Consider the following 72,089-nt stretch of genomic DNA (forward strand, 5'->3'; position numbering starts at 1 on the left):
TATATATATATATATATATGCATATAGAATGCTATACAAACAAGAGCATAACAGTTTGTTACAATGAAAACGTACCCAGTATAATGAAAACGTGATCGCAACTTAGTCTAGATAAAACATTGGCCAGGACATCCCGACCAATGCGGGCTTTGGCCGCACTTCGGGCTTTGACCGTAACATATATGTATATATATATATATATATAAATATATATATATATATATATATATATATATATATATATATATATATATATATATATATATATATATATATATATATATATATATATATAAAGAACTATATATAGAGACCGAGAGACAGACAGACTAACAGACAGACAGGACAGACGGATATATATATATATATATATATATATATATATATATATATATATATATATATATATATAAACATAGAAATCTTACTTAATTGCTGTAAAACATCGACTATTGTTTGATTCGGCTCTTCTTTGGTGAAAAACCAACACATCATCTGAAAAAATAGATTTCTCTTTCGATTATACAAAATTTATGATTGAAGTTTTTAAAACGAAAAGAAGTCCAAACCTAAGACACGTAGTAATACGTGTATGATAGGCCAACAGTAGTTTTAAAAAGTGAACCGTAATAACTGATGAACCTACGACAATAGAATAAGAGCTACTTTTTACCGGGAATATTGTGCCATAGTGTAATGCATTTAATCGACTTCTACGTGAACTAAATCATATGCTTAATCCAAGATAAATATTGCCTTTTATTCATTTTAAACACTGAAAGTACAGTTTGCTAACTATTTTTTTTAATCAATAACAGTTTTAGAAGCCAGCTCCCTAATGTCATCTATGTTTACTTCTAAATTACCGATCGTGGATAAGCTTAGGGTATTATAGTCGTTCACTAAATTGATAAAAGCGCGTCTGCCGACGCCTCGACAGGGTTCGAATTGGTGCCCTGGGCTATCTTGTGAGCGGTATGGTGCATAACTTCGTTTTAAACACTGCTTGTGAGTACCGTTAGGGCAGAAGCTCATTTTTTTTTTTTGGAAATGTTAGATTTTCGATTTGGATATATAGGTTTAGTATACTTTATTTGTATACCAAAGTCTAGTTCTATAGTAACATCTGTTAGTTTTATTTATTGCAAAAAAAATGTCTTGCCTACAATAAGTAGTATGTACGAAATGTTTACCTGTAGACTAGTAATAGTCCATACATCTGCATATAATATAGATCATTTTGTAGATTTTAATCAGTAAACATAAAACAGTAAGCCACTACGGTTATTATAAACACATTGAGCTCACTTTTATTAATGAACTTTACACTGTAGTGTAGACTTATGATAACTTTCTAGTAGGCTACAATTATATTAGTATTACTAGTAGTACTGTATTAAATATCAAGGCTTTTGTTTTCAAAACATTTGTTTATGCGGTTCATTGTAATAGCTATTGGAAGCTTCCAGCTAAAGCAGGTTCAGTCTTGAAGTTGTTGCCACATCAAAAAGACCACAGACAAGAATTTATCAATAAGGAATGAGGGAACTTTTCCGGTGTTTGAGTTCTAAGTTGTGTTCCGATAGAAAATCTAATAAACATCGTACTCAAAATAAACTTTTGTGCAGTGTTTATGTGTGAAAATTTAAAAAAAATGTTATATTGATTGCCATGTTAGTAATTAATAAATTGTATCGTTTGTTCCTGTTTTGTAATTATTATTTTTTTTGGAGAACATGTCATACATTCCTGTGGGTACTTATAAGTACCAATATATGTTTGGGCCATTAAAAATGTATTAAACAACATGTCCTTTGACATATGCTTTAAGTGTGCCAAAAACAATTTGATAGTACATTGTTTAAAAAAAAAATAATTCAGAACCTAATTCAGAAAATAAAGGATAAATAAATCAAATTATACACTTTTTAAAGTTCTTTAACAAGATTGACAAATCTGTTACACCATAGGCAACAAAGAGCCCTCGCATTACAACATATTTTCTTTTTGAAAAACAAAAAGTACACAAGTAAACAGTTAAGTAGCATAACCGATAACAAACGAAGCATAAAAAGGACGTTGAAATTATAAAACGTCAATTTACTTTTGAAGATTAACAATTCATTAACAAGGAGAAAACGGATGATAAAATACAAGAAGTAACTATTTATTACATAACAAGGCTAGACCAGGGTTCGGCAACCTGTGGCTTGCGAGCCGCATGCGGCTCTTTTAATGTCAAGTTGCCGCTCTTCAGCTCCATGCACAAATATTAATACTTATTTTATTTTATTGTCAAAACTCAAAAAAATATTATTCCGCAGCACTCGGTAATAAACGATAAAATAATAAACATAAACAAAATGAACACTCGCTAATCTATTAGAATATTTATTTACGCCCTATTTCAATGTACTTCCCATTAAATTGTCCATCCCAAATTGAAACATTCAACTTTATGTTGGATATTACAAAGAAACTAAAAGAGCTAAATGTAAAACTGCAAGGGAAGGACAACCCAGCCTATGCCTTGCTTGATGAGTTGGTTTATTTCGAAAAAAAATTACTTAATTTTGTTGAAGACAAGGAGAGCGGTAAATTACTTTATTTCGAAAAATCTGAAAAAAATCTAATAAAACCAACGCTACTATTAACATAAATCACATTAGCATTATTATAAACAAAATGAAGGATGGTTTCACTGAGAAATTTGAGCAATTCAAAAGACATACAAGTACTCTGATGTCCATAGTAGATTCTCTCAACACAAAAACAAATTAGATTAACTTTGAGCTATTTGGAATTGATGCTGGTTCTCTTCAAATTATATTGCTGGATTTGAAAACAAAACATTTGTGTAGCGGTAAATTCACTGATCTCAAGAGCAAGTTAGAAGATTTGTAGGTCTAGTAAAACATGCACGTTTCACTGTATAATAGGACAACTCTAAAAGAAATGCCGCGAGTTGAGTCACTTATATTTGACGCATGGGATAGTCTTGCACGATGCTACAGTAAGGTGAAGAAGTTGGCATTTGGAGTATTTAGAGTGTTGGCGATCTTCGGTTCAACATATTCATGCAAGCAGGCGTTTTCTTGCATGGATATAATGCAAAGTAAAGAAGCCAACTAACGAATAAAAATCTAGAGGCGTGCTTGAAATTGGAAACAACTTGTGAGCAGTGGCTTGCAGAGCTATTTTGATACCCGGGGCCAAACCAAAGGAAGATGCCCCCATATATATATATATATATATATATATATATATATATATATATATATATATCATACGGTGTTGAAGGTGTTAATAGCCGTACAGTTAAATGTGTTAATAGCCGTACAATTGAAGATTAATTACAACATGCATTATGTTATCAAACAGGATACAAATAGAAAAGCATTAAATATTTACTTAGCTAAACTCTTGAAAACACTGCGTACAAATAAATCCAAATAAATGACTGACTAAACAAATGTTATAATGGGTAGAATTCCGGGGATGGAAGACAGTTTGGGGGGGGGCTATTTTTCATTCCCTACAAAAGAGTTTTTACATTGCCCTAGCGGAGCGGGCTGATGTCACAGAGGTAAGGTATTCTTTGTTGAATTAAACTGGGAAAAAACTAAAGGTCAAAGTTCGCCATTGTTCATTGTTACAACTGAGTCCACTGTTGATGTGAGTTATCACCCACCTGAACTGCGATAGGAAGACATTAGTGTCACACCTCGATGTGTGCAGGTTTGCCTGGTAATTGTTTGACCTGAAATGGCTGCCGATGGTTGGAATTGAGTGAGCCAGCGCAACGGAAAAAAGCGCAAAACAAAAAGCGCAACGAAAAAAAAGCGCAACCGGAAAAAAGCACAAACAGAAAAAAGCGCACACAGAAAAAAAGCGCAAAAAGAAAAACGCGCGAACGGAAAAAAAGCGCAAACAGAAAAAAGCGCACACAGAAAAAAAGCGAAAACAGAAAAAAAGCGCAAACGTAAAAAAGCGTAAACAGAAAAAAAGCGCAAACAGAAAAAAGCGCAAACGTAAACAATGTGCAAACAGAAAAAAGTGCACAAAGAAAAAGCGCTATCGGACAAAAGCGCAAACAGAAAAAAGCGCAAACAGAAAAATGCGCTACCAAAAAAAAACAACGAAAAATGTGCAAAAGAGAAATTTAGCGCAAAGACCATATGGACTAGATGACACATTTGGTTATACATGACTGTTAGGGCTGCTGTGAGAGTGTCGTGTTTGATCACGTGATCTACTACCATTTAAAGCATACCACTACCATCTGCATTCCCATCATCACGATACAGGCGATAATCGCTTTACACAATGTCTATTATTTTCTTGGTCAATGATTATTCAACTACTATTCTCGTATAAATAAACATAAAAATATCCTTGATATCGACATTACACGAAGTATCTCTCACATTCTCCCTAGTCCGAACTACCTAGCTTGCATACCATAACAATCCGTTCCTATGGCAAAACTTCACTCTCTTTCATCCGGGGGCGGTAGAATTTTTTCGGGAGGGGGAGGGGGGGGGCTTAGCCCTCCTTCCCCCCCCCCCCCCCTCCCGAAGAGATACCTGGAAGAAACTCTGGTTTCAAGACATATATGAAAGAAAGGATTGTGCTACACATTTTAATAAAATATAAAACCCTCATTCCAAAATATGACAGGGATATGTCAAAAATGAAAAATTACAGACATTTCATTACTCAACAGTAAACATAAAATACTGGCAAAAACGTTAGTTAAGAAACTCAAACCTTTATACCTTAATAATTAATACACCCGGATACAGCAATACAGCATATCAGGTAGAAACATACAAAATAACACCCACTTAATTTGAGACATCATACATTATAGGACGCAGAAAGACAAGACAAACATCTAGCGATATTTTGACAGAATAAATCATTCTTGGTTAATGAAAATAAATGCGAAACGGTATACAGTGGACATTGTGGAGCCAGCTGGATGACCTGGACTTTGCTGACGACCTGGCCCTCCTTTCTCACACACAACAGCAAATGCAGGATAAAACCAACAGGGTTGCAAATTTTTCTACAAGCCTGGGTCTGAACATCCACAGAGGGAAAAGTAAAGTTCTCAAAGTCAATGCATCAAACAACAACCCTATAACACTGGCAGAAGAAGCCCTAGAAGAAGTGGATAGATTCACCTACCTTGGAAGTATTGTTGATAAGCAGGGTGGGACAGAAGCAGACATAAAAATAAGGACGGGTAAGGCAAGAGCAGTCTTCAACCAACTAAAAAATGTTTGGGGTTCGGGAGATTTAACCCTTAGAACAAAAATCCGGATCTTCAACACACTAGTAAAACCTGTTTTTCTCTATGGAGCCGAGACATGGAGAATAACTGCTATAAATAAGAAGAAAATACAATCATTTATAAACGCATGTCTCAGAAAGATCCTGCGAATTCGCTGGCCTAAAACCATCAGAAATGATGTTCTATGGCAACGGACAAATCAACTGCCAGTGGAAGTAGAGATCCTCCAGAGAAAATGGAAATGGATTGGCCACACACTCAGGAAGCCTGTATCCAGCATAACAAGACAGGCCCTCACCTGGAATCCACAAGGCAGGAGGAAGAGAGGCAGACCAAGAAAGACCTGGAGACGTGACCTGGAAGAAGACACCAAGAAGATTGGATACACCTGGGGACAGTTGGAGAGACTAGCCCTGGACAGAGACGTCTGGAAAGCTCTTGTCAGCGGCCTATGTCCCAGTAGGGACGACAGGCAAACATGACATGACATGAAAATAAATGATGCTTACAACCTACGACTTTAATTTAAAACATGGTTGAAAATAATATATGACAATGCACACAGTCAGTAGCTAGTAAATAACAGTATCACAACCGATTTTCACATACAGAAATCAGACAAGTTTGTCCTTTATCTCCCCTACTATACATATTTTGACTCCAACTTCCACTAGACAGGACAACTCGATTAAAGGACTACACATTTCTAACATTGCAGACAACAAAATACCTGAATAAGCGTCCGACACTACTTTCTTAGTTATTAGTACAATCAGAATAAGCAATACAGACTACAATAGAAAAATTCAACAACTTTGGGAAAGGAAACGGTGAGGGGGGGGGAGTTAATTAAACGCAAAAAAATCCAATGTAATCCGAATAGGTAAATGGAAAGAACTAGAAATTAAATGGAGGAATGATAGGGCTGCAGCATAATATTTGTGCAAAAATAAACACCTTCCAAATAAAAATACCTTGATAGAATAAGAATAGAACATCATAATCATTCAAGATTACATAAAGTTGAAAATAGAGGAACACTATATTTTTTAAAACTGTTGTTCGATCTTCCTGAATGGCTTCTAAATTCTCTGAAAAGCTTTTAAAAATTCGCCTTCTTATTTTTCAAATAAAGCTAACGTATTAAATAAGGAAATGCGTCCTCAGGTAGAGCACCTTTAAAAATGAAAAAAATTAAATTATAATTTAACCTATTCCCTTGTCAACTGTTAGAGAGTTGCTTAAACGATGTAGCTTCTGGAATAAATAATAATAGTAAAAAAATAATAATAACTATGAAATTATACCATCCTGAAAAATCGTGCGAATTATTAGATTCTCGACAATAACAAAAATACTAACTAAAATATATTGACTTATATTATTAGTAAAAAAAAAACAGCCATCTTCTTCTTCTTCTTCGTTCTTAATTATTAATGTTGAAGGGGATTGAGATTTATCTGCCAGTGGGTTTGAACTCGAGACTTTGTTCGAATTTATCAACCACGAGCTTTTTTGCCGACTCGACCAGGCCTCCAACACAATTAAGCGTGTCAATTGGTTATGCGCCATTGAGGCCATTGACAGTAGTATATTAGGTCACTTTTTGGTATCATGGCGGATGCGGATGCGGAGGTGGAGGTGGGGGTGGAGCAAAGGATATATAGGAAAATACTCCTCACCTGGGGGACCCGCAGGAACAACGAAATATAGTAAAATCCTCACCCACAAGGTTGAGGCGGAGGAGCCGGAGGTACAACGAGATATAGTAAAATACTCCCTGGGGGAGGTGGAGGGACAATTGGATATAGTAAAATCCCCCACCTGGGGGAGCAGGGTGAAGGGTGAGGGTTAGACATGTTATATAGTAAAATACTCCCCACCTGGGGGAGAAGGTGGGTGAGGGTGGTGGAACCGCAGGAACAATGATATATAGTAAAATACTCCCCCACCTGGTGATGGGGGAGGTGGTGGGGGACTAGGTCAGTAGGTCACCACCGGTGACCTTGTGACGTAACCAGTGACCTAGTTACGTAATTTTAATGAGTTTTAATGAGTTTTTTAACTAGTTTGATTTTAATTTCTTAAATTTTAATTAATTTTTATTAACTAGTTACGTAATTTGATTATTTGTTTGATTTTATTTAATTTGATTTTAATTTTGTAATTTTAATTTAATTATTTTGTTTATATTTTGTTTGTTTATTTTTTTAATTAGTTTAATTATTTTTAATTTTAATTTTTAAAATATTATTTTTTAATTTATTACATTTTTAAATTTTTTAAATTTTATTTTTTAATTTTAATTTTTAATTTTGACCCAGTTACGTAATTTTAATGAGTTTTTATTACGTAATTTGATTATTTGTTTTATTTTAATGAGTTTAATTACTTTGTTTATATTTTGTTTGTTGTTATTAATTAGTTTAATTATTATTTTTTTAATTTAAATTAGTTTTTAAATTAGTTTGATTTTTTAAATTAGTTTGATTTTAATTTTAATTAATTTTTTAATTTTTTTTTTTGTAATTTTAATTCGTTTTTTTATTTTATTTTGTTTTTTAAATAGTTGCGTAATTTGATTTTAATTTTTTAAAACAAAATTATGCACCGCAACGCTCACGGGATAGCCCAGGGCGCCAAAAGGAACTCTGTCGGTGCGCCGGCGGACGCGCTTGATTTAATTTAGTGAAGGACTATAATACCTCAAGCTTATCAGCAAACGGAATGATAGAAGTAACCATAGAGGACATCAAGGAACTGGCTTCTTAACTGTTATTGATTTAAAAAAAATTAGTAAACAGTACGTGCGGTGTACAAATAAAGAAAATGCAGTCTATAAAATAACTACAACATTGCAATTGATCGATCCACTCTAATTATGTATTTATTTTTTTCCCAACACTAATATAGGCGATAAGCACTTTCGATGACACCATGACGATAAAGTCTATTATTTTCTTACATATCTTTGTAATCCGCTGTCCGCTAAATACATTCAGAATTGGACTTTATATATTAGATCAAAGTAATATGAGTCAAATGAAAGTGTCAGGAGTCCGGGTGGGGAGTGGAAAGAAAATTGTTCAAAGAGGGTCAATGGGACAGTGAAGCATTTTCTATGTAGGGAAACAAGCTATGTTGACTAGTTGAAGGAGTGTTTATGTATCTACTGGTCGCATTGAGTTTTCAAAAGGTTGCTGTGTGAAAGATGAGGGGAAAGAAGCAAGATTTAGAACTGTAAATAAGTAAATGAATAGATATTCAAAATTAATGTTGGGGTGGGTGGTGGGGTCGTTGGGAATGTTGGGTTATCATGTCTGAGGGTGAAGTGGACAGAGGGGGAGGGGGCAGATGTGTGTGACGAGGTCTGTTTGTGTTTAAGGCAAGCCAAGCGTCAAATTCTGTGCTGTGTGATCTAACTGCTGAGGTGCTACTATTTATAGTGTGTGTGGGTGAGGGGAGGGTTTGACGAACAGTTTGCTGTGTGAGCGATTTAGCGGGAGGGAGAAAGGTTGGTATGTTCAAGTCGGTGTTTATGTTTATTTGAATGTTTAGTACCGACAGGTTAGGGGTGGGTAGGCGTGTAACTATCAAGGGGTGGGGGGATACAGTGGAGTTTTAAAGGTCAAAAGTTGGTTAACAGTTTTCTCATAAAAGAGTTAGTAATGTTAACAAAACAGCTGTAAGTATTACAAAAGGAGTAGGGGTCATTGGGGCCATTTTGTACGTTGTGGACCAAAGTACCTTACATATATGATAATAGTAAAATAGAGAAAAATGATGGCTTTACAATGTTTGTAAGCTGTATTAATACAACAATACACAAATAAGCAACAATAGGAAACTGAATGACAAATGATAAATGATGCGAAACAATGTGGGGGCCTGGGGGTTGTGGGAGTGGGAGTCAAATTAATATAGTTAGAAATGTATTTGGATAATACATCATCTTCAGTATTTAACATAGTATTTCAACACAAGGCCAGGTGGCCAATGCAGTGTAATATGTTCTTTACGTTGGGGTGTTGTTAATTATGGTATATGTGTTTGAGTGCTGTCATTGTCGAGTCGTCTACGATAAATCACGATAATACGTGAACTGTACCTTGTCGTGTTTGATTTTATTTTACTGTTCCAAAGAGTCTGTCTATAGATAGCTACCCTCCTAGCTTTTTGCTCTAGGTCCGTCCTGTCTCTTTGTTTAGGGATTTTGTTTAGAGTTTACCCCTTGTACTATCATCCTTTGCAATTTTTTAAAATCATATAGGCTACATGACATCATGTAAAAATTCATTATGTACATTTGCAAAACCTTTCGTTTTCATTTGATGTTCGAAATTATGTAAAAAAAAATTTGATGTTGATGTACTTGTTTTAATTGCAATAAAAAGTATTTAAAAAAGTAATATGAGTAAACAAAGTTAAATTTCTTATTATTCTTTAATTGGAACATCTGTGAAGCGTATCCTTTAAAAATGTATAATATGGTTACAACTTTTAAAACACCTTATCGACCTTAACTACTTCATTTTCAATATTTTTTGGCCGACAAAAAAAGCTACCAAAATTGTCCATCAAATTACTTTTTAGCGCAATTTCCATACTGGACAATTGTGATTATTAACTCGTCATTTCTGGATGGATGAATGAATGAATGAATGTGTGTCCGCAGCTTTAAGTCGTATCTCCTCCTCAACGAAGCAATATCGAGGACTAGTTCCAAAGCAAATATGTTAAGCAAGTTCCGAGGATGATTGTGGGCCAAAAAAATTCCCGGAATTCATTCCTGGATTTCCCGGAAAAGCCAAAAACCTCGAAAAAAATGCAGTTTTTGGCCCATATCTCGGCAAACAGACCACTTAGCGACTTGAAACATTTACCAATCGATTTCTGCCATAATTTAGAACAATATTGCCGAAGAAAGTTTTCAAAAATATCCTTTCGTTCGGTCACAAAAAATTAATTAAGAACATTTAACTGAGCATCGTGTAGGCCTAGGATGATATTTACTTTTTAAACTGAGCATCGTGTAAGCCTACTCGTTAAAATAAAATTATTTCCGTTGATATAGGTTAGTATAGTTGTCTTTTTTTGCGCAAAATTAACTTGTTTACTTATTAATTCAAACGTTATTTTTGTACTCTATTGATTTATTTATAATTTATATGAGAGTGATAGTTAGTTACAATTACAAGGTTTTGTTTCGCTAGGCCTAATCATTTTTTCACATTTTTTAAAAACAAACTTGACCACTATCTATTTTTAGATAACATAAGGAAATTGCGCTTAAATTGTCACTAGACTTTTTATTAATTTGTTTATATTCTCGAATCGGAAGATCGGTCAATTTTGAACATTTACAACTAATAGAAAGAGAAAAAAATATTTTTTGTTAAAGCTATGGCCGAAACATAATAATTCATAATTAAGCAGTAAACCTTTCAATCGATAAGTATTGAGTAATGTCTGATTGGCCGCCATAATTGCTATGAAGACAATTATTTCCCATATTGTTGAAAGCAAGCATTACTTTGCTGGTTGTATAATTATATGACTATTCATAAATTCGAATGTTTCTTAATTTTTTTATCGTCTTTATATAAAATTAAGTTTAAAATTTCAGTAGGACTAGAGTGAGCGAATTTTTTTTTCCCACACAAGCACGAATCTGCCAGATAAATGAAGATTATGATCTCACCTTTGGAAAATTTTTGATGGATATATGCAGAGTATAGTCATGTAAAAAAAAATACTTCTAGTTTAAACATGGGCTGTAATTAAAAAACTAATTGTTACATGTCTGCAATAATTTTTAAGACGGTTGTTGATCTTGTTACAACAAAGATATACGTTGCACTTGTGGCAAACTGTTTGAGCTTGATGTGAATTTGCACCTGTCATTGCACTATTCCACGAGACTTAGTGTCCACACTGGTCCAGGATATCCAGGGTCAAGGCTGTTCCAGGAGATCCAGGGTCAAGGTTGGTCCAGGATATCCAGGGTCAAGGCTGTTCCAGGAGATCCAGGGTCAAGGTTGATCCAGGAGATCCAGGGTCAAGGCTGGTCCAGGAGATCCAGGGTCAAGGTTGGTCCAGGAGATCCAGGGTCAAGGCTGGTCCAGGAGAACCAGGGTCCACAATGGTCCAGGAGAACCAGGGTCCACATTAGTCTAGGAGATCCATGGTCCACACTGGTCCAGGAGATCCAGGGTCCACACTGGTCCAGGAGATCCAGGGTCCACACTGGTCCAGGAGATCCAGGGTCCACACTGGTCCAGGAGATCCAGGGTCCACACTGGTCCAGGAGATCCAGGGTCCACACTGGTCCAGGAGATCCAGGGTCCACACTTATCCAGGATATCTAGGGTCCACACTGGTCCAGGAGATCCAGGGTCCACACTTATCCAGGATATCTAGGGTCCACACTGGTCCAGGAGATCCAGGGTCCACATTTATCCAGGATATCTAGGGTCCACACTGGTCCAGGAGATCCAGGGTCAAGACTGGTTTAGGAGATCCAGGGTCAAGGCTGGTCCAGGAGAACCAGGAAGATACTCTGGATCAACAGAAGCTTCTACATCATACAATTCTTCACCTTCACTCAGGTCACCAATTTTACTAAGGTGGTCCGCTAAGTATTGCAGTTCATGCTCAATGAGAATCTTCCTTTGATTTCTTAATGATTTTGCCAAAACTAGAAGAAAATCTAAGTACTATATAATCACCAATGCTGATGCATAAAGAAAAAAAAATAGTGCAAAAGTAGGTCAACATGCATAAATTTGCAATACCGCAACAATCATTTTGTAATGATCTATAAATAAATTATGAATTGGTTTAAAAAAAAAACACAAACAGTATGTAATACTAAACTTAAGTAGTAAGAAATATATTTTTTAAAATCCCAGTACATGTTTATCCGATTTTGCTGAAACACCAATGAAAAATGCTAAGAAAAAAAGGTTGTGAACATGCCAAATTTGATATTGGCTTGGCGATAGTAAAAATCTAGATGACTTAGACATGCGCAGGCTGTAGATTAACATTGTAGCAACGGGATGCACAAAATCAAATATGTTTAGGCTAATATTTTATGGGAAGATAACTGGTATGAATTTAAGGGTTAGGCTTCTGTTAGGTTTTGTGGACTAATCACGTCGCTCCTCACAAATCAGATTGAAGATATACGGTGCCGACATTCCTAATTGTCCAAATGGTAGAGGAAGTAGAGTTCATATATTTTTGACAGGCATATAAAGATGTGTGGTCAGCATTATGCCCAGCCGCTTTTACGTCAGTCAGGTATTAATAAGAACTCAGGGGCATCCTTTAGAATCAGGTCTGAGTCTATACTTTTATTGCCAGGTTGCACTGAAGTGCCTTCACAGTCCAAATTGTAATTTAAAAAATATTTCAGAAAGATAAAGTGCGCTCATTTCTGCTCTATTTTAATCAAAATGATGATTTGTTTTCTTAAATGTAAAATAGAATAAGGTTTACTCTGAAAACCATTACGTGCAAACATGCTATACGCGCGTTGACTTCAAATTTTAGCTATGCAGCATTGGGTTTCTCATCTAGGTGAGTTGCTGTCCACATCAAACAAGCCTGATCTGCAAGGTTTGAGAACTTGTGACTTTTGGAATTAACTATTATACGATCTATCATACTTACCAGCGGATCCTTAAACCCAACTCCGGTAGATTTAATCGCTTTCATAAAATCATGACTTAGATCAGGTTTTAAGTCGTTAGCACTTGATGATTCTTGTGAAGGAACATCCACTAACGGCATGGCGTTTCGCGGAACAGAATCATTCTCTACATCAGAATCTGAGTCTTTGTTGTCATTTTTTGTAGTTTCATTTGAAGAGTCAGGTCTTTGTTTTGTTTGTTTGTCGTTACTTGATATTTGATTGGATATGCTGACCTTAAATACAGATAGGAAGCGTAAAATAATATTTTTATTGAAGATTATATAAAATACGATTTATTTAACGCATATGTAAATATTTTTATTGTTTAACGTGTAATTACTATTAATTTAATAAGCAAGGTTAGCATACAAAATAGAATAACTGAAAAAAAAATTATAAATTTTCTTTAGTTTTAAAGACAATTTATCTGCTTTCCAGTTTTTGTTTACCTTTTTATTTCATTAAACAAATACTTCATTGGCCAAAGGTCAACGTGTAATTTGAGTGCTTGTAAATTAAAGTATAACTAAAATTTAAGTTAATAACATTAAAGGTAAACGACTAAATACATTTTTTTTGTAGACAGAATTTTGTTTTAATTTATGTTTCCGCCTAATAACAACCTCATTTTTGTCATATGTTCAATCTTTTATAATTTTATAAGAGCATTGATATGATCTGATAACGTTTATCTAGACATTAGTCTACATTTTAATTTTTAAATAATTTAATTAACGTAATAATGATTTGTTTTTTTTTTATCAAAACAATAGGTTACATTCTTTTTTAGCTACCTACCTGAGGATCGCTAGAACCCACAATTGTAGATTGTATTTCATCCGGTACATTATTATTCGAAGATTCAGCAGATTGGATGTTTTCAGGACATAATAATACTTGTAAATGAGCATCCCCCACGGGTGTTGTGTTTTGGCGATCAGTAACATTCTCCACACTTGAGGGGTCATTATTTGATTTTTCTTTGCATAATATGCTGACCTTAAATATACGTGGGATTCGTAGAAGAAAAATGTACATCTTTTATAATATGCGTGCTTGGCGATTAAAGTAGAATAACTAAAACGTAGAATACGATGAGTTAATCAATAAATATTTTCTTGAGTTACTAAATACCTTAAGATCAGTTGACTGCCATAGAGTTTTCAAGTACTTCTGTGGCGCAACTCTATTGTTTTGATTTTTGAATCGGGCTAATAACTTGCTAAAAGAACACAATTACAAAAGGGTAATTAATGAGCTATAATTTTTTCATTCAGTGGCGTAGCCAAGGTCGTTTCATGGGGGGGGGGGGGGTTCAAACTTTTTCCAGCATTATGTATATATATATATATATATATATATATATATATATATATATATATATATATATATATATATATATATACTAGCTGTATGTCGTTGCTTCGCTATGATGTAAAATAAATCGAAAGAACTTCTCATGGAGGGGGGGGGTTCAAACTTTTTCCAGCATTATATATATATATATATATATATATATATATATATATATATATATATATATATATATATATATATATATATATATATAAACACAATTTGACATAATTATTCCTAGAATATTAATTAGGACAAGCGAACTAGGGGAAATAATCATTCTCTTAATATAATTATATATATAAAACAGATCAGTAATTATTTTAGTATGTAATATAGTAGCTTAACACTATTCTTGCTCTACAAAAATATGTTGTCAACAATCAAAATTAAATATATTGTTATCATAAATGCTAACATTTTACAACATAATGAAAGTTTTTGAAATCATAGATTGTATAAAATCAAACTTTTCTATCTAAATGTAAAAAAAAAAAATCTAATAGGTAGAGCAGTCTGAACAACAGCTTACATATAACTAAATTATTCACCTTGCAGTTCCTATCACTCATTTTCTAAATCGCTACTGTTTATGTGTTCTTTAAAGATCATTTTTTTAACAAAATGACACAGTATGGGTTAAATCACTGTATTGATCACACACATCTTTAATGGTAATTGTAAAAACATTATTTACCGAGTTTCATTTGTTTCAAAAGCTATGATTCTGGCGGCATGGTACTTTGGTACCTCCCAAAATGTCCTTAACATATCCGTTCGGGGTGGGTTGGGGGGGGGGGGGTTCAACTTAATTCACCACTATCTAGTCACTGTTGGTGAACTATCCAACCCAGCGTATACCTAGGTGTGACATTAATGTCGCTCTACAAAATTGTGGTGGTGGAATGGGACGGGGGGGTAGTAACCAACTCAGAGTGAACATATTGTCAGTTAAAAAATTAAAAACATATATTATCCTTCACAAAAATTTTAATTGTGACTGAAAATTATTTACATTTATTACTTTAGCCTTATTACGGTCCTTGATAAACTAGGAAAACACAATTACTTCCTTTTAAAACCCAACAACATTTTGTTGGAAAATTTACTTTTTATTACTTTGTTTTGGAGTTGAGAAAAAATAATAACATAATTAGCGGTGATTGGTCAAGTGCAATGTTGTAGGTATTTTTAATACTGCATTTTATTTATTGTGTTCACCGAACGTTCTGTTTACTAATTATTTTTTTAAAAATCAATAACAGGTAATAAGCCAGGTCCTGAAAGTCCTATATGTTTTATTTTTTTCTGTTTGCGGATAAGCTTGGAGTATTATAATTGTTCACTGAATTGAAACAGGCGCATCTGCTGGCGCCCCGACAGGGTTCGATTTGGTGCCCAGGGCTATCCTATGAGCGCTATGGTCCATAATTTCGCTTTAAAGTGTGATAGACTATGAATAAGAAAGGTTACTATAGTCTTTAAGTGAATCGAATCCGGGCATCCTCCGGCGCCCGGACATGGTGCTATTTGGGGCCCCGGGCCTTCACGTGTTCGCTTTAGCGCCTACGTTCGTTTAAGTGAGTGCAAATGACTATGAATAAGTTGGAGGTCCTATAGTCTTTTACTAAGCTGAAAAAAAGCGTTTCTGCCGTCGCTCCAGCATGGTGCGATTGGGCGCCCCGGGATAGACTGTGAGCAATGTCTTTTTGTTTTCGTTTGTGTTTTGCGTTAGTGGATTGGTTTGTGTTTTGATTTGGTTCGTTTTTGTTTGCTTTTTCGTTTTCGTTTGCTTTTTCGTTTTCGTTTGTGTTTTTTAATTAGGTTAGTGTTTGTATTTGTGTCTGTTTTTGCGTTTGTGGTCGGTTTTGTGTTTTCGTTTGTATTTGTGTTTGCGTTTATGTTACGTTTCTTTTTGTCTTTTGGTTTTGGTTGGTTGTGGTTAGGGTGAGCAATGCCTGGTATATTCTGATTTTAAAACACACATATCATGGTCCTTTTACAGGTTTTTTACATAGGCCAGTGCAGGGCCTGGCCGGGACGGCTAGTTATACATATATACTGATTCAGAAATAGATTTAAATAAATAACAGTGGTATTATTGGTGTTATGACAGTAAAGAATTTTTTACAGAGGGGTCCATGGTGGGGGGGGGGGTGGTTGTTCAATATATTCATAACATGAAATTAAGAAAAAAAAATTATTATAAATAGTTTAAGTAAGGGTTTAATGCGGCAAACAACATTAATACACAATTAATAAAGCAAATTCATCGTAAATATAATCATTCACTTTAAGACAAAGAAAAACAATCTTGTCGAAACGGTTGTAAAGCTTTTCCTGTGCAGTAGTTCTTGAATTTTTTGGATAGCCAACTGTGTCGTTCTTACTGTAATCTCCATTGGTGTCCGGTCATAAACACCCTGAAAAAAAAACCCTGGACAAAAACCCCCCGACATAAACCCCCCTGGACATAACCCCCCCCCCCCCCCGCGACATGGACCCCCTGGACAAAAACGCCCCAATTGCGGTTTATATAAGGAAAAACCATGGATGATGGGAACCAAATATTAATAATTAAAACAGATTTAGAGCGATGCCTCGCAACTACTCTATAATGGCCAGCATTCAAATGAGTTTGGCATATGTATGGTCTTCAACACGTGTGTGCATGTTCCACATATCAAGTGGAAAAATAGGCTGTCTCCGACGTCGATGTTGTGGTCTGCCAATATAGTAGTCGTCGAAACAGTCTGCAATCGGCATTGCTTCTAGGGGAAAAATTTCCGATAATTTATTAAATGCATAAATAATGTCTTCATGGCCACAAAAACCAACACAGGTAGCATTCTGAGCTTGAGAGCAAATGTGTTATCAAGTTGGGAACGTTAAAAACCAGGGTCCTGTATTTTTCTGTATAAGTATAAGTTTTGGTTAAGATGGAAAAAGCATCATTTTATCTCACAGTCTGTAAATACCATTTCAACACTTTTTATCACAGCCATTTCAAAGTCAATCATAATAGAAATTGGTTGCAGGTTTGCATTAATGAACGTTAGTTGCTGTAAGAGTGCTGTGTATGTTTCGTAAAGCATAAACACATGGAATAGTCCCTCCATTGGCCAATGCATGGACTGTGTACAGCTGATTAACCTGAAATAACCTCAGGCTGTCCTTACTTCCAAACAAAAACATCCTATTTTTGACTCGGCACCACAATCGTTAGTCATTAAAAATTACATTAATTTAATTTAATTTGTTTTGCTTTTTTTTGGTTCTCATTATCGTTATTATTTCCTTATATAAACCTCAATCGGAGGGTTATTATCCAGGGGGTTTATGTCGCGGAGGGTTTATGTCCACGGGGTTTATATCGGGGGGTTTTGTCCAGGGGGCTTATGTCCAGGGTTTTTTTGACCAGGAGCCATCTCATTTACAGGATGTATACCCATTATTATCAGTGACATGCGTTCCCTTATTTTGCCTTCCTTTTTTTCTCTTCTCCTTGCCTCTTATTGGTTTGACTTCCAATAATCTTTACTAGATCTGTAACTATGTTATATCAGTAACAATATCAGTTTCCCTTTTTTAACAGTTTTCAACCGATCAAAAAGATAAAACACAGCTTTTTGGATTCTGCCTTGTACTCAGTCACTAAAAATGCAGTCATAATTTTTTTTTCTAATTCAGCTGATAGTTGCCATGATTTGCATGCAAACAAAAATGGATCCATGTCCATGTAAATGCCACTCTGGTCAGCAAAATTGTGTCGAGCTCTTCAGGATTCAATCATTTGTTCGAAATTATACCACCCAAATATTCATTTTTTTTTAAATATACAATATTCGTTTTCCTTGTTGCTTATGAAAGCCATATTGACACCCATCTCTTATCATGCCTTACCCGAGTCAGATGTCTCCATCTAACCGTGGCCACCAACTTGTAGTCGTTGTATTTTATTGAGATACTCTTTTGCATTAGGCGGATGACCTTGTTCAAGTAGGGCCAGTGATACCATAGCTTTGTCCTGGGCTAGTTTTTCCAGCTGTCACCAGGTGTATCCAATCGTCTTGGTGTATTCTTCCAGGTCACGTCTCCGGGTCTTTCATGGTCTGCCTCTTTTTCTTTTTCCCATTGGTTTTCATGTGAGAGCCTTTCTTGTTAACGTGGATATAGACTTCCTATGTCTCATTTTCTCAGAAGAATCTCTTCGTATTCGGAGGATCTTTCAGAGACGAGTATATATATGACTATATTTTCTCTTATTTACGCAAGTTATTATCAATGTCTCAGCTCCATAGTAAAACATGTTTTGCTTGTCTGTTGAAGACCCATATTTTTATTCCAAGTCAAATCTCCGTAGTCTGTTGACCATGCACTACTCAACATTTTATAATGTTGAACATTTTCTGTTTAATAATAATCTGTTACAGACCTTGCCTGTGATAGACACAAATGTTAGCTCTCTATAGTTAGAGCATGCACCAAGATCGCCATTATTAGGAAGCTTTATGAGTAGTATCTCCTTCCACTCCTCTGGTATTTTTTCATCTTCCCACATTTTCTCGAAGAGTGTGTGTAGTAGTGTGGTGCTTTTTTCGATATCCACGTCAGTGCTTCACTTCACTTACTTCACTTAGTCCTCTTTGCTCCTTATGGAACATAGGGCCTCCTCCATTTCCTTCCATTTCTTCCTATCCCCGTATATCATCTATTCCTGGAGCCTTCCATTTTTTCAGCAGCTTTATGTATCTCCTCTTCTAAAGGTAGGTTACAATCGAATGGGGATCACTTTCAGTTGGTGATATCTTCCGTGCTTTCTGGTCGTGGTCTATTTAGTAGCTTTAAATAAATGTACCGTCAATTTTTTCCTCATTATTTCCTTTCCATTTGTGGTCTATACTGGCCTTTTCTTAATTGTCTTGTAAAGGTCCCTAATATCCCCATGGTAGCATGCTTCTTTCGCTTCACTTGCTAAAAGTTTTATATAATTATGCTTGTCTTTCTTAATGCATTTTTGACATTTTTGTTTATTTTGTTATATTCTTTAATGGCTCTTAGTTAGCAGCCCGTATACAGCTGTTTTTGACGTTGATTTTTTTTTATTTCTCCTAAAAAAAAATTTTCAGAATATAATATGCTGAAAGGCATTTCTTATTTTGTCTAGCACTTCTTCACTTCTTGATGTAACTAGGTTTAATTGTTGTTTTTTTTTTCCATTGGTCTCTTCCTCTATTAGCTCTTGTAGCTTCGGAAACTTGTTGGAAATATGGAGCTTAAATTCAGTTCACTTAGAGTGGTCCTTAAGTAGGCCAGTGTTTCTACAGCTTGAGTTTTACTTTAACAACATGTAGGTGATGGTCTGAAGCAACACCAGCTCTTCTCTTGACACGTACATCTTGAAGTGATGTCCCAAACAAGACGTGTGATACCCAAGTAGCTTTATGTATCCTTTTGTGATGGAAGAGACTACCTCCAATTACAGTAATATTTGTGACACATAAGGCAGCAAATCTTCTGCCATTTATGTGAATCTCACCTAAACCATGCTGACCCATAAATTCATCTGTGACCAGAAAGATGCGAAACAAAAATAAGCGCAAAGGGGAAAAAGCGCAAAATAAAATTCGCAACGGAAAATAAGCAAACTTAAAAAACCGCAAAAAGAAATTTGTGCAAACATAAAAATGCGCAACCAGAAAAATGCAAAAAAAAAAATGCGAAACTGAAAAAAATTCAAAGAGAAGTATGCACAGCCAGAAAAATGCGTTAACAGAAATTAGGCCACACACAAAATTGTGCAAACAGCAAAATGCGCAACGAGAAAAATGCAAAAGGCAGATAAATGCGCACACAGCAAAATGCGCAAAGAGAAAAGTGCCTATATAAAATGTGCCCACTCAGACAATAACACATAGATCGCTCAATAATGAAGATTATGGCAATGTGGTTCTTTGAGTTTGTACGTGCCTATGTGCATACATAGATAGAAGTATTTTATTTCTGAGCGATATCACCTTGGCTTGCTTGCACACAGGAATTCATCACATACTCGTACACTCTTAACACTACACTTTATCACCAAACGTCACTGAACATACCTTAACCTATATGTTACTTTTTATTGTATGAAACATTCCAAAAATGCTTGCATGACATTGAATTACTCAAACTGTTTAAGCTTAGGCCCTAAGCACTCCACAAAACAGCCAATCACAAATTAATTAATCATTCTCAAATTCTCAAAAGTTTTTAAAAAGTTAAGCGAAGCTAGGCAGTATGCCTAGCATATGTATATGTATATATAAAAAAATAAACAAATATATATATATATATATATATATATATATATATATATATATATATATATATATATATATATATATATATATATATATATATATATTCGTCCGTGAGATATTGTGTCTAGGATAAATTGTGTGAGATCATTTATCCTGAGATTATTTTTTTCATATATATATATATATATATATATGTATATATATATATATATATATATGTATGTATATATATATATATATGTATATATATATATATATATATATATATATATATATATATATATAATTCTCTTCTGGGAGCCGTTAGAAAACAAGCTGCAAGCTCGCCTTTGCAGTCCCCTCTCTTCCTCTCTATCTTTCTGTTAACGCAGTCCCCTCTCTATCGATAAATTGTGTGAGATCATTTATCCTGAGATTATTTTTTTCATATATATATATATATATATATGTATATATATATATATATATATATATATATATGTATTATATATATATATATATATGTATGTATATATATATATATGTATATATATATATATATATTATATATATATATATATATATATATATATATATATATATATATATATATATATATATATATATATATATATATATATATAATTCTCTTCTGGGAGCCGTTAGAAAACAAGCTGCAAGCTCGCCTTTGCAGTCCCCTCTCTTCCTCTCTATCGCTACCCACCCCCCAACCCCCACCACCCCCCACCACCACCCACCACCCCCCACCACCACCCCTACATGGCCTTGTGAGTTGTAGTTCACTCTAAATGTTTACATTTTACAATCATAGAGCCGGGTTTGGTGACGGCTATTAGGGGCAACAATCATAGAGCCGGGTTTGGTGACGGCTATTAGGGGCAGATAATTTAGTTTGAAACTATTTTAAAATTAGAGGAGGTAACTAAGAGGAGGCTGCTTTCACGGGGGGGGGGAAGTGTTTTAAAGCACATATTTTCAGTGGCAGCATTGGTACTGTCGAATTCACAAATTATGAATTACTGAAAAGTAGAAAAAAAAAACAACTAAATAGCGGCGTATGATATGCCGCGGGTCGGCTCGTATATATATACGACAAGACATCGGCTACTGTGCATTTGGTCAAAGGTCTAAACCAATTGGCTCTACCAGACTAGAGCATTCTAAAGTGTCAATTACATAGACAGTACATGGAAGACCGATATAAAAAAAAGAATTCAACTCAAACACCCCCCCCCCCCGGTTTGCTTAATACTTACAGTAGCTCAAAATATTCAATCCAAGGTTTAGATACTTGTGTTGCACTCATTATTTGTATATTTATAGAAGAGCTTTATAGTACAGTAGAGTCAGACTTCTAAATATATTGAGAAAAAGATTGCAATTTCTAAAACATAATAATTGAAAAATAAATAGTGCAGCAACATGTGTATATATTATATATATATATATATATATATATATATATATATATATATATATATATATATATATATATATATATATACATATATATATATATATACATATATATAATATATGTGTGTGTATAGGTGTATATGAATATATATATATATATAAATATTATATATATATAAATATGAATATATATATATATATATATATATATATATATATATATATATATATATATATATATCTTGATGATAATTTTACTTACAAATTTATTTTAAGCTTAAGAAGCAGCCTCCTTTAGCTCTCGGCTGTTAAACCGAAATGTGACATGGAAATTATTATGTGTCTATGATAGAAATACATAAACACGTTTGAGACTGTATATTACATTATCTGCAGCACAGCTATATGTTATACTGGTGACAAGTAATTTCTTGCAATCATAACGGAATTTTTAAAAATTGGTTAATAGCGAGCGAATGTGGGCCTTGGTACAAATTAATTTTAAATAGAGCCGTAAGTTTAACGTTAAGTAGAACACAGCCGTTTGTCAGGTGGAATTCTATTCACGGCTCATTTAGTACAGCGTTGAAAGTTATTTTAAGGTGTACGGGTTTTTTTGGGGGGGGGTTTTCGAAGCCAGTTCGTATTCAGTATCTAGTATCAAATTACTTTACTGAATAAGTGGTTTTGGGCCTATCGAATCGGTGAGATTTATAACTAGCTCTCTAAAGAATGCTAAAATCAATTTTAAAAAAAAATTAAAAAAAACAAGCGTGCCCGCCCTCACGTGTTGCCGAGGGGATATTAGAAAGCGGGAGGATAGCCTGGGGCAAATCGCACCCTACCGGGACGCTGCCCTACGCGCCTGATTATGTTTAGTGAGCGACTTTAATGCCCCAATGGACCCATATTATACCGCACTGTTTAAAACGCAGGATAACCCGGGGCGCCAAATCACACTATGCCTGGGCGACGGAGGAAGCGCCGTATCCATTGTATCCATAGCCTATCATGCTGATTAAAATAAACGGAGGACGCGCCTAATTCGAAAAAGTAAACAATTATTGTTTCCAATCGGGTCATTAGTGTACTGTCTTTTTAAAAATCTAACGTAGGCGCTATTTTGCTCGCGGCGCTTCGTGTCGCACAGTACAAAGGGCACCGGAAGTTGTGCCTGTTGCAGTTTTACCGCTGAATATATTAGTACCCCTCAACCGCTATGCAGGACACCATTAACGGATGCCAAGTTCCAACATAGCCGCTCTAAAACTCTGGCCACCAAACCGTGTATTGACGAAAATCGCACCCTTCCGGGCGCCTTCAATAAGAATTTTGTTTTTCACAGGAATCTTTTCGTGAGTATTCTCATTTACTCATAAAAACGACTTCTATTTTTTTTACTCCGTAGATAGAGAAGATTGTAGTCGCGACCTGCCGCCGCGCCACACATGGAAATTTAATTTTTTTTTTTTCACAGGAACCTCCCCAGGAGAATTTTTAGCAACTTCACAAACTTTTATGACGATGTGATGGAAGATGCAGTAATGCATAAAAGGTAAACAAACAAACACACACACACACATACCCCCACACACACTCACACATACCCACACAAACCCATACACCAACACACACACACAACATACATACACACACAGACGCAGAAACACCCCCCCCCCACACACACACACAAACGCACGCAAACAAAAACACACAGACACACACACACCCAGACACCCACACTCACACACCCACACAGACACACAGACACACACAGACACACACACATACTCACCACAAACACACAGACACACACACAAACACACGCATACATATATCCACACACCCACACTTCCACACCCACACACACACCTACCACACACCTACACCAACACCCCCACCCCACACATTTACATTTTCAAAGCCTTTGCAATCTCTTTCAGCTTAATCTGACGTGCGCTAAATCGATTTTACATATGTCAAGTCATTTTAGTTCGCGTGAATACGGTCATTTGATTGTAGGCTTGGGTTTTTTTTCAAAGCAACCCGTCTTGAACTCAGTGTGATAATAAAATCGTAAAACTGGTCATATCTAGAATGCTATTTCTGTCTGTCATTCTACATCAGGGGTCTCCAAACTTTTCAGCCCGAGGGCCACATTATCTATCAAAAATCAGTTCGGGGGCCAGTTGTAGGCCTGTACTTTTTCCAAAAACATGAAAAGTTTGAAACTGAGTGCCTTAATGTTGGTGTATAGATAAAAAACTAGATTTCCCTCTCTTGTAGTTTTAGACTCAGAAAATTAAAATGACTACTTATGTCTGAAGCAGAGGCCAATTTCTATACCCACTCTTCATCATACATTAGTGGCTGTGCTTTGCCTTTACTTTCGAGGAAGTAACCTATTTTCTTTCTTAACTTAAATACTCTACTCAGAACTTTCTTTTAACCTAGCCATCCAACTGCTGTGTAAAGTGCTAAATTGTGCTATTCTGTGTTTGTTTCTTTCAACATGTCTCTGAACTATCTATGGTTGAGCCTACGTGACCTTAATAAATTAATTATATTCACCACAAGATTCAGTACACTGCTAATGTCCAAATATTTAGCACACAAATCTTGCTGGTGAAAAATGCAGTGCAAAAACATCGGTTGTTTTTCTCTTTCGCTTGACCAACTTAGCATTGCTGTATGCCACTCATGTTCTTTCCTCCATCAACAGTCAGGTAAATGATGTTAGTCCAGTCCAAGTCATAATTAGCAACAGTGCCACGCATGTTATGTAGGGAAGCCAGCTCCTGTGTTATGTTCATGTCTTCATCCACATCTCTAATAAACACAAGCAGTAGAGGTGGAACAGCTGTCCAGCGACTCATCCATTGCAATTGAAAAATGGCGTGGCATATTTGCATTTTTCGGTATTTGAGTCACTCGTGTCTGCAAACAGGCGGGCAATGGTATTTGTAATTTTCTGGAGAAAGATCTCCGCGGGCCAGATAAGAGGACCTGACGGGCAGCATCCGGCCCGCGGGCCGTAATTTGGAGACCGCTGTTCTACATGAACATCAACATTAGCTTCAACATCACCATCACCATCACCATCACATCAACATTAACATCATCATCATCATCACCATCCTAATCAACATCATCTACATGAACTAGATCATCTACATCCACATCCACATCCACACACATCCAGACACATCCACACACATCCACACACATCCACATCCACACACATCCACACACATCCACACACATCCACATCCACACACATCCACACATATCCACACGCATCCACACGCATCCACACGCATCCACATCAACATCAACATCAACATCAACATCAACATCCACATCCACATCCACATCCACATCCACATCCACATCCACATCCACATCCACATCCACATCCACATCCACATCCACATCCACATCCACATCCACATCCACATCCACCTACACCTACACCTACACCTACACCTACACCTACACCTACACCTACACCTACACCTACACCTACACCTACACCTACACCTACACCTACACCTACACCTACACCTACACCTACACCTACACCTACACCTACACCTACACCTACACCTACACCTACACCTACACCTACACCTACACCTACACCTACACCTACACCTACACCTACACCTACACCTACACCTACACCTACACCTACACCTACACCTACACCTACACCTACACCTACACCTACACCTACACCTACACCTACACCTACACCTACACCTACACCTACACCTACACCTACACCTACACCTACACCTACACCTACACTTACACCTACACCTACACCTACACCTACACCTACACCTACACAGAGACAGACACAGACACAGACACAGACACAGACACAGACACGTACACGTACACGCACACGCACACGTACACGTACACGTACACGTACACGTACACGTACACGTACACGTACACGTACACGTACACGTACACGTACACGTACACGTACACGTACACGTACACGTACACGTACACGTACACGTACACGTACACGTACACGTACACGTACACGTACACGTACACGTACACGTACACGTACACGTACACGTACACGTACACGTACACGTACACGTACACGTACACGTACACGTACACGTACACGTACACGTACACGTACACGTACACGTACACGTACACGTACACGTACACGTACACGTACACGTACACGTACACGTACACGTACACGTACACGTACACGTACACGTACACGTACACGTACACGTACACGTACACGTACACGTACACGTACACGTACACGTACACATACACATACACATACACATACACATACACATACACATACACATACACATACACATACACATACACATACACATTTTTTTTAAAGAAAACAATCTGGTCAAGATAGCTGAAAGAAAGACTCAAAACAGACAAGTTCACCTACCTCCTTTACTAGAAGTAAATAGAAGGGCGGGGGCGGGTGGGGGCGAGTCGAGATTATTTAAACAAGTATTGCAAAACTACTACATATTAGTAGGTTTAAATGAAGAGAAGGAAACGCGAAGGAAATTAACGGTCAAGGCATTGTTTCTTAATACGTTGGCGTTGATTGAATCATTTCGCCATAAAATGCGTAATAAAGCTAGTAAAGCATGTGAGTGAGAAAGATACGGATTGTTGTTCTGTGTCATAGGAAGAAGATTGTTTGATAAGTTCGTACGGCTTAACAGGGAGTGGGACTTTGAACATCGTCTAAGTAGTCCAAACTACTCAAGATCAAACTGAAAGGCAAAACCTGCTATCAAGTTGATAAAAACACAGTTTGTTAAAAGCAGTGAGGATCGGCGTTTGGCGTAGCTACGCCATCGCAACACGCCTGGTCAGACGGATACAAGCCCTTTGCAACCATATGTCAACAGAGGCACCAGAAATATGTTGCCGGCGTCCCAGAACCTTTCGAAACCAACAGTGACAAAGGGACATGAGCATGAATTCTCGGCTCAATGAAGTTGTATTATTTAATTATGTACTTCATTGTTTAAGCTCTATGTAAATTAAAATAATCAGAGCTGTTTTTAGTTATGACTTTTGTTACTTTGCTTTGTTTAATGTACTTTTAGTGTTTTATTATTTTTTTTGCTTTGTCAAAGAGGGGGGGGGGGTGATATTTATATTTTTATGTTAGTCTACTCTCAAAAATAAAAAAATAAAGGGGGAATGTTATGTCTTGTTAGTTATCGTTACGTCCCTTAGTTATTATGCATATCGTAGTTTCGTCCCTTATATACTTGTATAGCGGATGTGGAGTTCATGTGTCGTTGTGAAGCAGTTTACAGATAAAACCAGAGATAGGACGTGTCGTCTAATCTGTTTATTATAGTAAAGTACCACGGTTAACTCAGAGAACTGCGTCTGTTTAAGTCATGTAACAGCAAAACATTTGATCAATATTTATTTACCTGTCATGACACGTTGGTTGTTACGTATGTGTAAGTTCATTAAGTGGAAGCCAGTTTGTCTCACAACATGAAATGGCATGCAAGATTTGTTTACCGCGCGTCGTGGAGTTACTTTTGATACAGATAAATTCTAAGAACTCTAACAGAAAGTGCATGTTTATAAAATCTTACAGATAAAAGTGAGTGCTAGCTGTGCTTTAAGCACGAAAAGTGTTCCCGAGAATTGTAATTTTAAGTTGTTAACTAGTCTAAGAAAATTTATTAATTTCGTATTCTAATAAGAGCCGGTTTGGAACACCAAGTCAGAGACAAACATTGACACACATACACCCATAAGCACGCACACACTCACACACATAATACACACTCACATACACTAACCCAATAATACACATATCACACAAACAAGCACACACACACACATATATATTTAGGCAATATATATATATGTGTGTGTGTGTGTGTGTGTGTGTGTGTGTGTGTGTGTGTGTGTGTGTGTGTGTGTGTGTGTGTGTGTGTGTGTGTGTGTGTGTGTGTGTGTGTGTGTGTGTGTGTGTGTGTGTGTGTGTGTGTGTGTGTGTGTGTGTGTGTGTGTGTGTGTTCAGCAAAACTATTATATATTTGGAGTCCAGCTAGGTACAAGCGTGACTCTCAATTAATATCGACCTGTATTGCCGGTGTATTGTGCATTTTCTCGGGAAACCATTGAGAAACCATTGAGAAATTTGTGTTCGCGTCCTCGAGTTGATGAATGTGTGACACAAATTCAAGGGTCAATGCCGGCATTCAGTATGCTACTGTAACCACCTGTTTAGACACCTTGCCACAGTTCGCAAACACCAGCGGCATGTCTGAAACGTGTTTGAGCCCATTTGGTAGGTCTTTTAAACTTTGGTCTGGTTCTGGGCTAGAGAAATAAGAGAGACAGAAACTTTTGGGCGACGGATCGTCAGAGCGTAGCAGGTAGGGAAAGTTTTGTATGACGGATTAAGATCAGAGATTTTTTTTTATTAAATGTGTTATTGATTCGCTTAGAGCATTTTCATTTGTGTGTACGTTTATATGTGTTATATGAAATAGAATTTAAGAAACTAGTACGCTTATGTTGTAATCGATGTGTGTGCGTGAGTGTGAATATGTGTGCGTGCGTGCGTGCGTATGTGCGTGTGTGTGTTTGTACGTGCGTGTGTGTGTGTGTGTATATACGTGCGTGTGTGTGTGTTTGTACGTGCGTGTGTGTATGTGTGTGTGTGTGCGTATGTGCGAGCGTGCTTGCAAACACTTGCGAAAGCTTAAAACTATCAATCAAACAGCCACAACAAACAAAGCAATCACACTGAATTTAATTAACAAGACGAAAATATACTTGTAGCAACAGTTATTTATAGATCGACTGCCTGTGTTTTTTAGGAATAGAATGAGATTATTCTTAAATTAACTCTGACATCCACATTTAGGCTACGAAAAATTTAAAGCAAACCTAAGACCTAGCATAGGAACTTTCACCAAATACAACGAAGAGGGAGAAAAGTATTAATATTAGTTAAGAGTCTAAAGCTAATTAGCACAAGAGTAAATTCACATCAGAACAGCCCTTTTGTTACTTAAATGGTTCAAGGGCGACAATCTGAATGTTAGGAAGAGATACACATCCCTTAATGATTATTTTGATTTACTTTTTATGCCGTTTTACGTTTTTCGATTAATTACTATATTTACACTTTATGATCATCTCTTTGAAGTTGTATAACACTACAAAATAAATTATTATTATTATTATTTGTTTTTATTAATGTTAAAAAAAGAGAAACATAGCAAGATTGCAATGATTATAGCGGTTTGAAAGGGAAGAATGTTTTGTCTCATTTTACTCAATATTTCATCTACGCTGTTTATGGTATTATTATTCTTTTATGTCACATTTATTTCAGCTTTTTTTCACAGAAAACTATATCACAATTTAATTACACATATGCATTTCCATTGAAATTGTCATTGAAATTAGATTGTTTGTATTATGTATAGGTATAACCTCTCGTTTGAATGAAAGCTCAATCCAGAAAGAAGTATTACAATTGTGAATCTGTATCAGCCCTAATAATCCGATGATGAAAACTGTTAACACTAAAGCGATCATGGAAAGGCAAATTGACCCAGTAAATTACATGTCTGAGGCAAAAAAAGAAAAGAAAAGGGAAAAAAATTACATCCGCTATTGTTGTCATCGCCAATGCTTTTTATATTGAGGCAATTAAAAACTAAACAAACATTACTTTAAAACAATTTTAAAACATTACAATAATAATTCATGAATCAGAAAATTCCTCAATTCGGATAATAGAAATGCTGGCTCTGTCTATTAACAGAGACGAGCTGTTTCAAGTTTTTGGTCAATCATACTTCATTGATAAGTTAGATGAGAAATGGGCAGAAGTTTGAGGAAGTAACATTAGAAAAAAATCAGTTGAAATAAGAGAAGGGTGTTGCTAAAGCTGTTGGCGCCTCTGATGTGTTGGATACAAGATAGAAACTCAAGCAAATAGATACGATCTGCTGCAGTGTTTCTTCCAGACTTTTTTCTCCGTGGGGGGGGGGGACACTTGAAATTTTCGGGGGGGCGGTACACTTTCTTCGGGGGGGGGGGGGGGGGGACACTGTTAAAAGTATATATTTTCTATATAAATTATATAAATTTCATTTCGTTCGGGGGGGGGGGGGGGGGCGGTAAATTTTTTCGGGGGGGACTTCGCCCCCCCCCCCCCCCCCCGAAGAGATGCCTGAAAAAAACTCTGATCTGCTGTGTTGAGATGTTTCCGTGTGTGTGGGTTTTTTTTTCTAAGTGACTACTCGGAAAAAGATTTTTCGGAAGAAAATACGAAAGTAAATAGTTCTGCGCAAGCGCAGTGACCCTAATAGCTGAGCTAGGGTTAGGGCCAGGGTTAGGTTTAGGGATATGGATAGGGTTAGGGTTGGGTTTAGGGATAGGGTTAGGGTTAAGGTTACGGTTTTGTGGTTTGTTTGTAAACACACGCATGTAAAAACATTGCCGCAAATGAAGGAAATAGTTTCTCTCCATTGCGCATGCGTATTTTTTCCGACTCGAATCGCCCTTATGTTTTTATAGGAAAAATAAGGTCCCCAGTACAAGCTTGTAAGACCAGACGGAGATAAATTTAAAGGCTGGTGACTCAAGGTTGTATAGCTCAAGTCCGTCCACATTGCGTGTCTGTTTTACATAGAAATATCAAAGTTAACTTAATTCTTTATATCATTTTGATAGACTTTCAAGATAAAGTATAAAATCTTTTTTAGATCTAGCGATCCATTGAGCAGATGAAGTAGATTTCATATGTTAAATGTATGAGTATGAGTGTGTGTAGTGAATGGGTGAAGGGGGTGAATGGGGGTGAATGTTGTTTGTAATTCTTAGTTTAATTTAATATTTATTACATTTGATAAAATGTTTTAAAGTAATGCTATTAGAATAATTTATTTCATTTTTTTCAATATGTTAAACGGATGTTGAAATTAGTTTGAACATTTTCAAGTTATATTCAATTGTGTTCTGTTGAGCTATACAGTAGGTAACTGGAGTTGTTTTCTTGATATTGTTAAAACCATACCCCACAGCTTCATCTTCCATATTGTCACATTGTTGTGACAAGCCTTTACCTGTGATCAAGTGCGTCGCGAAACGTATAAGACAAACAACCACAAACGGGTTACAAAACATTAGACTGAATGAAACAAAGTTTCGTTAATACTAAAAAGAGATTAATATTATGCAACCCTCACTCAGTGGGGATGCTTTTACCCACTGAGGTGTTGTGGTTAAGACGGGCTGACTCTGAGAGTTAGGACACACTGACACCGACAGTTGTTGTCAAGTACTGGCTTTATTCACGGCATCGAGCCATGACGGCGATGCAGAACACAGTACTACGACGATTACAAAACAGAGAGAAAAAAGCGAAGAAAAAAGAAACAAAGAAACTGTAGCCCTATACAAATGTAAAGAAAAAGTTACATTAATGATAACACCACGTGTAGGCTACAAACATACACGGGTACAATAAAATATGTTCGGCCAGTACACAGTACTGCCAACAAGTACCAATAAGTAGTACAACAAATAAATACTTAAATAAATACTCAACCTAACTAGTGTGCACATGCAGCACTAGCAGGAATACACAAATAAGTATTCTAACAATAAACATAATTTATATAACCACATTACCTTCATTAAGTCTACATCTTAGTACCGTCACCGTGTCCACAGACAGCAGCCTTGCCTGTGACTGACACGGCTAGGCACGAAACTACCCACAGTCCCATGTCACATGACATGGGACACAGGTAACATCGCTCACAAGAGCATGAAAAACAAGTTAATAAAAGGTCTAGTGACAATTTAAGCGCAATTTCCTTAATTAATTTTCTGACCGAACGAAAGGATGTTTTTGTGACCGAACGAAAGGAAGTTTTTGAAAACTTTCTTCGGCAATATTTTTCTAAATTATGGCAGGAATCGATTGGTAAATGTTTAAAGTCGCTAAGTGGTCTGGTTGCTGAGATATGGGCCAAAAACTGCATTTTTTCGAGGTTTTTTTTTTGGCTTTTCCGGGAAATCCAGGAAGGAGTTCCGTGAATTTTTTTGGCCCACAATCATCCTCGGAACTTGCTTAACATATTTGCTTTGGAACTAGTCCTCGATATTGCTTCGTTGAGGAGGAGATACGACTTAAAGCTGCGGACACACTTCCATCCATCCATCCATCCATCCATCCATCCATCCATCCATCCATCCTCCATCCATCCATCCATCCATCCATCCATCCATCCATCCATCCATCCATCCATCCATCCATCCATCCATCCATCCATCCATCCATCCATCCATCCATCCATCCATCCATCCATCCATCCATCCATCCATCCATCCATCCATCCATCCATCCATCCATCCATCCATCCATCCATCCATCCATCCATCCATCCATCCATCCATCCATCCATCCATCCATCCATCCATCCATCCATCCATCCATCCATCCATCCATCCATCCATCCATCCATCCATCCATCCATCCATCCATCCATCCATCCATCCATCCATCCATCCATCCATCCATCCATCCATCCATCCATCCATCCATCCATCCATCCATCCATCCATCCATCCATCCATCCATCCATCCATCCATCCATTAATCCATCCATCCATCCATCCATCCAGAAATAACGAATTAATAATCGCAATTGTCAGTATGGAAATTGCGCTAAAAACTACATCAACCGTTCAGTTGCGGTCCCACAGGGGCCGCAACCCAATAAATTAAAACTTCATTCTTCCCCCCCCCCTTGGCTGGTAACCATATGTGTTACAATTACATACAACTTCTATACAAACACAGGCTATTCTAAATACTAATAAAGACTATTACACAAAACTACGATACAGTAGCTATCTAAAAGTACACAGAACTAACCTACACTAATCTTGTGGAAGAACTGAACTGAGGCGGTTATACACGTTCTCAAACACCATGTATACACGTACACAAACAGGTACAAATTGGACTGACACCACTCACAGAACGAGGATAGAACAGGGACAGGGCACTAAGTACAAATAACAAGTAGTAAAATGAAAAGTTTCAGCCCAGTTATCAAAACTATTATCAAAAGCTATTTATGAGGACACCTAATATTTAAAACACAAATCTTTCTAAAAATCTTTAACTGCAACAATACATCTAATCAGTGGCGTAGCGAGGGGGCGGGGGTGCGGACCGCACCGGGTAAGTGATTAATTCGAGTGTTAAATAGTATTTTAAGAGGTGCAAATCGAAATTTTGAGGGGGGGGGGGGAGAGGGCTGCAAATCAAAAGTTTGAGGGGCGGGGGTGCGTATCGAAAATTGAAAGTTTGTCCCCGGGAAGGGTCGCTACGCCTCTGGGGGGGTGGCAACATTAAGTGCCGCACCGGGTGACACCCAACCTCGCTACGCCACTGCATCTAATAGCTATAATTATAAAATTATTGTGACAAATTGCATATAAAAATATTTATGAAAACCTTAGAACAAAGCAATACAAAAACGTGTTGGTTCTTTGAGAAAAGATGTTTTTACCTGTTCTTTAATTGTTTTTGGCTGAGCGTGGTGCTAACAATACTACCCCTTTAATTACCAAGGACACAATAAAGTAAAATTTTCTTGTACTACACCATTGAAAGTCGGTTTGGAAGGGTAACTACTTTATTTTTATTGTAAAACTGTTATTTCTTTCATAAATACAATGGCATCTATCTTGTATTGGCACTTTTTTGCTGCAGCTATAAATGCACACTACAAGTTCTACCATCTCTACAAGAGAGATTGGTATGATGTTTAGACTTTAAGTTCTACCATTTGTACAAGAAAGATGTGTGACTTTAAGTTTGAGTTTTATTACAAGAGAAACAGGTATAATGTGTAGACTTTAAGTTATACCATCTGTACACGACATATAGCTGTGATATGTACACTACAAGTTTTACCTTCTGTACAGGAAAGATACCTGTGATGTGTACACTTCAAATGCTATCTTCGGTACAAGACAGACAGCTGTGATGTGTAGGCCTACACTTTAAATTATATCCTCTGTACAAGATAGCTGCGATGTGCACAATACAAGTTCTACCAACTGTACAAGAATTATAGTTGTGATGAGTAAACTATAGTCTATCATATGTGAAAGACAGCAAGCTATATGTACCCTACAAGTTCTACCATCTGTACAAGAAAGATGTGATGTTGTAGACTTTAAATTATATCCTCAAACCCTTCTCCGCTGTAGTTGCATTTCCCCTTTGATCCACTGTGCACGTGAGGGACAAGAAGTTTGGTGTTTGTAAACACAAAGGCGCCGCTACTACCTGCACAGGTACTTAACTTGTAATGATACCTACTTGCTCTGTACCAAAGTTGTGCTTTGGTCATTTCTTTTTTCTCGTAGATCCCTATTGAAACATGCTTGAAACATCCATGCGGGTGCGACACGATATAAGTCAAAACATCATCAAAATTCGTCTGGAAATGCAGATACCGTGTAAAGATCTCCGACATTTTTTCATACAGTGCCATATCATGTGACGCGCACGAGAACCTGCAAGTGTCCCCTTTGATGGTCATGTCCCACATTCTCCAGCCGTCCAGCATCACCAAAGGGCTGTCCTGGCTGTCGAAGAACAGCCGGCACCTCGCTGTCTCCGCCTCGCTCGTGTCGAACACAACATGTGTAGCTGTCATCACGCCGGCCACCCACCATGTCGTCATGGGCGTGTCCGAAGATCTACACACCTCACACGGACACGTTTTCTTATCTTCCTCCTGGAACTTCGTAACACCAACTATCATACCAGTTCCAGTTCGAAGTGAGTTTTTACCCCTAGAATTACTACATGGGTAAGGTTTTACTGTGTTTTCAATAAAATTCGGTCTTGCAAGACTTGTGTGTGTGACAGAAATTCTAACCGTAAGATCTGCTGTGAGTTTTATTAGCTTGCAAAGTTCTTCGCGATACTTTGGATGATATATCTGAATCATGTCGTGGTTTTCATTGAACTCGCACATCGGGATAAAACCTTTGTGGGATGGGTTTTTGGTGAGGTGTGTCCAATGTGTTTTCAAGTTAGCCTCAGTTTCACCCGCCTCGCATTCCTGTACTTCGTGGTCACCTATAAAGTGGTCATAACGAGGTGTATAAGTGTTTTTTTTTTATATTGTAGGTCTAAACATATACAAACATATAAGTTATATATGCATATACAGATTTTTTTTAAAATTAGTTGCAGACTGTTTGATTTAAATTGTAAAAGGGGGATTTGAATCATCAGTCTCGCTAGCGGGAAAATAAAATGTGTACATTATCCTGCAACAAAATTAGCCTTTGTATAAGGCACCAATGTTTTACGTAAAAGGATTATTGGGGTAAACGCTAAACCTATATTTTGGCGTAAAAATCTTTTTTATGGACTATATAGATTTGAATTTTAAATAGCGATACCCCCAAAACAGATATTTTTTTATAATAGTCATTCTTCTTACTCCTAATACTATTATCAGAAATTAGACGAATGCAAGGGTTCTTACCATGATACCATCTGTGCTCTAAATTCAAAATTAAAAACTAAGTATCAAACTCACCTTGTAAAAAACACAACGAATGAAATGGTTGACTTCGAATGGGAAATTTAGCTGCTAAAGATTTTAAACGTTAAAATTAGTTATTAAACATCAGTAGAATTATATAGTTTGAGATTTAGTTTCTACAAATATATGTAAATTACAACCTAATTAAATCTAAATTAAAAAGACTCGTTGGTGTTCATTTCTACGTATCGGGTTAAGTATACATTACATCAGTCAAAATTTTGAAATGATTTTGTATTAATAAACCTTAACTATTGCACATTTGTACCCAAATATAAGCTACAGTATGTTTGTGTATTGTAACTTGTTGATATATTATATTTTAATATTATATATATATATATATATATATATATATATATATATATATATCGTCTACCTATTAAAAGTATATATATAAAGTTCAATTATGTATGTATGTATGTATTTAGCGGACCGCGGATTCCATAAACATAAAATGAAAATAATAGACTTCATCGCCTTTTATTTCTTTTATACACTGAACGTACTGTTTACTAATTGTTATTTTTAATCAAAGACAATTGACGTAAAAAAAACATCTTTATTCATGAACGGAAATTCCCACATGTTATTTTTAGCGCACGAATTGGGAATTCGTTTTTATCTATCGCGCCGCCAAACATGATGAACGTCGTCTTTTTGTTTTGTTTTACCTCACCATAGTGTGTACCTTTTAAGCAGACGTTTTAATAGTACATTTAGCAGTGTAAAGTTTTTCTACGTTCTCCACTTTAGCTTCAAAGTTTCCATCAGATGACATTGCTTTGCATCGCAAATATGTTTTAAACAGTTTAGAAGCCAGCTGCTGAATGTCCTCTATGTTTACTTTTATCTTTATGTTTACAGATAAGCTTGGGGTATTATAGTCGTTCACTAAATTGAATCAGGCGCGTCAACCCGGCGCCCCGGCAGGGTTCTATTTGGCGCCCTGGGCTATCCTGTAAGCGCTATGGGGCGTAATTTCGTTTTGAACAGTGCGGTAGACTATGGATTAGAAAGGTTACTATAGTCTTTAACTGACTCGAATCCGGGCGTCCCCCGCGCCACGAAAGGATGCTATTTGTCCTACTGGGCCTTCCCGTGTACGTCATGGCGCCTACGTTCGTTTACGTGAGCGCATAAGAATAAGAATAATTTGGGGTACTATAGTAGTTTACTTTTCAGAGAGGCCAGTGCAGGGAACTGGCCGGGACGGCTAGTATATATATATATTCTTGAAACTTACACTGTGCTTCTCCTGTAACTCGGGGACCGGTACCAATAAATACAGTTTTGTTTCCAGGAGCATCCTTTTCATCATCTCGCAACACAGCCTGCTAGGGTATAAAACCATTGATGAATTGTGAAATAACTATACAATATTTATGCCTATATATATATATATATATATATATATATATATATATATATATATATATATATATATATATATATATATATATATATATATATATATATATATATAATATTTATATAAATTGATATATATATAGTGATATATATATATATATATATATATATATATATATATATATATATATATATATATATATATATATATATCAGCCTATATATACATATATAAACACCTATATATCCTTAATAAAAATCATAAACGCATATATTCCCTTAATAAAAATCATAAACTCATATATTGCCTTAATAAAAATCATAAACCCATATATTCACTAAATAAAAATCATAAACCCTAATATTCATTTAATAAAAATTATATATATATATATATATATATATATATATATATATATATATATATATATATATATATATATACATATATAATATTTATATAAATTGATATATATATATATATATATATATATATATATTGATATAAGCCTATATATACATATATAAACCCCTGTATACCCTTAATAAAAATCATAAACTCATATATTCCCTTAATAAAAATCATAAACCCATATATTCACTAAATAAAAATCATAAACCCTAATATTATTTTAATAAAAATCATAAACCTAAATATTCCCTTAATAAAAATCATAAACCAATATATTCTCTTAATAAAAATTATAAACCCATATATTCCCTTAAGAAAATCATAAACCCAAATATTCCCTTAATAAAAATCATAAACCTATACATTCTCTTAATAAAAAGCATAAACCCATATATTCCCTTAATCAAAATCATAAACCCATATATTCCCTTTAGAAAAATCTTAACCCATATATTCCCTTAATAAAAATCATAAACCCATAAATTCCCTTAATAAAAATCATAAACCCATATATTCCCTTAAAAAAAATCATAAACCTATATATTCCCTTAATAAAAATCACAAACCCATGCTTAATATATATATTATCATAAGTCGCCTACTAAGCACAAGCGCCACGGCGTGGTCCGGCTAAAAAGCGTGTGATCGTTATTACGCGCTACCCTGTCCCGTAAAAATAAACCACGTCACTAAACCAGAGGCGTAGCGACCCTTCCCGGCGCCAGGGGACAAACTTTCAATTTTGCCCCCCCCCCCCCCCCCTCAAACTTTCATTCTGCACCCCCCCCTCAAACTTTCAATTTGCATCCCCCCAACCCCCCCCCCCCCCTTCACCGATATATTTTGTATATTTATAATGCAAAGCTGCAGCTAAAATTAGATTTTAATTTGTTTTTCTAACCCATTTTGGCGCCCCCTAAGGTAGGCGCCCGGGGACATATGTACCCCCGCCCCCCCCCCCCCCTTCGTTACGCCTCTGCACTAAACGTAACATTTATCGACAGAAATATTATGTCAATCCACAGGGGTCGTTCAAAAATGACGTCACACTCGGAGGGGGAGGGTGGTCGGTAATTTTGTGACCATGTGTGATAGTGTGACGTCACACTTTTTTTATTATAAAAAAGCAATGTTAGAAAACGAGTTTTAAACGTTATTTCGAGTTTTAGAAAACTGTTTTAATAAATTGTAATAGGAATTGATTAAAATACTCTATTTTGACAGATTTCAGACAAGTTTGGAAAAATATCGATGTTTTAAAAAAATTCAACTGTAATTTTGAGGGGGGTTGTAGGCTGAGGTGTGACGTCATTTTAGGGGGGGGGGGGTCTGACTTTTTAAAACGACGTGTGACGGAGGGGAGGGGTAGGTAAAAATCGTTCAAAAACAGCGTGACGTCATTTATGGATGACCCCACAAAGAACTGTCGGCTTGGAAGAAAAAGAATGCAGATACCAAATGGTATTCTCTTCTCTATACTTCAAATTTCATAGAAAAACATGTTATCCTATCAAATCCAATCGGTTTTAGAGAACCACGTTTATGTTACACAATTTTTTAAAAAAACTGTATTAGAAGATGTATGGGGAATTTGTGACGGTTGCTGCCACGGGCAGATGATGCTCTATAGCTGGAGGCAGCAACCCATCTCGGGGCAGCAACCCATCTCGGAGCAGCAACCCATCTAGGGGCAGAAACCCATCTAGGGGCAGCAACCCATCTAGGGGCAGCAACCCATCTAGGGGCAGCAACCCATCTAGGGGCAGCAACCCATCTAGGAAAGGAACTAATCTAGGACAACAATCTTTACTTGACAGCAACTCATCTATGAGAGTAACTCACATGGAAGATAATCCAGAGAGAAAAGCAGGCTAAAATCAGAGTCAACGGCCTATATAGCACATGACAAGTTGACAAGTAATACCTAATTGCGTTGGCGGAAATATTGTCCATCATTACAATTATGAAAGAAGAATAAGTAGCTCACATTTCAATTTATCAAAGTTCAAGATCTTATACGTGAGCATGAAATTCTCTTTTACCTAACTATAACAATACGGAAATTGAGTAAAATATCTGTTAAAAACTTGATAAAAACATGCGCATACAATGTAATACCTATATGAGAAATAGTGTCCAACTATCGTTTTACGTAAATGGGCACGTTTTAGTTTAAGTTTCTTGATAAGTCTATACAAATACAAAGGAGATTAATAATTTGTTTTATGCAACTTTGTAATCAATTCATTGACTGTATTAATGGACTAACTACCATTTCATGAATAATTCTTTAAATAGCAAATAAAACGGCGATGACATATATTACACACAAACTACTCACACGATACTTTGGATGATATGTCGGATTCATGTCGTGGTTTTTATTTAACTCGCTCCAAGGAATAAAACCTTTGTGGGATGGGTTCTTGGTGCCATGTGTCCAATGTGTTTTCAAGTTAGCCTCTGTTTCACCCGCCTCGCATTCCTGTACTTCGTGGTCACCTATAAAGTGGTCATAACGAGGTGTAATTTTTTTTAATATTGTAGGTTTAAACATATAACATATTAAGTATACATGCATATAAAGCGTTTTTTTTTTTTACTATCTTGTATACAGAGTATAGAGAAAGTATAGTAATAATGCAAAAAAAATCGAGATTTTTGCAAATCTCGAAGTTTTACACCTCCGTGAGTCGGAAAAACATAATTTTGCAATCTTGTCCGTATGTTTGTGTGTGTGTATGTGTGTATGTGTGTATGTTTGTGTGTGTATGTGTGTCTGTAAACACGATAACTTGAATACCGTTACAGCTCGGTTAATGAAATTTATATATATATATATATATATATATATATATATATATATATATATATATATGTATTATATCAGATTTGTAGATCTGTATCAGCTTTTGAGCGATTTCCGATAAACGGAAGTGGAACTTTTTCTACTTTCAATTTTTTTAAAAGCCTATAACATGAGTAGGTCTGCTATTTTATATAGATAAATGAAATTTCACATATAAGTAAATAATCTAATTCTCTGCCTTATATAAAATTTTGAGTAACTTCCGTTGACAGGAAGTAGTACTTAAGGCTATTTCCGATTTCTCAAAAAACTCATGTAAATTTATAAAGTATTAATAATAAAATTTATAAAGTATTAATAATATTCCGCACTATCATACACACTTTATTTGGCGTTCACTTTGTGTACAATTCTTTTTTCCACGAGATTCTATTTTATTTTAAAAAAGTTTAAGTAATTAAAAAATAGATTAAAATATTTTATGTATATATATATATATATATATATATATATATATATATATATATATATATATATATATATATATATATATATGTATATATATATATATATATGTATATATATATATATATATATGTATATATATATATATATATATATATATATATGTATATATATATATTTATTATGTATGTATGTATGTATGTATGTATGTATTTGGCGGACCGCGGCTTCCAAAGACATATAAGGAAATAATATAGTTCATCACCATAGTGTTATACGTCTAAAGTGCTCGTCGTCTAAACTAATGATTTAAAAAATTAATATTGAAGGTGTTGTAAAACAATTTTTTTTTTTACTTTAAGTCATAACTGTCGGCATGTTAATCGAATTTTTTTTTAATCTATCACCATTCATAAAACTTCCAATTGTGTCTGAAAAGTAGTTACATTTAGTTTTTATGAATTTATTACGTCCCTTGATAAATTAGGAAAACACTCTTTCTTCCCTTTATAAAACCCATTACATGGGGGGGGGGGGAATTACTTTTTATTACTTCGTTTTGATGTTGGGCAAACAAATATTTACATAATTAGCGCGGATTGATCAAGTGCAATGTGGTAGATATTATAAATTCTGCCTGTTATTTATTTTATACACTGAACGTTCTGTTTACTAATTGTTATTTTTAATCAAAGACAGTTGACGTAAAAAAAGATTACTTTATTCGAGAACGTAAATTCCCTCAGGTTATTTTTTGTGTCTTTTTTTGCGCACGAATGGGAATTCGTTTTTTTTGTCTGTCGCGCCAAACATGATGAACGTTGTCTTGTTTTTTTTTACCTAATCATAGTTCGTACCATTTTAATCAGACGTTTTAACAGTACAATTAGCAATGTAAAGTTTTTCTACGTTCTCGATGGTTAATGCAAGATCGAAGAAACATGTTAATTTAAGAGCTATGTTTATGTTTTATAGCTTCGCTTAAGTGAGCTCATAAGATTAAGAATAGGTTGGGGTACTATAGTCGTTTACAAAGTTGAATCAGGCGGTTCCGCCGGCGCTCAGCATTGTTGGATTTGGCGCCCCGGGCTGGACTATAAGCAGTATGCTTTTATGTTTGCATTAAAGTTTGTGTTTTTTGCATTATTTTGAGTTATTGTTTGCGTTTTCTTTCTATTTGTATTTATGTTTGCTTTTTGTTTGCGTTTGTGTTTTCTATGTGTTTGGGTTTGGGTTTTTTGCGTTTGTGGTTGCGTTTGTGTTTTGCGTTTGTATTTCTTTTTGTTTGTTTTTCTATGTGTTTAGTTTGTGTTTGTTTTTGCGTTTGTAGTTCGGTTTGTGTTTGCGTTTTTGTTTGTGTTTTTATTTGTGTTTGCATTTGTGTTATATTTGCGTTTTTGTGTTTAGTTTTGGTTGTTTGTGGGTAGGGTTAATTTGAAAAGTAATATATTTCTTAAACCCGAACAATGCCAGGTATATGCTGATTAATAAACACACAAGTCATGGTCCTTACAGATAGGATTTTCACGGGACGGCTAGAATATATATATTCTTGAAACTTACACTGTGCTTCTCCTGTAACTCGGGGACCGGTTTTGTTTCCAGGAGGATCCTCTTCATCATCTCTCAACATAGCCTGCTAGGGTATGAAACTAGTGATGAATTGTGAAATAACTATGCAGTGTATATGCCTATATATATATATATATATATATAATAAAACTGTGTATTTATATTCTTCATGTTATATACTGTTATATAGGCTACTGTTTGATGTAATTCTAATCTTTACATGATTGGACCTACGTACACACAGATATGTATGCTTTCTAACATTTCAATGTTCCAACCAGTGGTGTAGCTACCGTAAAGCTAGCGTAAGCAAGACATAGGGGCCCACGGCATTTGGGGGCTCTTTTCCCTCTTTAAAAAAAATTAACTCTTTTACATTTAAATTTTAATATTTCTTTAATTTAAAAAAAAAGGAAAATTCAGATTATTTTCTATTGTAGAAATAATTAATAGTTCCAAAAAAAGGCCCCAGTCCTTTCGTACTTTACAAATAGTGGGATTCAGTGGGGGGTGGGGGTCGAACAGGGCCCATCCGTAATAATATTACTACAGGCGTTGCCGCATGGTCGTTCAAGCCATTTAGAGAATTAGCCTATAAATAAACTTGAACTTTGACTATTTTGTAAGATTGGCATCCAGCACCAGTAAATCTACATGCATTGCTACAAACCTCAACTGACTGGGGAATTCCCTACCCCATCCCACAGAACTGCACCTTTCTCAAAACTGTCTGCCCTCCACGAAATTCCATCTTTCTAAACATCTATGTTAACAACTGAGTCATTAAAAAAATAAATAACCATGAACATTTTTCTCACAACCAGATGAATCTAACATTTGTCACTGTTTTTCTTTACCTTAAAGACTTTTCATTTGTTGATCTAATTAATCTTTAAAAAATATGGCACTACTAACACTATAGGTTGTTTTTTTTTCATCAAATCGCCAAGAAACTTTGGGAAGCCGTTAAGAATATTCCACAGGAAATGTTTTTTCCCAGACATTTTTCCTGAAAAGGTGCCTGAAAGAAACTCTGACTTTTGGGAAGGTTTCTGCCATTAAATTTTTATTTTATTTCGGAGAGCTTCGCCCCGATAGTAAGGCGGTGCGGTTTGCCACCGAGAGTTTCCAAGCGGCTATCTTTGCAACTGGGGTCTGTTAATTGGGTGTCTGACGCAGCAGGTCAGCGTTACTACCTGATTCAATGGTCAAATTGCAGCCGGCACCTCGGCGGTCGTGTAACCCGGTGCGCCCCGGTGTCCCCCAAGAGCACTATGGCGCCTATATTCGTTTTAATGAGCGCCATACACTAGGAATACGTCGGGATTCTAAAGTCGATTACTAAATCGAATAATTGGTGTCCTCCAGAGGCAACCGAGTGCATGAAATCCTTTGATTGGGCGTCTTGCAGAGTGTTGATTCAGCGGTCAAACTGCAACAGGGTCGGCTTCACCCACAAATCACACGAGTATTCTACAATAGGGACAAGGACTATTCAGAACCAGAGGTTGTATCCGGCTACCTACGGCGGTGTAACCAGTCACTCCTTCAAAGACCTTGGGACCTACGTGGTGGCCGAAAGGTATTCAACCACACTATTAAGGAAGATGATTAAGGTACACTCAATACTTTTATACAGCACGCCCAAGGGCGTTTGAGCGATAGTGTCGTCCAACCCGCGCCCACGCATCAAAAATCCGAAAAAAAAACAGTATTTTTTACATTTTAACTAGACCTATCTCAGTTTTAGAAAACAAGGTCACACGACTAAAAATACACAATTGATAATGCGTTGGTGAAACCCTTACAAATTGTTTCGTTACCATGGTATGTAGACTAGATCGCAGCAACGCGAACAGGTACTATTATGATAGATTATATCTATCATGGTGTCTCCACCTCTCCCCCCTTCCTGCTACCCCACAGGTAACGGTACACACCTGGACCTGAGTCCAGCGGTATCGTAAGGCTAACCGGGCCTCGACCTCTGACTGCGGTCGTGAGGGCGGAGCCTGAGTCATGTGACCTGTAGGGTAGGGACGCTACAGTCCGGTCACTCTACTTTCTCCCCTCCTCGGAGGTACACGTTTTTTTGGTGCTAAGGCACTAGCCAACATAATATATCATACTTATTTTGGTGCTCCGGCACTTGTTCTCCTCGGAGAAATTAAACGTACGTTTGGCAACGTGTGTAGAGGATTGTGTGGCTTCTTTGGAAGCCGGCCAGCATGGGGCTAAAACTTAGTACAGAGGTCTGTGTGTGAGGAAGTGTGACCACGCCGCCCTGAAGACCAGTCGCCCCTTCCAGGCTACTTTAAATTGTATCGTTATTCCTATGCCAATAATTAATGTATTAATAAAAGTTAAAGGATTGTGAAACTGAGTTAATTACTCAATCATAATTTTAACCCTTTTCACTGAGCCAAATATCGGCAATCAGTCAATAATAATAACCCAACATTAATAAACGCAATATTACTATTAAGGGACCTCTTGTCCAACGAGACAAACCCTAGACTAAACAGGTCATTCTGTAGCTGCGGCTATATTTATTTATGTGCGGTATGACTCGCTAGAGCATATTTGCCACATTGGGGGCTCGTATCAAAGCTAGATTTTGTTAAAATATCTATAAATACTGGTACATTTTTATCATATATATATAGTTATATATATTAAGGTAGAATTTAATTTTAATTTAATTTTGTTACTTTTTATGCCACAATTAGAATACAATTGTACATCCTTTACTAGTAATTACTTATAGTTTTCAGATTGTTAAAGTCAAAGTTAGACCTAGCTCTACCCACCCTTGATACCACCCAGCTAACTTCCCAGGGTGACTCAGAGCGACCACTGCAGTTTCGGTAAGTGTCTCTTGTTCAGGCAAGTTCAGATACTGTCAGTGCTCTACATTAATTTTTTTTTAAAAATACAGCTAACACTAGTTGGGTACCCTGATCAGTGACCACCCTACCATTCACCCTGTACAAAGGTATCCTACTCTTGACCTAAAGTTGACCGGACGCCATGGCATCCTACCAGGCTACGCAGCGGTCACAGCTAGAGATAAAGCGGGAGGGGGAGGCGTTAGGTTACGCGGGGACAAAGCTTTTAAAATGGGTTAGGGATGAGGTGGACGCCGAACGGGCTAGGGTACACAGGGAACGAGAATTTCAGCAAGCAGAGTGGGCTAGGGTAGACAAGGAACGAGAATTTAAGCAAGCAGAGTGGGCTAGGGACAAGGAAAAAGAGGAGCGTCAAATTCAGCTGTTAGAGTTGGAAATTAAACGAATAGAGTTAGCGAATCGTAGCAACGAGTATGTGGGGAAGGGGGAGGAGCAAATAGGTGTCGGATCATCGAAGGTAACACTACCAAAGTTTGATGGGGTGGCCGATCACCTAGACTTTTTTCTCCTTCGTTTTGAAGAAGAGGCTAGGCAAAACAGATGGAGGCAAGACTGCTGGAGTAATGAGCTCCGCAAATTAATGCCGGCAGAACTATTGCCAGTGTGCTTTATGGGACACAGAGCGGAAGCAAAAGCTTCCTACGGGGAGGTAAAAACTGCTCTATGTCGTCACTTTCACCTGACAGCACAGGGATATAGGCAAAAGTTTTACGCCATATCACCTGAGGCTAATGAGTCTATTGTTGCTTAGGCCTATAGCAACAGAGCAAAACATTACCTTACTCGGTGGGTAGACTTGTCAAAAATCGACAAGTCATTTGAAGCCCTCCGTGATTTGATGGTGGTAGATAAACTACTACACACTGTCAACGAGGACGTGGTCAATTTCATCACTGAGAGAAATGACCTAAATCTGGACTCGGTATTAACCCAAGCCGACAATTACATGATAGCGCATCCAGATAAAAACCTAGCACGTATAAAGCATATAACTAAACCAATAGCACACATAGGCCTAGATTACAAAGTTAACAATCAGCCCAAGTCGTGCGCCTTCTGTTTTAAAAGGGGACACAACACGGACGATTGTGTCCACCTAAAGCGTTACACGAGTGAGAATGCCGGGTCACGGAGCGAGGGTCACACTGACCGCCAGCCATACTCGGGTCCGGTCAGAAATAACGCCTACCCCGCAGCTGCTGTCAGCAGGGGAAGGGGAGGCTATGGTAGCGCAGCGGTGGGCCAGGTTAGCACTGGCAACCCTTTTGTTAGCCATCAGACAGAAGAACAGTTATTGGCAATGTCGGACAAAGATACAATAGGTGACAGAAAGCATTTTGATCAAAGAAGGGATCCTCAGTTAGGTCTTGCATGTTTCGAGGGGGGCATGGAATCTAAGGGGGGAACCATAGCTGATGGTGAAATTAATGGGGAAAAGGTTAAGGTATTAAGAGATACCGGGTGTAGTATTATTGGTTGCAGGGAATCATTGAGTAATGGACAAAACAATAACGACACCGTTACTTGTACTTTATTTGATGGTAGAAAAGTGGTTTATGAAGTGGGATGGATTAGAATCAAATCTCCATATTTTACCGGGTGCACTAAAGCGGCGCTCCTGAAAGACCCGACCGTGGACTTAATAATTGGTAACGTGAGTGGGGCGACGATGGGTGATAACCTAGACGTAGCAGCCGCCTTCGTCACAAAGGCACAAACTAAGAAAGTAACAAAAAAGAATGACATTACAAGATTCATCGCTGAATTTAACGTGACTGTCGAACAGTTCAAACAAATGCAGACAAAAGACGAAACGTTAGCTAAGACTAAATTATTCGCTCAGACTAAACTAAACCATCACGGACCCTCTCAGTTTTATTTTAACAGCGATGGACTGTTGGTGAGACGATACACCGACGGACAGGGCGTCGAGTGGGATCAATTGGCTGTACCTAAACCGCTGCGGCAGGTGGTACTTGACCTGACCCACAGCAACAAGCGGTCAGCTCATGTGGGCGTGGCCAAAATGAAAGCTCAAATCTTAGAGCATTTTTGGTGGCCTGGCTTATCTAAGTCAGTATCCTACCATTACAAGACATGCAATGTTGGTCAAACACACAAGAAAACTAAGGTTGGCTTTGTCACTGACCACGAAAATAAATCTCAAAACAATTATAAACACTGGGACTCATTTAGAGACAGAATAAAAACCAGTGCAATAAAACTAAAAGCTACAGCTAATACTTATGCTCCAAAGAAAAGACATATTGCTCCAATGATAAATAACATTGTGTATAACGGTTATAAAAATTATAACAAAGCCTATAGGCCACATTACTAAAAACAAGAATAGCCTGACAATCAATTCTGAACCAATGCCTGTAACAAGACTTACAGAAATGTAGGTGGTCAGAACGGTCAAAATACGACGCTAGATAGACAATTCTATATAAATGTATATTTACATAAAATGCATTTGTTATCGTGTTTTATTTCAGTTTGATAAATTACATGTTTAGTTAACATGATGAATGTATACTTATTTTACATGTCTTTGCATTTGTTTCATAGAGCACCCACTTTCAATGTAGGGTCTACTATGCACAGCTATTCAATTGAATGTACCAAGTAAACACTTTTAAATATAGTTATACTACTCATCATTTCTTTTGGACATAGGTGTCATTACATTTATGATAGTCCTACTTATATATGTAGTTAAAATTGATTACTTTTAGCGGTGTAAACGCTTTTGATTTCCTTGATTTTTATGTAATACAGTTGTATAATGTGATCGTACTGTAACCTTTTATTTTACACAATGACAAAATGTATGGTATGTAAGGATTTAATATGAAAAGTGTGTTTAGGTTGCGCTAAAGGTGTGCTTTCAGCAAACCATTATCGCGGGGAGGGGGATGTTATGATAGATTATATCTATCATGGTGTCTCCACCTCTCCCCCCTTCCTGCTACCCCACAGGTAACGGTACACACCTGGACCTGAGTCCAGCGGTATCGTAAGGCTAACCGGGCCTCGACCTCAGACTGCGGTCGTGAGGGCGGAGCCTGAGTCATGTGACCTGTAGGGTAGGGACGCTACAGTCCGGTCACTCTACCTTCTCCCCTCCTCGGAGGTACACGTTTTTTTGGTGCTAAGGCACTAGCCAACATAATATATCATACTTATTTTGGTGCTCCGGCACTTGTTCTCCTCGGAGAAATTAAACGTACGTTTGGCAACGTGTGTAGAGGATTGTGTGGCTTCTTTGGAAGCCGGCCAGCATGGGGCTAAAACTTAGTACAGAGGTCTGTGTGTGAGGAAGTGTGACCACGCCGCCCTGAAGACCAGTCGCCCCTTCCAGGCTACTTTAAATTGTATCGTTATTACTATGCCAATAATTAATGTATTAATAAAAGTTAAAGGATTGTGAAACTGAGTTAATTACTCAATCATAATTTTAACCCTTTTCACTGAGCCAAATATCGGCAATCAGTCAATAATAATAACCCAACATTAATAAACGCAATATTACTATTAAGGGACCTCTTGTCCAACGAGACAAACCCTAGACTAAACAGGTCATTCTGTAGCTGCGGCTATATTTATTTATGTGCGGTATGACTCGCTAGAGCATATTTGCCACAGGTACGCTAGTTAGTTGAAGCATTCTTTAACATTTTACGGTGATCGGTAAGGAGATTTCGATGTCTATGATGGAATTCTTAAATCTTATTATTTGTAGATATGCCCATTGAGCCAGTAGCTTGGTCATCCTAACAATCGAACATACAGACGCAGCCAAAGTAGATCTCAATGAACTTATTTATCATTTTACAAAATTAAAAGAACGAAACAACATAGATCTAAATAAATCATGAGCAATTTTTAAAAAATGTATTTGGTTAGTGAGTTAGTGGCTTCACAATGTCGGGTGTTATCCTACGTGTTTTCTAAAGGTGTCACCTCATCGTACCCCACAATTTAGCATTTCCGGTGTGGTGTCACCCCTCTCTCACTAATCTTTTGTTATTTTAACTGAATACAACTTGGTTTGACAGTAAATTGTACAATGTTTTGTCATGGTGTCACTCCTAAATGTTGACATCCGATGCGGGCCGCACCTCTGATCCCGCCTTATGACGCTACTCTGTTTTTTTTTTACTTTAAATAATTAACTGTAAGACTGTAACATTTTTACAAAACTACATATTAATATAATATAAATACACAATCAGGACGTATAAGATATAAAATGTAGGCCTAAAGAATATTTATATTATTTAAACTTAACTCCATTGTAACATAACGGCTGACAAAGGAGGCCCACTAATAATTTTTGCATAGGGGCCCGACAATCCTATCAACGCCACTGGTTAAAACTAGTATAAAAAATCATAAACCCATGTTTAAACTCTTACAATAATATATTCCCTTAAGTCGCATACTAAGCACAAGCGCCACGGTCCGGCAGAAAAGGGGGTGATTGCTTACTACGGAAGTCACGAGTTCGAACCGCGGGCAAATGAAGCTCCATAGCTTGTGAGAGCTACCCACTCAAGAGAGAAATCTCCATAATCAAGCTATTGCTGCCTTGAATTTTGTTCTTGTGTGGGGAAAAAAAGTCTATTAAAGAATGCAGGCTAAGTCAACGGGTCGTATGGAGCATAAAATTTGTCAACGGGTCGTATGGAGCTTAAAATTGATACGTAATTATAGTGTTGGAAGACGCCCCCTCCTACATTATAATTAGGATCGGAGAATAAGAAGATGAATATCAAGTAGCCTTAGGAAACTTTAAATGGCAACTCCTTATAAACTTCACTGTTTATAATTTAGTTTTTTTTTTTTCAAATACCTGTCATTATAACTCAGCAAATTAAAAAAAAACTTAACAAAAATTTGCTCTCTAGTACGTCCGAAAAGGTAAAAATGTTAAAAAAATTTTTTAACTCTCTTTTACGTCCGCACCATCAGATCTTATAAACATGGCTATTCGTACAGATCGAGGCGTTTCAACGCCAATTCGACACGTTGATCACCTGGCGTCGAACTCCTATCAGGTGTGTTTGGCCATCACTGTCTAGACCAGATGTACTACATAGACCGGTGTGTTGAGTACCCCCAGTGCTTGATTTGTCTACAGTTGACATCGCCCTCTGAAAATTTGGGTATATCAACCCAGCCCTATCGGTGTGTTTGGTTGTTTGGATGTTTGGATATTTGTCGTCGTGTGATACGCTTTTGGTTTAAATCCAGAACGGCTATACACGACGACAAATATCCAAACATTCAAGCGGCCTCAACATATCGATAGGGTTTTTTTTTGTTTATAAAACAGTAATTTCTCGGAGGTCCGCGCATCATACCCCACAATGCTAAGGGTTGCTATGATTATTTTGAAATGTAGATGTTATAAGGTCGTTTGCTGTTATTGGTTATAAGTTATATATAAGACAAATTAGTAGGAGTGCACCGGAGCTAGGGTTGTTAGTAAAGCACAGTTTGTAATTTTTTAAGGAACAGTTTGTAATTAGTAAAACACAGTTCGTATTTTGTGAGGAACAGTAAACTGTTAGTAAGCTGTAAGGGACATTCCATAAGATGTAAGTACAGTTTAAAAGTAGTAATATATAGTTTGTAAGTTGTAAAGGACAGTTCAAAAGTTGTAAAAGACGGTTCGAAATTTGTAAGGGATAGTTCGTAAGTTGTAAGGGACAGTTCGTAAGTTGTAAGGGACAGTTCGTAAGTTGTAAATGACAGTTCGTAAGTTGTAAATGACAGTTCGTAAGTTGTAAGGGACAGTTCGTAAGTTGTAAGGGACAGTTCGTAAGTTGTAAATGACAGTTCGTAAGTTGTAAGGGACAGTTCGTAAGTTGTAAGGGACAGTTCGTAAGTTGTAAGGGACAGTTCGTAAGTTGTACAACCGGCAGTTTCAACCTCTGGTTCCAAACGCACTACTTAGATCAACGTGTTATCACGAGCTAGCCCGTCCAGTAAAAATAAACCACGTCACTAAACGTAAGATTTATCGACAGAAATATTATGTCAATCCACAAAGAACTGTCCGCTCGAAAGAAAAACAATGCACATACCAAATGGTATTCTCTTCTCTATACTTCAAATCTCCTAGAAAAACATATCTTATCAAATCCAATCGGTTTTAGAGAACCACGTTTATGTCACACAATTTAAAAACAGCTTTGTTAGAAGATGTACAGGGAAGTTGTGACGGTTTCTGCCACGGGCAGAAGATGCTCTATAGCTAGAGGCAGCAACCCATCTAGGAGCAGCAACCTGTTTAGGGGCAGCAACCCATCTAGGAAAGGAACTCATTTAAAACAGTAATCGTTATACTTTATAGGACAGCAAACCATCTATGGGGGTAAACCATCTGGAAGCAAATCCAGAGAGAAAAGCAGGCTAAAATCAGAGTCAAAGGCCTATTTATCAAAGTATATCAATATCTTATACTCGTACATGAAATTTTTGTTGTCCTAACTATTACAGTACTTAAGTTATAGTGTACACGGAAATAGAGTAAAATATATGTTCAAAATTTGATAGAAACAAACGAATACAATGTAACACTAATATGAGAAATTGTGTCCAACTAACGTTTTACGTAGATCGGCACGTTTTAGTTTGTTTTCTGACAAGTATAAGCAAGTACAAAAAAAAAGATTAGTAACTTGTTTTCTTCAACTTTGTAATGGACTGTATTAATGGACTAATTATATATATATATATATATATATATATATATATATATATATATATATATATATATATATATATATATATATATATATATTTCATAAATAATCTTTTAAATGGAAAATAAAACGGCTATAATATATTACACGCAAACAACTCACACTTTTGAAGCGATATAGTTCAGACATCCTCTGCAACACTTGTCCTTAGCTCTGTTTAAACTACTATCCAAGCTGTTATCACAAAATGAAGATTGACTTAACGTACAATCAAACTCTCGACCTACATTGGCAAGCCACAGATGGCAAAAAGATTACATAAAACCACATCCGTTGTTGAATAGAAAAAAGTCCACAACCATACTGCCAGATTACGATACGCGGGGGGGGGGGGGGGGGGGGTGGGGGTGTTGCTATGTGAGATAAGGGTAGGGTCGACAATAAACCAACGAAGTCCGTATACAAATTAACTTCTTTATTACTTGAAATTACGAACAAGACCTAGACTGCCTATTAGAGAATGGACCCCCAAAACTTCTTAACCCCACCTTTTATACCCTAGCTAACCTCCTGAGATATATGTCACTTCCCTCCCAATCGTTCCTATGCTACAGAATTGTGTGTACTATTGATTTACATTATTTAATCTCAATATAACTAAAATAGACTATAGTTTGAAGGGTAATGAAAACATGTAAACAAAAGGGACGTTACTCTCAATTTACGCGAATACTTATATGTAAACATCCTAACATAGGGGAGGGGGTGCAGGTCGCTTAGGGGACCCACAGCTGTCCATAATTAATTTTGTTTTATTTAAAATTAAAATTTCGTGCATTTTTTCACATTTATATTTTTCTCTTAGTTTTTCAACCATTGTGATGGCCGTGTTCTCTTTCTCCTACAAACTCTTGACCTACATTGGCAAGCCACAGATAGCGAAAAGATTACATAAAACCAAATCCGTTCTTTCAACCATTGTAATGGCCGTGTTCTGTTTCTCCGACAATCAAACACGCTGTGGCCGGCTAAATTCTTTGGAAAAAAAATCTAAGTCCATAGACAGAGAGGACGTTATATATGTATATCTCCTTTGAGTCACTTTTATAATAGGTTTTAGGAAAATAATTTGTGATCATCACAGATGTTGACGTACATCGGCGCTTTGTTGTCCCTTTTAAGTTCCGTTACCCCCCCCCCCCCTTCTCCTTCTTAGTATGACAAGTAGAGAATAGATAAATGAATCTCTACACTAGTCAGCATATATTAATTTATTTGCTTAGTTTTTGATTGATGAATCTGATTCACAATACAAGGAAGTTAATACTATTTTCGATAATATTAAAAGAGTTATTTATTAGTACATTAATTAATTGAACATTATTTATAATCAATTACTATTCATAACTGACGACATTTGGAGGTGTGGGTCTGTTTTTGTGATTCGTCAAAAAAAGCGTGACGTCACTTATGAATGGCCCCTAAATATGAAGGTTTTCCGACGCATGAGCTGGCCACATACAGCTGTACATGTGACAAACATATTTCTGTTTTTGTATGCATTACTACACCATTCTTCGGATCGCCATGAAAATTTAGACAGTTGCTGGGTACAGTTCCGCAAAGGTTTCTGTCATAGGTCTAATATGTTTTTAAATAATGGAGTAGTGGTACCTAGTGGCTATCTTTTCATCTGGGGTCCGCTTAGTGGGTGCCCTACACAGGGATAGGTGTATTACTTGAGTCAGCACTCAATATGCAATGTGGGCCTCCACCCTACACTAGGGACACATCGGGCTATTACATACAATGACTAAATCTAACCGGGTGTTGCACCCGTCACCGTATAGTAATATAACCGGTGGCTTCCAAGAGCCCCGCGACGCCCATAACACCTGGGCCGTCGCTGAGGTATTTTCTTTTTCACCATTGTGGAGGGTGATCAGCGTAAAATGAATGTTTGCTTACTGCACAGCCGGGCGTGTCCTGGTTGTAGTGTAGATACACTAGCACCCCAACAACTGGGAAGATAAAAGAAATAAAGTGCAGACAATTTTTACATTTAAATTACTTCTAATAACACGGTTACACGTATATAAATACACCATTGGTAACCATTTGATGAAAACCTTATAAAAAGCATAATGACAAACTAGTGAATTTTGACTTCTATTCACGTTATCAAAAGTTGATTTTTCCCACGTTTTCTTTAACTTGCTTTCTCTGTTTGTTTTTCCAATCAAATCTTGCGATCGAAATTTCTGGCACTTCCCAGTTAGCTAGCGCGCTGAAATTTTCAGGGAAGCTTTCTTTTGGATGACCATAGAATATTCAATTGTTATTATTACTAAATTGATCAATGGAAACATTTTATTGAGCATTTTAGACCGCTATATAATCTATATATATAATTCTCCTCTGCGAGCCATTAGAAAAAAAACGAGCGACGCGTAGCTCGCCTCTCTCTTGCCGCGCGCAGTGAAGCGAACGATCCCACGTCGCGACAGGCTTAGGGGCAGATAATTTAGTTTGAACCGACTTTAAACTTACAGGAGGTAACTATTACCACTGGTGGCCAGTTTGGGGGAGACGATATGGTCGAGTGGTTGGGCACAAGATTGCTATCCCACTCGACACGGGTTCAAATCTATGTGTTCTAGTCAGTAACCAGCCCTCGTCCTAACCGCTATCAACTAACCTCTGACATTCATTCACTTGCGATTGAGACCGAAGAAGAAAGGGTCTCTCGTTTTTTACGAGTTGTCTTTTTACGAGTTGTCTTCGTTTACCCAAAAAAAAGTGAAAAGATAAAATCGATAGCAAGATTTCAATGCAAACAAACAGACAAAGACTAAAAAGTAGAAAATAATAATCATTAAAAAAGTTTTTAAAAACCCACGTTTTCTGATTGAACTAAAAAGTAGAAAATAAATGCTATACATCACAATAATGCAAGCGATCACTCTACTATAAGCGATCAAAAACGTGGGGCGCCGTGATTTTCTTACAGTTTCTAGTACTGTTGACTCTCTACAAGCTCCCTAATAAAAGTCAATAGTATTATCTAATCAATAGTAATATCACTTTTACTAGAGGCTAATTATTTGTATAATTATTAATTTATTTCACATTGATGCGGCATGACACAATGTAGGACATATGTTTTAGATGCGTGCTTAGTGGATAAATTCTTGTTCTATTTGTTAAATAGTTAATACAAATGTGTTTGAATGTAATTGTCATATTAGCTCGCAAACTGTATTTAACACATACCTCCCGAAAGGTTGCAACCTATCTAGAAAATAATTTTACATTTACTGCCTATGTTATGTAAAACGTGAAAATAAATGATATTACTTAATTTATTTATTAAATTATAAAATGAATTAGTATAAGTTCAAAGTAATTACTATCAGTTATATATCGGTACAATGACATGGTTTAGGGTTTTTAGGTGACGCATTTGTATTCCAAGTGAAAGATCTATAAGTATATTAGATTTAGAGTAATTAATCTAGATGTTGTTCCCTTGTAAGTTTAAGGTAACGATCCTGTGCCTAGAGAGGGTCTATGTACAAGGTCTGGGGGAAAGGAGTCTGAGAATAGATGCAGTTTTAGTTATTGAGTCTTTACGAAGATAAACATTACAACAGATTGTAGAATGTTGTTTCAATCTTAAAATATAACAAACAACTTTCAAATATGACTTCGGAAGCAAGAAACTTCAAACTATAGTTGTAACCTATGTGTGATGATAAATAGCTTCTATTTGAAGTAATATGTAATTTAGCGTGTGTGTGTTCATCACAATAACACTTACTCATGTATAAATAGATACTGTTTGGAATTACTGGTGTACACTTTTTTCTTCTTTCTTGATTAAATTAGCGTAATATTAGAAGGTATTTAACCCGTACAAATTATCATCAATTGTTCTGTTTACCATCATATGGCATATAGACTCTAATTTCAGCCTACTTTTCTTTCCGGATTTCCTTAAATATCATTAGTCCATCGAAGAACATTCTGGACTCATATATTTGTAGTAGGTTCTGAGTGTATGTTACGTAAATTGTGGATATTAACCATTTAAAGTTTTTACGAATGGGCGGACGATGGGAGGGGGGGGGGGGGAACTGCACAAAATAATATTGTTTGGTGGCGACATAATAATATATAACATGTTTTAAATATCAAATTATACAACACAGTAGTTAATGTACTCCTAATATATATTATAGGGTCGGAGTGGTTGGTCGGGTAAGCACGAAAGTCCCGAGTTCGAACATGGGTACCATCTGCCTCTTCTCAACTTAGGGCCCTGGCTTTGTGCTTGGAATTTCAATGCGCAATCATAAGATGGTGTACTAGACTAGGGAGCAATAGATACAATATTTTAGTAATATTCTCAATTTTAAAAACATTGTATATTTACAAACAGATCAAGTCGAAGAATGGACATTGAAGACCTCAATGTATCAAGATCAACGGCATCAAGCGTGACTGAATCACCAAACACGCCTTTCTGTTATGTATCATATGATTCTTTTCGACAAGCAAGTTTCATTTTAAACGCTATCATGATTCCAATCATTTCCCTTTTCGGAATTTTCGGAAATATTGTACAATAATAATTCTAACTTACGATGGTTTAAACGAATCAACAAACGTTATTTTAACAGGACTAGCTGTGGCTGATCTGTTTTACTCGATATCACAATTTATCAACCAACTTGGGGAAATGTTGTCTTTATTCTTCTATGTGGAGGTGGGAAGTGAACTATTTAGTTACTACATTGTGTATGTGTCAGGGTGGAACCAATGTGCTGTTTGTATTAGCATTCATATGGTGACACTCGTTGCTATAGAAAGAATGATAGCTGTGTGTTTTCCTTTTGTAGCCTCACGCTTTCTATCTATAGAATAAAATTTACAATTATTGCTGTTTATGTTTCAGTGGGAATATTTTATATTCCACGAGAATTTATGTATCGTTTAAGCTACAAACTTTGGGGTGGAACAAATACCACCATAGCTGTGGTGTATTTCACTGATTTCTATTTAAATAACGAATTCGCTGTTTATAATCAAATATTTGTAATTCCCATTGCGGTATTCATTCCAACCATTATAATACTAACTTGTACCGTGATGATTATAAGTAGATTATCAATATCCTACCGAAACATGAAGAAGATGGCTTCAATCGATGCCCGTTACAAGAGAGTTAAAGATATGAGATCTATAAAAGTTACCCTGTCTATTTGCTTATGTGTTCTTGTATTTAATATTTTACCAACTAACCTATTAAATTACATAATTATAGATCGTAATTTATTTTCACTTTTCTGCTGTGCTGTCGTTACCTACACGACAATTTTTATCGTGCAATTAAACGCAGCGGTTAATTTGGTTATTTACGTCATAATTAGCCCCAAATTTGCCAATGCCTATAAAAAACTATTTTTTTGCAATATGAAAAAGCAAAATAAGTGAAGACTAAAAGCTAAGGCATTCAAAGGATAATATTACATTTGACTAAGTTGAAGAAAATATGAATATACCATATTTGAATATTTGAAATAAACAATTTAGTATTAATATTTTATTTTATTTTATTTCATTATATATATATATATATATATAATATATATATATATATATATATATATATATATATATATATATATATATATATATATATATATATATATGTATGTATATATATATATATTAAACTGCAGTTTATATGTAAAATAAATTTTATGTTCATAAAACGATGATTTAACTAATAATAAATGGAAGTTGATTATGGTATGTAATTTTCGTGTTTGCTTTTAGCAGAAAGTTACAAATAAATTATTGAACGGGGCAACAGCAGATATAGAAACATGTGTGTAGAGTTTCTGTCAGGCATCTCCCTGGGAAGAGAATTGCCTTCGTCCGTCTCGCCCCCCCCCCCCCCCCCCCCCCGCCCACCCCGGACAGCCTTTTACCGAATAAGTCAATATAGAAAATTATATTTAAATTGTTCAGAAAATAGCTGTTTTGAACAATTATCTTCTCAGAATATCCAGTAGCGTAGCGAGGGGGGGGGTGTCGGGGGGGACGTATGTCCCCGGGCGCCGACCTTAGGGGGCGCCAAAATTGGTTGGAAAAATAAATTGAAAGGTTGAGGGGGGTGCAAATTGAAAGTGTGAGGGGGGGGGGGGGTGTCCAAATCGAAATCTCGAGGGGGGGGGGGGTGCAAATCGAAAAGTTTGTCCCCGGGCACCGGGATGGGTCGCTACCCCTCTGAGAATATCCCCCCCCCCCAAACTGAGAATATTGGCTTAAAGAAACGATGATTTCATGTTTTATTTACCTATTATTACACGCATTTACATATATAAAAGTGTATTATCATACATACATATCTTGTTGTTGTTGTTTTTTTTTTTATAAAATCATGTATTTTATATCAGTTAATAGTTTTAACTATCTCAATATAGAATAATAATCTTCTGAGTCGATCATAACTGAATAAAATGAATGCTTCAACATACAAGTGAGGGTTGATAAATACGATTGTATATTATATTTTGAGATATATTAGTTACATTCATTGTTAAATGTGTGTATTACAATTGTGTACCTGATATTAAGGAAATAAAAACAAAGAGTAATGCATAACCATCTCTCCCGTGTATGCTGATAGTGCTAATATTGGTGGTGGGGGGGGGGGGCTGGTAGGGGGAGGGAGAGTTCGGATTCCGGACTCGAGTCCTTATCACGCCCCTGAGTTCACCCAACCTTGCTGGACATAGTGCTGGACACAGTGCGACCACACAATCTCTTCATATGCTGATTTTATAGACTTCCCTTGTTCCATAGACCGAAAGGTACAAACAGTAATTTACTTACTTATATATACTCCATATATATGGCTAAAATATGGCTACGATTTGATAGACATCAAAGTACATTCAATGTTATACTTACACTGTAGTATTTTTTATAGACAGTATGCATTATAGTTAGGAGAGAGTGTTGTTGTTAAAGTGCATTTTAAATTGTCTTGATGGTAGTTGAATCGATGTATATGTTATGTCTTGCTTTATAACAATTTTCCTTAATTATGTAATATGTGTACACTTATTTCAAATTATATTAAGTTGGATTTTATAATCTTTCTTTGTTGAAATTTATTTATTGTCTTATTTATTTAACGTGTATAAGAATTTGAGAATGTAAGAGAAAATCCATTTTTGTCCTTAAAGCGAGCACACTTCACTTACAAATATATGATAGCCTTGGTGTGATGTATACAGTTTAATTTTTTTAATTTAACCTATAGGCCTACATACGGGCCTAATTAGACGACAATAAAACACACACACACACAAAATAATTAAATAAGGTTTAAATCACAAATGACGTTAAGCTTTTCTGAGGATTTGACCCCCCCCCCCCTCTACCCTATGTCACAAAAAGTCAGTCGCCTTACAACCCCCCCCCCCCTCCTTTATATGACGTCACACCTCAGCCTACAACACTTGGTAACATTAACTACAGCAGTAGAAAGGATTATAACTATATGTTTTATTTGTGTGGCTTCAAGGTGTATCACACCATTCAGAATAAAATGTAGCCTCTATATAATTATCTGATGTGATTTTGTATACTCCCCGAGCTTTGCTTGCAGAGATAAAGTGGAAGTTATATAACAAAACAAACAGCACACTCGCCATGGGATAGCCAACAGATTTTTTTTACAGGTATGGGTATCTTAGTTACAACACACCACTATTAGGCATCATTGTATTACTTATTCCAAAAACTACAATAATATTATGCAGCTAGATGATACTAATAAAACTCAATATCATACAAAATAATGAAGAAAATATCTATATCAGATGGTTAGAACTCAGGTTAGGGTTAGTATAAGAGTGAGAGTTAGAGTTAGAATTAGAGTTAAAGTTAGAGTTAGAGTTTAAATTAGAGTTAGGGTTAGGGTTAGGGTTGGGGTTAGGGTTAGGGTAAGGGTTGGGGTTAGGGTTAGGGTTATGGTTAGGGTTAACGACGAGTGCTTGCTATTAACAAACATGTTCGTAATATTCATATTTCTTTTTTGTGTAGGTTACATTTATAATCGCACAAAGTATCAAAGTAATGTTGTATGATAATTTTACCCCAACCCTAAAATTGATCAATTTTTTAAAAAATCTCAACATGTATCTATCTATAATGTAAAAAATAACCGCTAATTGAAGAAAACAGCATGAATAATCAGTAAAGGACCTGCTGTAAAAGCAAAAAATTGGCTTTTTTCTGAGCAACTTGAACATTCGAACTCATGATTCATCTTATATTCTCTCACAAATATTGTTTACACGGCAGAGTAATAGCTGAGTAGGTAATGTAAAGATCAACCTAAGAACATTTGTTTGGTAAAGACATCTTCTATTTGTATGCCACCCGCCAGAGGCGTAGCGACCCTTCCCGGCGCCCGGGGACAAACTTTTCGATTTGCACCCCCCCCCCCCCTCAAGATTTCGATTTGCACCCCCCCCCCCCCCCATCAAACTTTCAATTTGCACCCCCCTCAACCTTTCAATTTATTTTTCCAACCCATTTTGGCACCCCCTGAGCTCGGCGCCCGGGGACATATGTCCCCCCCCCCCCACCCCCCCCCGCCCCCCCGCTAACAACCAGATATTAGACGATATTCAACGCTAAGAACCTTATCATTTTAATATGCTTTCTTTTATAATTGTTAGTAATTCAGCCGATTTTTGTTGTTTTTATCTACAGGTCTGCATCACTTTTCACTGAACTAACCAATTTCGATGTTAAGTTCTGCGTGTTTATCACTTTTGAACTTTTACTTATGTAGTTAACAAATGTTACTAACCTTTTCCCTATAAAGGAACATCGTTATATAGTGTAATTATTTTTGACGATTTTTTAGTGTTTTTTAGTCGTTTTACATCGTCACAAAAAAAGCCAGAACCGACATCGCACCTCGCCCCAGTCAAAATGGCAGTTTGTGTTTTCCCCAACCCCTCATCGTCACACATAGTCACATAATTACGATCACCCACTCCCCAGGAGGGTGACCATCAGTGGCGTAGCTAGGATTTTCGGGCCCCTATGCAAAAATTATCAATGGGCCCTTCGTCGGCCGTTAGGCTACAACTAAGTTAAACGTGTGCAGCGGAGAAATCAATTGCTACCAGTGTTTCTTCCAGACTTTTTCTCGGGGGGGGGGGGGGGGGGGCACTTGAAATTTTCGGGGGGGGGGGGGGGGGGAGGCGGACACTGTTAAAAGTATATATTTTCAGTACATATTTTCATTATAGATTCCAACTCATTCGGAAGGGGGGGGGGATAGACTCTCTTTGGGTGGGTACTGCGCCTGCTCGCCCCCCCCCCCCCTCTTCCCGAAGTGATGCTTGGAAGAAACACTGATATCTACAAGGGAGGAGTTTTAAATAATGTAAATTTGTATTTTATACGTCCTAATTGTGTATTTATACTGTACTTTATTATTATATACTGCACCGTTATGTAAAATATATTGCGTCACAAGGCAAAGGTGCGGTCCACATCCGTTAGCACCATTTAGTCGTGACACCATAACAAAAAATTGTACTGTCAAAACTGTTAAAATACTAAAAGATTAGAAAGAGAGGGGTGACAGCCCACCGGATGGGGGGGGGGGGCGGAAAAGGTGGGGTGAGTTACCTTCAGCAGAGCCGGCGTTAGGGGGTGGCCCTAGGCCCCGCGCTTGAAGGGGCCCCGCGCTTCAGCACTGTCATTATTATCTGAATTAGTTTGTAAACTTAAATAAGTTGTTGCTGAATTCAATTGGGAAAAACTAAATGGTCGAATGCCGACGTTGTTGATTGTTATAACTGAGGCCACGGTTGATGTTGGTGAGTCCCACCTGAACTGGGACAGGCCGTAATTCGATACAAAAATAGTGTCACACCTCCCCTTTGTGTAGGGAACGGTCGCATGGCATTTGACCTGAGCTGACTGGAGATTGTCGGACGCGAATCAGCCCCCCGACCTGACATGGGATGTAAATTTGGGAAACACGTACAGAGCAGTTTTTTTTCGGGGGGTGGGGGGGGGGGGCTTAGGAAGAAACTCTGGTAAAGAGATACCCTATTGTATGCGGACCGATGAAGACGTCCTTTTAGTGAGCAGACGGGATGTCTGTAGTAGACAGTTAGTGACCTGATGAACGCTAGTCCTGACTTTCTTGTTGAAGATGTCGTATATGTAGGCCTACTTGTCTTGGTATATAACAAAATTAACATTCAGTTGCGTGCAGAGGGGTGGGAGGAGGGCGAAGAGAGGGGGGGGGGGAGGCCCTTAGGATCTATATTAGGGGGCATTAAACAGGGTGATTTATTATTATTTTTTGGAAGAAAGTTAAAACTGTTGTTATGTTGTGTCATCTTAAGGATTGATCCGTTCCAAGACAGAATGATCATTACTTTACCGTTTTCATCCAAATTGTTTTATTCAATCGTCTTCCAGTGGTGCTGACATGATAGTCAGCGAATTGTCCTCGTCGCACAACTTTGTAAAAATCGTCCAAAAAAGCGTGACGTTCTTTATGGATGACCCCTAAGTCCAAGAGCTATCAGTGTTTTTCTATTTCTTTTCAACTTTAATTACTTTAGATTTGTTGATTTTGTAATTTGTCTAAAATTCTGTGCTTACTAACACTATCTCTTTTTTTTTTTTAGATACACCTAAAACGCATGAATTTTATATTAACTATAAGTCATTAACAAACAATTTAAAGAACTTTATTTTCCTAATTTTTTGGCACGTGATTGAATTTTCTTAAGTGATTTGGTATGAATTACATAACTGTCAAAAGTTATTTAATATCTTAGCAAGGAAAAAAAACTAAGAACATTGGGTTAAAACATGGGAGAGATAAACATCTGTTATTAAAGTGGAAAGTTTGGCATTAGCTTATAAACTCCAAAACATTTATGTGTTGTTATGTGTGCATGCACATTAAATAAGCCTATATATATATATATATATATATATATATATATATATATATATATATATATATATATATATATATATATATAGATATATATATATATATATATATTTATATATATATATATATATAAAATGGAAAAAAGCAGGCCCCGCGCGGATGGTTGGCCCTAGGCCCCGCGTATTCCTAACGCCGGCTCTGACCTTCAGTAAAGGCTCAGGGGGACAGCCGACCTTGTGACCACTAATCAAACACAATTTTAAAATTTTGTATCATGGTTTATTTAGATTTGATTTCTTTTTCATGCTTTTAAGTTTGCAAAGTGATTAATGAGCTTCTTGAGATCTATTTTAGCGGACCAAATTACTGAATCAATTACAATTTGTTTCATAACATTATCATACTATGCAAATAATCAGATTTTAAAATCCCATCATAAACAACAAAATTTTCTTCTCTATCACCATGGAATGTTAAAGAATTTTTATATGGAACTGGCGTACCCGTCCGCATTGTTGTAACCTAGTCGTACATATTAGGGAGTCAGAAGGGAGATGCAGGTTCCTGGATAGGGCGGGAGGGGCGGTTTAGGGAGTTTCCCACTCAGTTGAGGTTTTTAGCGATACATGTAAATGTACGGGTTCTGGATGTCGTATCTCACAAAAAAGTCAAATTTCAAATTTATTTATACGTTGATTCTCTGAATAGCTTGCCAGAACTGCGGCAGCGCCTGTGGTCTTATTAATACGGGGTGGTCCCCTATCGAAGACACCCCTACCCCACACTCAGCGACTGTGATGTTATTAATGTGGGGTGGATGGACAGTGGACCCTGTTTGACGCCACCCCTCCCCCACATGCAGCGCCTGTGGTGTTATAATTACGGCGTGCTCCCTGTTCGACGCCCCTATGCCTTGCTTACTCTAGCTTTACGGTAGCTACGCCACTGGTGACCATGTGACATCGTTTATGGACGATCTCGTTCTATAAACAGTAAGTTCTATAAAGTATAGGATATATATGCAGATTTTCAAAGAATTGTTACAATAGGTGATATAAGCAGAAATTTGCCATGCGGGGCTGGGGTTACCCATATATAAATTCATATAGGACAATATATGTATATATATATATATATATATATATATATATATATATATATATATATATATATATATATATATATATATATATATATATATATAAAATGTTTATTGTTAACAATATTAGTGAGTTTACTTTGTTAAAAAAGTAAATCACAATATACATAATTATCATGGGAAAAAAATATTTTTTCACCTGACATAAACTGTGTAAGAAAATCTGGCCTTCCAATTTGACCTTTCACCTTCGTGTTGTGGCACTAAGGTTGAAGAGTAACACATCTGTGTTTTTTGGATAAAGTTATTTGTATTTGATTATTTGTATGCTGTTCTTTTACTGTATTAATTCTATAATTAAGGCACAATATTTTGCACATATTCATACAAATTGTTTGATTGTACAAGCAGTATTGTTAAGTTTAGGAACTTTAGTGTTGAACTTGCACTACTTGCACTCAGTGAGAACTTTTACTTTACTGAACTGTACTGTACGGTACTACTGTACGACTGTACGTTCTTGTAGGATCTAGATTCTAGAACTAGATAATCTATCTAGATTCTAGATCTAGAATTTTCTAGTTAGAATCTAGATCTAACTTGATTTTCTAAATCTAGACTAGATTCTAATCTAAGTAGAATCTAGCTTAGAAGTAGAGTGTAGAGTAGGCCTTTTATTCTAATCCTATGCCTATTGTAATTGTTTTGTGTGCCATTTTCTAATAGACTACAACAGAGTGAGTGAACTTCATGAGTAGATCTAGAATCTAGATCTATTCATAACTGATAACTAACTTGTCTCAGTGCTTAGTGTACTGTGTACTGCAGCAGCAACTATTTCTATAACTAGATCTAATTTCTAAATTAAAATTTTAATTTAGAATTTAAGCCAAAGTAAAGTAACTACATAAATCTATATCTTATTATCTAGTTACTTGAACTTTACCTAGGCCTAATAATTAATAACTAACTAAAGTAACTGCTAAGACTTAAGACGCCAACATCGACATAGATTGTAGAACTAAGAACTAAGTGGGGGTGGGTAGGAGGGTAATCATAATCAGCTGAAAAACTACCAAAACTTAACTTTGAGAAACAGCAGTTCACACCTGTTGGCCTATGTAGTAAATATACTATAGAGCCAATAGGGGTTTGGCTGGACTATATATCAAATTATTACACTTATCATTTATGTTTCAGGCTATATATTATATAATCAGTGTACTTGTTCACATCCACACTATTACACTACGTTATACTTTATTTTCATTGTTTGTTTACCAAAGTTAAAGTGTGCACCTGATGTTGTATGGCTTTGCACTTTGTTTAGATTATGCTTTAACTAACTCCACATAGCCTATATCTAGTTAATTGAGGTCTAATTAAAAGTGTGTTGATTAATTAAATATCTATATATATAATTCTCTTCTGGGAGCCGTTAGAAAACAAGCTGCAAGCGTGCCTTTGCAGTCCCCTCTCTTCCTCTCTATAACTACGTAATATTTAATATTGCTTTGTAATATTATATTACAAAGCAATCTTCATTAGAGCTGTCATACTAATTTGATTTTACTGTAAATGCTTACAGAACAACCACTTTCTTTTACTTGTTTGTGTGAAGCTAAAGCAGTGTATTAGGGGGTCTACTAAAGAAAGCAAAATTATTTCATAATAACCCTTATTTATCACTGTAGTTTTATCTAGATGTCATTTTTTTTTAATAATTTGCTAACATTTTTTTTTCAGTACTCATCCCCAATTTTTAAAAAAGATGGTTATTCTACGCCAATTAACCAGTGTTAGCTTGGTTATAAGAAATGCAGCTGTTAGGAATTTTTCATGTAAGTTCAAACTTTATTTTTTGTATCATACTTTATTTGCCAGCATAAATAAGGGGCTTAAAAAAAACAGAATATCTAACAATTAATTAAAAAACTATTTAACATTTTATCTTATTGAAGAAAGTCATTAATATAAAGTTAACAAATAGGCCACTTTCATTTTGTGTACATTGGTTTGACTTTTATTAGTGGGTAAAAACTTCAGGAAGTCTGAGTGAAATAAATGGAAGTTTGTGTGACTTTTTTACATGCACTATTTACATTGCACTATTTTTTTAACTGGGGAAAATTCAAACTTGTAAGCTAAAACATAACAACCATTTGACTAAATATAGAATTACCGTCTACAGTTGATTGCATAACCAAACTAGTTAAAACCTGCAGTGTTATTTAAGTCAAATCACCCTAACATTAGTGACTTATCATCTTGGGTAGAGCTGACTTGCCTTGACTTGTTTTGAAATTACTAATGAACAACATGTTTTCTCAACATGAATTATTTAAAGTAAGCTTGGGTGAAAACAGATCAGAAAGATTTAGAATATATTGTACACAATTATCACCCAAGTAACAATCTTCTTGTATTTGGTAACCAGTATTTTTTGTCATTTGTTCATTTTAGGTTCATCAAGATTTCAGGTAGATATAAATCTATAATAATAGTTTTGCTGTCTGTGTATGTATCTATCTATCTGTGTATCTATCTATCTGTTGGGTACGCTTTTACTGTAGAGAAAACACAACACGTGACGTCACCTGGAGCAAATAAAAATAGTAGAAAAATAGTCTAAAGCCAGGAGAGTGCATAAAATAATATGACGTCATTGATTCTCTAGTAAACATTGAATTAAAAGGCCAATTTTGTCTAATCTTAAACGTGGTTTTGCAGTAAAACATCTAATCCCTCCCCCAGTAGAACCTCTAATCCCCCCCCCCCCCCCAGTAGAACCTCTAATCCCCCCCCCCCCCCCCCGGTAGTCAAATCCCTTCCCCCGGTAGAACATCTAATCCCTCCCCTCCCGCCACCCCCCGGTAGAACGCCTAATCCCTGCCCCGGTAGAATGTCTAATCCAGTGGTTCCCAACCTTTTTCGAGTGGCGACCCCCTTTTATAAAAAGTAAGTGACCCGCGACCCCCATAGAATTAAAAAGCCGAAATTAGTATGGAAAGTAATAAGCACTATAATAAGATTTGCTAGTAGACTTTCAATATGAACTACTCTTGATAACTGTTGTAATAGCATGAGTAAAATTGCATACTATTCACTAAACCTTCGTGGTTAAGTTTTTAATTTAAAAAAAAAATTTTAACGCCAACCTATGTCATTATAAGTATCTTAATTTTGTTTTTAATCAAAGAATAGTGTTGAAAATATATTCTCGAAAAGTCAATAAATTTTACGTTTGGGTATGAATGGTGAATACTACACCAAAATTGCGTCTGCAGTTTTTCATCTTACTCGGAATCATTCTGCAAATCAAAGAATTCATCTTGTAATTCATCGGGAATGCTGGCAACATCAATGGAAGAAGAGCATGGATAATGCGTAAATGCAGATTCCTCTTTTTTCAGCTCAGAGAAATAGCGATGCAGTTCGTTTTCAAGAGATTCAAAATGCCCATAAATCGCTTCTTTCAAAATTTTAATTATCTCCCAATCAGATTCATCTACCACACCGCAGAGTTTCTCAAATTAACAATATTTCCAAGATTTATTTTCTTTACCGATTTTGCAGCTTTGATAAAAATGCCCCGAGATTATCATGGAAAGTTGTAATATTCGTTCATTTTCCCTGAATCTTCAGGTTAAGCTTACCTTGATGTTCGAACACATCTGCTAGGTATGATACTCTCTTAAACCACTCTATGTCGTTTTAAGTATACCAAAAAGTCTCGTTTCCTTTGCACTTTCAAGAACAATTTGATTTCAGATTTCAATTCAAAAACACAATTTACAACATTTCGTTTGACAGCCAGCGTACTGTAGTGTAAAAGAGCAGAACGTGATCTATATTAATGTTTTTGCTCAGTTCTTTGAAGGCTCCAGATTTCATATAATTTACGACTTATACTAGCAATGGACTCTTGATGTCGATTGGTTAGGGTAATGGTTAGGGAGCTAAATCTTTTCTGTTTTCTGAAAGCCCGATTTTGAGCTAAACATAGATGGCGCACCATCCGTACAAACCCCCACAGCCGTTCTAACCCATTTTAAGCATCCCGTTTAAAAAAAAAATAGTATTTATTTTTTCCATGCTATCTTCACAAAATAGCAACTCTTCTTTGCTATTATCCGCATGAATATAGACACAGACTAGCAACTGCCAACACGAACTCACGTCTGTTGATTTATCAACTTGAAAAGCAAACAATGGTGAAAGCTTAATTTCAATAAAAATGTGTTATTTAACATTAACGTACATGCAGCGTTTGATGAGATTTTCTCCTATTTTTTTTTTTTTTTTTGCTTGGCATTTTCTATCGCGATTTTATTTGATGCTTGCACTAATGCTGGTGAAAACTTCCTGTTCGATCAAGTCTCTGGCGTTTGCAACTAGCTTCTTACCGACGAAAGAACTCCATATATTTTTGTGTGTGTTCCGAATGACTCGTCTCAAATGACGTTTTAGTTTTGAAGATTGTATACATGCGTGACTGAGAACAACTTTGTACAATGCGCTTTGTTTCTTCTCTATTACATTTCCAGTGATGTTAATAAAGCCGAATTTCAAATTTTTTTCTAAATATTTATGTTTTGTTTCAAACTACTAAGGTTTAGTATACCAGTTGGCGACCCCCCAAAAAGACCTTCGCGACCCCCAGGGGGGTCGCGACCCCCAGGTTGGGAACCCGTGGTCTAATCCCTCCCACCTCCTCCGGTAGAACGTCTAATCCCTTCCCCCGTTAGAACATCTAATCCCTCCCCTCACCCCTGGTAGAATGTCTAAGCAACCCCCACCCCCCCAAAAAAAAATACAATTTGTATAGAAAATATATACTTTTACCAGTGTCAGACCCCCTCTTCAGAAAAATGCTCTGCAGTAAACACAAGGAAAAAACTTTCACAATCAAAACTGAACTTCCCAAAGCTATGCGAAAAAGAATGACGTCATTTAGTCTTGAGTATAAAAGGAAAATGAAAATTTAATGACATCATCAATATTTAATCTCTCGACCTTTTTTGTTTCCTGCCTACTCTCTAACAAGATTACTCTCTAGCAAGAGTAACAATGAAATTATGTCAGAAAACAAATGACGTCATTTCAAAGTTAAATTTTTGCTAAACAAGAATACCAACAAAATGGTTGTTTTGTTTTAAGCTGCAGAGAACAATACAATCAATAAAGGTAGGAAGTTTTAAATTGCGTTTATCTTATATTAGTAAAAGCAAGGCTACTCTTTCGTACCTGATAATCCTCAACAGATGAGGAGATGGTGTGATCAGCATTATATACCCATCTGTCTTGACTTTCACTAAAACGTGATTCAGGTACCCATTTCAGTTTAGAGCTGGGTGGGCTAACGGGCGTTCTACGGACTAAAGCCCAGGATCCGAACTCGACACTTGTGTTAGCAGTTCGATCACGTCTTCCCGTATGGTTAAAAAAAAGGTTTAATTATAGATCTAGATTTAATGTTTGATGATAAAGACCACACATTTAGAAGAATACTTATAGTTTGTTACATTATAAGCTGTATAAATAAAGCAAAATTCTGAAGAAATATTCATATTTGCGAATGAAGGTGTTTACTAGAACAAGTAAGATTTTAATAAGTACAGTCAGGGATTTTCAAAGTTCCGAAAAATGTATCCAATATAAAACTTAAGTTTTTCCATTATATGTTTTAGGACTTGGAATATAAGTCAGAATTTCAGATAGGGTAGTAATAGTAGAGCATAATAGGTCAGAATCTGTAACATTGATGTTCTTCTAAGAAACATAAAATAGCGATCTCTCTAAATTTCTGACATTGTATAAATAAGTAAATAATTATTTTTCTCCAAAGATTAACGACAGCAATTGAATGAACACCACTGAGCCAATGTCACACAATTTGGTACTGGAGGAAAAGACGTAAAGCTTAAGAAAAGAAGGCTCGATGGAAAGCCAAACAAGATGAAGAATCCATTGCTAGAATTTGGGCAGCAGAATTAGCGGCTCAAAAACAAAGCCCAGAAGTATGCTGGGAAGATGTGCCGATGCAATGTCGATTTTCTCTAAGTTCAGAGCACCGGATCTTTTTATAACATTTACGGCAAATCCAAACTGGCCAGAAATCATGGAAAATTTGCTTAACGTTGAAGCCATGCCAGATTGTCCTGAGTTGGTAGCGGATGTTTTCAACTTAAAATTCAAATCACTGCTCAATGAACTGACCATGAAATATATTTTCTGACAAATTGCAGCCTGTGTATACACAATTGAATTTTTAAAAAGAGTCTTGCCACATGAACATATATTAATTGTTCTGACATCGGACAATAAAATTTCTACTATTGAACATATAGATAAAACTGTTTGTGCTGAAATTCCATCCGATGACCCTATTTTAAGGAACATTATACTGCGCTGCATGGTCCATGTGGTGTTGCCAACTCTAAAGTGCCCTGCATGGTAGATGGGCAATGCAGCAAATTTTCCCCAAGCTGTTTCAAATGGAAACACATTTAAATGAGAATGGATATCCTTTGTACAGAAGAAGACAAGGCATAGAAGTTGAAGTTAGAAGAACCAAATTAGATAACAGTTGGGTTGTTCCCTACGTTTTCCTTCTAAAGAAATATAATGCTCACATAAATGTTGAAGTGTGCACATCAAGGCGTGCCATCAAATACATTTACAAATATATTTATTAAGGCTTTGACTGCGCAAACATGATGGTAACAACAGGAGAGAATGAACAAAATGAGATCGCGAACTACATCGATGCACGTTATGTCAGTCCCCCAGAAGCGATGTGGCGTTTGCTGGAATTTAAGATGCAAGACCAATCTCATGCTGTGGTTAGACTCCCAGTTCACTTGCCGCACCAGCAAAGAATCTTTTTTAAAGAGGGACATGAAATGGAAGCCCTGGAAGCTGCGCGCTCTGGCAAGACTAAACTTGAGGCTTGGTTCGAATTAAACCAAAAAGATCAAGCTGCTCAAGCCCTGTTGTATACAGACATTCCAAACCACTATGTCTATGGCAAAAACAAATGGGAGAAACGCCCCCTAGGTGGAGCTAAAATCATTGCTAGAATGTACATGGTGAGCGTTAAGGACGAAGAAAGGTTTTATATGCGCATGCTCTTGCTTCATGTCCCAGGAGCCACACATTTTGAATCCTTAAAAACAGTCAACAACCAGGTGTATGCCACTTTTAAGGAAGCAGCCTTCCATCGCCATCTCCTAAGCAGCGATGAAGAGTGGGATAATTTTTTAAAAGAAGCTGCAACGTTTCAAATGCCAAAGGAGCTCCGACAGACATTTGCTTTTATAATTGTGTACTGCAATCCAACAAATGTGCGCGAGTTATGGCTAAAGTACGCATGGGACATGAGCGTTGATTTCCTTCGTAACAACACGCATGAGTTTTCACTGAACATGGCGTTGCATGACATTGACCATGTGCTCAAACAGCATGGACTATCGTGTGCGACAGTTGGCCTACCAACACCAACAGGTAGCCCACTAGACTACAAGTTGTTTAATAACGAAGAAGGACAATTGGAAGGCGACACAAGAATATCTACCATGAATGATAAACTGCGAGAAGCCGTCAGTAAAAAAAATCGAGGCTGTTGAGAACCCACATCAAAATAATCGCAATTTTTTTCTGGATGGTTCGGTGGTTCAGGGAAAACATATTTGTATGCTACGTTGTTGTCCTTCTATTGAGGAAAAGGACAAATAGCTCTTCCCTTTGCAACAACCGGCTTAGCTATAACAATGCTATAAGGTTGAAAGACCGTTCATAGTGGTTTCCAGCTACCTGTTCCACTCCTGGAAACATCCGTTTCATCAATGAGAGCAGCATCGCCAGCCGCTGAAGAGCTACGCCAAGCTGTACTTATAATAATAGATGAGATAACCATGTTATCAAAGTACGGGCTTGGGTGTATTGATTTACTGTTGCGTGAGGTGATGCTTATCG

General features: G+C 36.5%; 2 protein-coding genes across 5 annotated transcripts in view; one reads left to right on the forward strand and one right to left on the reverse strand.

Annotated features, from left to right (window-relative positions):
• Positions 1 to 33,509: 33,509 nt before the first annotated feature.
• Positions 33,510 to 52,233, reverse strand: LOC131939852 (uncharacterized). Of its 4 annotated transcripts, XM_059298381.1 has the most exons (7): positions 52,156 to 52,197; positions 46,874 to 46,995; positions 42,360 to 42,432; positions 39,864 to 40,024; positions 36,986 to 37,073; positions 35,734 to 35,787; positions 33,510 to 35,264 (listed from the first exon to the last, which is right to left on the reverse strand). In XM_059298381.1, the coding sequence occupies exons 3-7, from the start codon at positions 42,427 to 42,429 to the stop codon at positions 34,351 to 34,353; spliced, it is 1,287 nt and encodes a 428-aa protein (XP_059154364.1). In that variant the 5' UTR covers positions 42,430 to 42,432; positions 46,874 to 46,995; positions 52,156 to 52,197; the 3' UTR covers positions 33,510 to 34,350. The 4 variants fall into 4 exon arrangements, with proteins under 4 accessions (XP_059154364.1, XP_059154354.1, XP_059154372.1 ...); XM_059298371.1 differs by lacking the exon at positions 46,874 to 46,995 and having other exon boundaries at positions 52,156 to 52,233; XM_059298389.1 differs by lacking the exon at positions 46,874 to 46,995 and having other exon boundaries at positions 42,360 to 42,448; positions 52,156 to 52,233.
• A 12,131-nt stretch (positions 52,234 to 64,364) lies between these two features.
• LOC131939727 (3-hydroxyisobutyrate dehydrogenase, mitochondrial) overlaps positions 64,365 to 72,089 on the forward strand; it is a 16,494-nt gene continuing 8,769 nt past the window's right edge. The window contains exons 1-3 of the mRNA XM_059298209.1: positions 64,365 to 64,436; positions 65,859 to 65,953; positions 66,576 to 66,592. Coding sequence (XP_059154192.1) covers positions 65,884 to 65,953; positions 66,576 to 66,592 — 87 coding nt within the window. The 5' untranslated portion in view covers positions 64,365 to 64,436; positions 65,859 to 65,883. The remainder of the gene's footprint in view (positions 64,437 to 65,858; positions 65,954 to 66,575; positions 66,593 to 72,089) is intronic.

Source organism: Physella acuta, unplaced genomic scaffold (genome assembly GCF_028476545.2).
Source record: "Physella acuta isolate Inbredline_101_S28 unplaced genomic scaffold, ASM2847654v3 ptg000019l, whole genome shotgun sequence".
Lineage (NCBI taxonomy): Eukaryota > Metazoa > Mollusca > Gastropoda > Physidae > Physella > Physella acuta.

What these genes read in the sequence shown, in the direction of transcription:
- LOC131939852 (XM_059298362.1), bottom strand. Translation starts at nt 46,168, where the DNA reads ATGAAATTGACCACGTCCTCGTTGACAGTGTGTAGTAGTTTATCTACC. An exon ending in TTGACAAGTCTACCCACCGA is followed by an intron (nt 42,433 to 46,060) that starts GTAAGGTAATGT and finishes ATACCCTAGCAG; the next exon opens with GCTATGTTGAGAGATGATGA. An exon ending in TTCGTTGTGTTTTTTACAAG is followed by an intron (nt 35,265 to 35,733) that starts GTGAGTTTGATA and finishes ACCACTTTATAG; the next exon opens with GTGACCACGAAGTACAGGAA.